This window comes from Acomys russatus, chromosome 24, assembly GCF_903995435.1.
Source record: "Acomys russatus chromosome 24, mAcoRus1.1, whole genome shotgun sequence".
NCBI lineage: Eukaryota > Metazoa > Chordata > Mammalia > Rodentia > Muridae > Acomys > Acomys russatus.
Genome location: NC_067160.1, coordinates 56,493,765 through 56,565,853, shown reverse-complemented (window position 1 = coordinate 56,565,853; position 72,089 = coordinate 56,493,765). Strand labels below are relative to the sequence as shown.

The following is a 72,089-nucleotide window of genomic DNA, read 5'->3' as shown; positions in this document are numbered from 1 at the left end:
TGCACACACACCACACAGTGCACACACACACCACACAGTGCACACACACCACACAGTGCACACACACCACACAGTGCACCCCAACCACACACAGTGCACACACACCACACAGTGACACACACACCACACAGTACACACACACCACACAGTACACACACACCACACAGTACACACACACACCAAACAGTGCACAAACACACCACACGTGCACACACACCACACAGTGCACACACACCACACAGTGCACACACACACCACACAGTGCACACACACACCACACAGTGCACACACACCACACAGTGCACACACACCACACAGTGCACACACACCACACAGTGCACACACACCACACAGTGCACACACACCACCCAGTGCACACACACCACACAGTGCACACACACCACACACACACACACCACACAGTGCACACACACCACACAGTGCACACACACTACACAGTGCACACACACCCCACACAGTGCACACACACCACACAGTGCACACACACCACACAGTGCACACACACCACACAGTGCACACACACTACACAGTGCACACACACCACACAGTGCACACACACACCACACAGTGCACACACACCACACAGTGCACACACACCACACAGTGCACACACACCACACAGTACACACACACCACACAGTACACACACACCACACAGTGCACACACACCACACAGTGCACACACACCACACAGTACACACACACCACACAGTGCACACACACCACACAGTGCACACACACTACACAGGACACACACACCACCACAGTGCACACAACCACACAGTGCACACCAACCCACACAGTACAACACACCACACAGTGCACACACACCACACAGTGCACACACACCACACAGTGCACACACACCACACAGTGCACACACACCCACACAGTGCACACACACACACCACACACACACACACCACACAGTGCACACACACACACCACACAGTGCACACACACCACACAGTACACACACACCACACAGTACACACACACACTACACAGTGCACACACACCACACAGTGCACACACACCACACAGTGCACACACACCACACAGTGCACACACACACCACACAGTGCACACACACCACACAGTGCACACACACCACACAGTGCACACACACTACACAGTACACACACACCACACAGTGCACACACACACCACACAGTGCACACACACACCACACAGTGCACACACACCACACAGTGCACACACACACACCACACAGTGCACACACACCACACAGTGCCACACACACCACACAGTGCAAACACACCACACAGTGCACACACACTACACAGGGCACACCACACCACACAGTGCACACACACCACACAGTGCACACACACCACACAGTGCACACACACCACACAGTGCACACACAACCACACAGTGCCACACCACTACACAGTGCACACACACCACACAGTGCACCACACACTACACAGTGCACACACAAACCACACAGTGCACACACACCACACAGTGCACACACACACACCACACACACACCACACAGTGCACAACACACACCACACAGTGCACACACACACTACACAGTGCACACACACCACACAGTGCACACACACCACACACACACACACCACACAGTGCACACACACACACCACACAGTGCACACACACACCACACAGTGCACACACACACCACACAGTGCACACACACCACACAGTGCACACACACACCACACACACACACCACACCACACAGTGCACACACACACACCACACAGTGCACACACACACTACACAGTGCACACACACCACACAGTGCACACACACCACACACACACACACCACACAGTGCACACACACACACCACACAGTGCACACACACCACACAGTGCACACACACACCACACAGTGCACACACACCACACAGTGCACACACACACACCACACACACACACCACACAGTGCACACACACACACCACACAGTGCACACACACACTACACAGTGCACACACACCACACAGTGCACACACACCACACAGTGCACACACACCACACAGTGCACACACACACCACACAGTGCACACACACCACACAGTGCACACACACCACAGTGCACACACACCACACAGTGCACACACACCAACAGTGCACAACACACAACACACACACACCACACAGTGCACACACACACACCACACAGTGCACACACACCACACAGTACACACACACCACACAGTACACACACACACTACACAGTGCACACACACCACACAGTGCACACACACCACACAGTGCACACACACCACACAGTGCACACACACACCACACAGTGCACACACACCACACAGTGCACACACACACCACACAGTGCACACACACCACACAGTGCACACACACACCACACAGCGCACACACACCACACAGCACACACACACTACACACAGCGCACACACACACACCACACAGTGCACACACACCACACAGTGCACACACACTACACAGTGCACACACACCACACAGTGCACACACACACCACACAGTGCACACACACACACCACACAGTGCACACACACCACACAGTGCACACACACTACACAGTGCACACACACCACACAGTGCACACACACACCACACAGTGCACACACACCACACAGTGCACACACACCACACAGTACACACACACCACACAGCACACACACACTACACACAGTGCACACACACTACACAGTGCACACACACCACACAGTGCACACACACTGCACAGTGCACACACACCACACAGTGCACACACACCACACCAGTTCACACACACTACACAGTACACACACACCACACAGTGCACACACCACACAGTGCACACACACCACACAGTACACACACCCACACAGTGCACACACACCCACAGTGCACACACACTACACAGTGCACACACACCACACAGTGCACACACACTACACAGTACACACACCCACACAGTGCCACACACCACACACAGTGCACACAACACACACAGACACAGTGCCACACACCACACAGTTGCACACACCACCACACAGTGCACACACAACCACCACAGTGCACACACACCACACAGTGCAACACACACCACACAGTGCACACACACACCACACAGTGCCACACACACCACACAGTGCACACACAACCACACAGTGCACACACACCACACAGTTGCACACACACCACACAGTGCACACACACCACACAGTGCAACACACACCACACAGTGCACACACACCACCACAGTGCACACACACCACACAGTGCACACCACACCACACAGTGCACACACACACCACACAGTGCACACACACCTACACAGTGCACACACACCACACAGTGCACACACACCACACAGTGCACACACACACCACACGTGCAACACACACCACACAGTGCACACACACACAACAGTGCACACACACCACACAGTGCACACACACACCACACAGTGCACACACACCACACAGTGCACACACACCACACAGTGCACACACACCACACAGTGCACACACACCACACAGTGCACACACACCACACAGTGCACACACACCACACAGTGCACACACACACCACACAGTGCACACACCACACAGTGCACACAGTGCACACACTACACAGTGCACACACACCACACAGTGCACACACACTACACAGTGCACACACACCACACAGTGCACACACACCACACAGTGCACACACACCACACAGTACACACACACCACACAGTGCACACACACCACACAGTGCACACACACCACACAGTGCACACACACCACACAGTGCACACACACCACACAGTGCACACACACCACACAGTGCACACACACACCACACAGTGCACACACACCACACAGTACACACACACCACACAGTGCACACACACACCACACAGTGCACACACACACCACACAGTGCACACACACCACACAGTACACACACACACCACACAGTGCACACACACACCACACAGTGCACACACACACCACACAGTGCACACACACCACACAGTGCACACACACCACACAGTGCACACACACCACACAGTGCACACACACCACACAGTGCACACACACCACACAGTGCACACACCACCACACAGTACACAACCCCACACACACAGTGCCACACCACACCACACAGTGCACACACACCACCACAGTGCACACCACACCACACAGTGCACACACACCACACAGTGCACACACACCACACGTGCACACACACACACACAGTACACACACACACCACCACACGTGCACACACCACCACCACACAGTGCACACACACACACAGTGCACCCACACCACACAGTGCACACACACACCACACAGTACACACACCACCACAGTACACACACACCACACAGTGCACACACACACCCACACAGTACACACACACCACACAGTGCACACACACCACACAGTGCACACCACACCACACAGTGCACACAACACCACACAGTGCACACACACCACACAGTGCACACACACACACCAGTGCCACAACCCACCACAAGTGCACACACACACCACACAGTACATACACACCACACAGTGCACACACACCACACAGCGCACACACACCACACAGCGCACACACACCACACAGTGCACACACACACACCACACAGTGCACACACACCTCATAGTGCACACACACCACACAGTGCACACACACACCACACAGTGCACACACACCTCATAGTGCACACACACCACACAGTGCACACACACACACCACACAGTGCACACACACATAACACAGTGCACACACACACACCACAGCACACACACACACCACACAGTGCACACACACCACACAGTGCACACATACCACACAGTGCACACACACCACACAGTGACACCACTACACACAGTGCACACACACCACACAGTGCACACATACCACACAGTGCACACACACCACACAGTGCACACATACCACACAGTGCACACACACCACATAGTACACACATACCTGTAACTCCAGCTCTGTTGGTACCCAACACTCTCTTCTGGCCTCCACAAGGCCACAACACACACACACACACACACACACACACACACACACACACACACACACACACACACACAGAACATTCTTTTTTCCACATAACATTTTTATTAATTCTCTGGGAGTGTCACGTCATGCACCTCTATCACAATCCAGTCTGATCCCCTTGTGACCACCCCCAGAAGAAATAAAAATTAAAACTAAGAGAAAACAAACAAGTCCACTTTGTGTTGTCTCTATACTCTCTGGAGCATGGTCAGACTCTCAGTGCCTGCCCCTGAGTCCTTCCCCTGCCTCACCTCTGCCCGAAGCCATCAACTGTAGAGCTACACGTCTTCCTCTCTGTCACCCCTTCGTTTTGTTTTGTTGAGACAGGGTTTCTCTGTGTAGCCCAGGCTGGCCTGGAACTCACTGTGTAGACTAGGCTGGCCTAGAACTCACATACACATCTTCCTGCTGCAATATGACCCTGACATGGCCCTTGGCAGCAGCACGGGGCCCATTCCTGTCACTATGGCCCCAGTGGCAGCACGGCCTACTGGCACAGGCATGGATTCAGGCTATAGCAAGCAGGCAGTCACAGGCCTATCTGACTTGTCTGGCTGTTGGCCTTTGTAACATGCGCTCACCCCCAATGAAATCTGTTTTTGTAAAATAATAATTGTTAATGATTAAAAGCAGAGAGAAAACAGTCTTCTGGGTACATTTCAATGAATCCAAGTAGGTCACTACAAACTAAGCTGAGAGATGCTCTGTGCATGCAAGGGTGGGGCCTGAGGTTGAAAACTCTGCTTTCCAGAGGCACACACTTCTAGAACGTTCTCTGGAGCCAAGGAATACAACTTGGCAGTAGAAGTGATAGAGCAGGCTCTATCGATGTGGGCAGGAGGGTTGGAGGATTGAGGCCTCAGCCCTGGTGAGTGCCTGCTCACATCCCCCAGAGCATAGGGGAAAACAGCTCACTCACACCTGTGACATCTTGTTCTTGGATCCTCCTCCATTCTTTCCTGGGCTGAGCCTGAGGGAAGTGACTTTTCTTGAGAGAGAGAGAGAGAGAGAGAGAGAGAGAGAGAGAGAGAGAGAGAGAGAGAGAGAGAGAGAGAGAGAGAGAGGGAGGGAGGGAGAGAGGTAGAGAGGGAGGGAGAGAGGTAGAGAGGGAGGGAGAGAGGCAGACAGACAGACAGACAGACAGAGACAGACAGACAGAGACAGACAGAGAGACAGACAGAGCGACAGAGAGACAGAGAGAAAGACAGAGACAGAAACAGAGGAAGGAAGGAAGGAAGGAAGGAAGGGAGGAAGGAAGGAAGGACAAACTGACAAACACAGGATGGGAGTGTAAGCCAAGTAAGTGGAGGTAACCGTGGCTATAGCACACACAGCATGAAGCTTGGAAGAGCTTCATTTGGTCCAAGAAGAGGAAGTTCTCCTGTGTAGTAAGATGCCTAAAATCAGAAAGGGTTTTCAAACAAAGTTTAGGAAAAGGCAGGCGGGAGACTTGACTCTCAAGCAAATGTCTGCAATGCCTGTGCTTTGCAACTGCTGCAAGTGTTCTGGTGGGAAGCAGACGCACCGCAGCCCACGACACTTGGCTCTTTTCATTCTTCACAAGCCTCTCTCAGGGCATGCAGAGGACAAGCCTCCTCACGGTGGGCAGAGCATCCTCCCAATGCCGCCATAGCCCTGATACTGACACAGACTCTCTGTTTCATTTTCCTTGGAGTCGTGGCTACTATTCATGCCCCAGTATCAACAGGAGGTAGCAGAAACTCTGTTAGACTTGGTATCAGCTGCTGAGTGACCCAGAGCAAGGTCTGTGTCCCAGGAGCCCCCAGACCATGACGTCACCGGGTACTATACTAAATAAGTGGGGCTGTCCGTAGTGTAGTCAGTCTTCCTGGCATTTAGAAATACTTAGCAAGTAACAGCAGTGCCAGCTGCTTTTGTCCCAAGGATTCTCTACCTGACATTCTGTCAAGATGATGCCCCCTTCACTCTAGTGTGAGAGGCAGACTTAGCAAGAAAAGCCATCAGAAAAGAAAGGGGAAAGCAAGGTCTCAAGTCTTTATATGGTTTTATTTAAATGCAATAAAATGAAGCCGGGTGGTGGTGGCACACGCCTTTAATCCTAGCACTCAGGAGGCAGAGGCAGGTGGATCTTTGTGAGTTCGAGCTCAGCCTGGTCTACAAAGCAAGTCCAGGACAGTCAAGGCTACACAGAGAAACCCTGTCTCGGGGAAAAAAAAAAAAAAAGCAATAAAACATGAAACACGCAGGTGAGCCATCTACTCAGTTTCTTCTCTGTGTAGCCTGGCATTGGGATTGGTGACTGTTGGCCAGCTGTGCTGCTCTTTCTATGATGGCTTTTCCGGTCTTGGAGGAAACATTGTGAGCAATCTCCACACAGTAAGATCAGCAGCACTTCCACCAGCTCCTTGACATTGTGGGCCAGAAACTTCCAGAAGCTGCTCGGCTGCATGTGCTTGGTCTTCTTAGTTACTATCTTGGGCTTCACCAGAGGCCAGATGGCAACCATGATGCCACAAAAGAGACGGCAGCCACCTTGTAGGTAAAGCTGAGGCAGGAGGAAGGAACAGGCCTCAAGTCTTAACTCAGAGCTGGTCCTCCAGACACAGCGAGGGTGGTGGCTGCTGAAGTGAACCTGGGTCCACGGGGGAGAAGACAAAGCAGCTTAGCTTGTTCTGTTCAGAATGTGCCAGAAGTTTCTCAGAGGACAGGCTGAGCCGATGGGGACAAAAGTCAGGTTAGGTCTCTTGAATCGTCTTCATGCTTTGAGCTCTCCCCACACCTCCACTCAAGCTCCAAGCATTAAGGCTGGCTGATAGTTCCTCTATCAGTACCCTGGGCACTGCCAGGCACTGGGGAGGGCTGACCCTACTCTGCTGCTTCTGCTAAGAGCAGGAGCCTCTGGCATTCCAGGCCCACAGAGGATAGAGGCAGCCCTGGCCCTGGGGTTTTTCCTTGGCATGTCCCCAAGAGCAGGCATCAGGAAGGTAGCCCACTTGGTGCCTTGGAATGGATGGAAGAATTCCTACAACCCTGATCCCTTTCTGCTCCAGGCTGGATCGCAGGGTCTGGGCTGGGGGAGGGAGGGCATTCCTGTTTGCTGAGCCGCTGGCTCTCCACCTCAGGTGGAGGGGTGGGGGGGGGGGTGGGGGTGGGGCGGGGGATGTGTTCCTACCGTGGCGTCTGACCTCACTCTAGCCACACCCTGGCTTCCAGAAAGCTTCCTCCTGACGAGAGCGCGGTAGGTGCTGGGAAGAGGAAGGAGCCAGATTGGAAGGAGCAGGGTTGCCAGCATCTAATCCCAGGCCTGGCTCACTGGTGCTTGTTTGATGTGGCCAGCAGGGTGCCCCGCCCCCCATCACCTTAGCTTCTGTAGGCTCAGTTTGCTCATTTGCAAAGCAAATTACAGACAGGATCCATCTCACTGTTTGTAACTTTAAAAACTATTAATAGTAGAGGAAAATATGAATCTCCCCCTCTCGACCTTGTATGACTCTAATGAGTTATCTAACCATTCCGCCCCCCTCCCCGTCTTCTGCTACCCCAGTGGGGATTTTTCTTGCTCATTCCCAGGAGCATCAGGCCCCTTCTAGCATCCTGCCAAAGGGCTACAGAATGGACAAAACCCCAAGGGATGTGTGCCGGGTCACATCTCCAACCTTCCCCAACTGGACAAATGCCACCGGTGGCTTTTTCCAAACTGCCTTCCCAGCCAGTGGCCCCTTTCCTCTCACCTGCCAGGACCTGTATTTCTATTTCTGTTTTTGAAAGCCTCAGGGAAGTCGACCAGAATAATTAATGATTGATTCTCAGGCACAGGCCCCAGGAGGCCCCAGGGCAGGCTGCTGGCCACTTCCCCCAAAGTGTGAGGACACAGTAGAAATCCCATGAGGCTGTGACAGGACTGGGCTTGTTCCTGGGGGAGAGTGACGAGAAGACTAGGTGTTCAGGGCTCATCTACTCTGCAAACCGAAGCCATAAAGTTTGCAGACGGAAAGAGGCCACAGCACTGTCCCTCTGTGTCTGCCAGGATCTCCGCTTCCTTCCTTCCTCTTAGGAAGGACATTTACTGTTCCTCTCCACAGCAGCCCCACACCACCGCAGTCCTGCATGCACAAGTGCAAACTCCCTGGCCTCTTTATCTTGAGGTTCTCACCCAAGAGGCTTTGGAAAAAAAATCTCATCGTGTGTTGGGGGAACAATTAAAGGAACTGATGTCTACTGGAAAATGCTAGAGGAGTTTTAACTCGGCCCTCCTTGGGCGTATTGCCTCTGCCTTTGTTGTCTAAGAATAATTAACTTTTGTACCTAGCTGGGTTTCAAAAGGCTTTCACATTTGTAAGTCTATTCATCCTCACAACAAAGTGCAAGGTAGGCCTACCCTTTCTCTCTACTTCGCTGCATTTCACAGCCCACAGCAAAGGCAACTGAGGCTCAGAAAGAAAAAAAAAAAAAAAGGTCCCATTTCACACAGGTCTGGGACACTCACCTTCGAAGGAAGGACAGAGAGCTCTCTTATTTCTAAAGAGCACATTTTGGTGCAGGAATGAAAGCTCTTTAACTAGGAGAAATGGGCTGTTAAGGTAAGGGACCTTACGCCATGCCTGTTCTCCAGGATGACTGCACAAAGAACCTTCTGGGCCTTCCTTAGGGAAGAGATGAGGTTCCAAGTCTCCTCTGCTGTGGAACTTGGGGTGCCACTAAGCATATGCTGGAGAAAATGCAAGGAGTAGGTCGGCTAAGCTAGCAGGCACCAGGACTTCTGTAGTCCCACATTCTTCAGCTGACTCTGGGCTGTTTACAAAGAACCCCAAACCACTGGGCTCTAGTCAGGAAGTATGACTAAGTCAACCTGATTTGCCAGGACACCCCCCCCCATCTTAGTGTTGAAAACCTCACAAGCAGGAGTCATTCCACTACTATCAGCGCCAAAAGATCATTCTTGAAATCTCACCAGATCAATCTTGCATCAAAGTCCCAGAATATTACGTAAACTCAAAGTTACCAACTGTTGCATAGGATTGTCACATTCATATGGAATGAATAGAAAGTTAACCCTAAAGTAATATTTATTTCCACAAACACTGAAATATGTGGCCAGATTTCTCAAAGTTTTAGAAGCCAACCGCCATTATTGCATTTTAATACTGGCAAAAAAAAAAAAATGAAATTTTCTTGGGAAAACACAGATTATAAAACTTGTAACTGAGGTGGGGGCAGTGGCACTCTGGGAGGCAGAAGCAAGGTGGATCTCTGTGAGTTTGGGGCCAGCCTGGTTTATAAAGTGAGTCCAGGACAACCAAGGCTACACAGAGAAACCCTGTCTCAAAAAATCAAAACAAAAAACATCTAAGTGGAGAAAAAAATTAAAGTAAAAAAGCTAGGCGGTGGTGGCAAACACCTTTAATCCCAGGAAGCAGAGGCAGGTAGATCTCTGAGTTTGAATCCAGCCTGGTCTACAGAGTGAGTTCCAGGACAGCCAGAGCTACACAAAGAAATTCTGTCCCCTAAGCCCAAAAAGCTAAAACCCAAACTAAAAAACTTGTAACTGGGTTTAAACTACAGTTTAAACTACAACCCTGAGGGAAAGGCTTTATGTGCACAGAGCTGACAAAGAATAGGTGGGGGTGGGATGGGGGCAGTATTGGTATTTTAAAAGGAACTCTTTAATGTCTTACTGAACTGAGAATCAAGATGTAAATGTAATTTGAAATTTTGACTAAAGCCAAAGAGACTTAAAGGCTTGAAGAAAAGGCTTTATTAAGCACTTGTCTTTCACTTTTTTTTTTTTTTTTTTTTTTTTTTTCCCAAAAGAGGAGACTTCTGCATCTGCCTAGGTTGCAGAAAACCAGGAAGTGCAAAGCGACTGGGGTTTGGTTTCCAGTTGCAATTAGAAAACAAGGCATGGTGTTCTTACTACTGGCTGGTTCTAGAAGACCAACCCTGTTCAGTGTCCTCCTGGCCACCTGTGTCACCTGCAGCCTGAAGCTGGAGTACCCTCGAGGCACGTGGGCTAAGCACAGGTGCACATTGCGTTCTCATGTTAGAATATTGCTGAAACTCACTGTTGGTCTAAATATGGAGGAAAAGAAGAAGTATTGGCCAAAATATATTCATTAGCTTTAATGGTTATTAGACCCTTGGCTTTGGTAGAGTTTCTGAGGTTTTCAAAACCGTGTGGACAAGCCTTCTTAGACTGCCTGGAGTGCTGCCTCTTGTGGGGAGGGAGCAGTGTGGCCTCTGCTGTGGCCTGCTCACCTCACAGCACACACCCCACCCCCCCCCCCCCCCAACCTCCCACCCCCACCATGGCAGGACAGAAGCAGAGCTGCGATACAGGCCCTGGGGGCTTTAGGTCCTGCACCAAGATCCACTTCCAACCTGACACACTTGGATCTTCTCTCCTCAGGAGGATATTATAAATCTGGACCTTACTGAACTACAGAACAGTCTTAAATAACAACCCAGAAGCCTTTAAGACAACAATGCACCCAGTGCTTTCATTTAGAGACTTTAATGACACGTGGAAGGCTCACTGACACATCCTCTTTCTTTACACAGAATGACTAAACTCCTCCCAAATTGACATATGAGAAAGGATAGATGGGGAGTGAAACAACTCTCTTCCCCCCCCCCAAAAAAAACAGGTGCACACAAACATCTCCCTGAGCATCCCAGGGTCCTCTTCCCCTTTTACCGGCTTCCTCCTCAGCCCAGCACTTTATTCTACCCCTCAAGGCAGAACAGTCAGTTCCCTCCTGCCCCACAGGCTGTCCTCTAGGGCTGTAATCCTAAATCCAGAGATCTGGTCTGAGATTGCTGGTGGGGAGGTGGGGAGGACGAGCATGGCTCACTGGCCTGCAGTTCTCTGCAACACTTGCTCCCATGTACCCACACTGTCCCCTTGCACAGTGATCCAGTGTAAAGAGAATAAATAAGCATGAAGATGGAAGTGGCAGCCATCGCCAGCTCTTGCTCCTTCCCAAAGGACACCTTCTCCATCACAGAAGCCATTGGCTCCTGGATCATAGCCGCAGGCCACTCCAAACTCGCCCCCCCTCCCCCCATTTCTAAGGCATGGGATAAGGTGGGATCCAAGCTCTCATGGCTTCCTAAATTCCAAAAGATGAAAGAGAACCGAACTGATGCCTTGGAAAGAGAGAAAACTCCCTGCGGTCTTAGAGAAACCAAGCATTTTCCTTAACCTAGTGGTGGCTGAGTCTCTATAGCTCAGAGGAAGTGGCTTGGTGCTGAGCAGGCATCTGCCTAGAGAAAAGCCACACCAGCAAGGCTATCTTGCTGCGAGGCCCCATGAACAGACTTCTACTGAAACACCCATGCCCTCAGACCGAAGTTCTCACCCAGAAAAGGAAAGGCCCCTTTCCCATGAGCAGGGGCAAACGGAGGGTTACAGGGTGTCATAGAGCGACCTTGAGCTCACTCTGGTGGTCAAAGACCCTAAGAGTTCCCAAAGAACCACATCCCTGGCCTGGAGGCTTTCATCTTCCACTCCCCCGCTGTGTTTCCTGGCCTGCTGAGTTAGGACTCAGTGGCCGCCCTCTCTTCCCTCCTCTGGAAACAGAAGCTCCAGCGAATGTTTCTAACTCCTGAGTCCACTCAGCCATGTCCCCCTTGCAAAATCCTCCCCTCCCCTCACCCCCCTGCACCCAGCCAGCCAATCGGCGGCCTGAGAGCCTCGCCAGACACATCTCCCAGGGCCTCGGCGGGATAAAACTGGTTGGCGATGCCAGGTGGATGGGAGCAAACTTCAGAAGGAGGAAGAGACGCCTGGGCCCTGGGCACCCTCAGGGGCAGACCCAGGCAGAAAGGGCCTGAGGCCAGCCGGCCAGGTATGTTGCCTAGGGGCTAGAAGGGTTGGGAAATAGCTGGCCCTGTGAGAAACAAGAGGGTCCCAGGAAGACTAGCAACCTTTTCCCTGTCAAGTTAAGTGTGATGAGGCAGAGCCAGTGGAGGGATAGGGTACCCGGGCTGGAGTTTGGGGCTGCCTCGGTGCACTCTTAAGCATGGATCCTCCCAAAAGACACATTCCCTAGGCCAGGCTGAGGGTTAGCCTCACTTCACCCCCAATTCCTCCACTCTTGGCCCTCAATGGGTGTCAAAAGACCTGGCTTGGGGAAGGGATGTGGGATTGGGGCCTCTAGTCTGATGCCCTTTGCCCCTGGGTCTATATGCAGGGTAGTGGCGTGGCGGCCGGCGCTGCCAGGACCTGCGTAAGAAAGCCGCTGAGTGTTCCGCAGGCTGTGAGCGACTCCCCGGCGATGCCTCACAACTCGATCAGATCCGGTAAGCGCGGCCGAGGAGCCAGAACCCTCCAAGCCCTTGCGCCGCCATGCGTTGGTGTGTGCGCTTGGGCTGGTAGGGTGACAGAGCTCACGCTCCAGGCTGGCGGGGCCCACCTGTGTGGGGACGTAGCTTGGGGGGGGGGGGCGCCTCGGGCCTGGCTCCCCACTGGGGTCTGCCTGCTGTCCAGTTCTTGGGTCTCCTTCTGCCCCCACTGAGCTGTCCTTCCCCTGGCCTTGGTTTCTGAAAACTACAGGAAGCAATGAGGGGTCACAGGGTTGTCCTTTTCACCCTACAAACATTTTGCACAGCCTATTACGGTGGACATCCTGCAGGCTCTCAGGCCTTAGGCCAAATACATTCTACACTTGCTGCGACCTCTTATCCTTGGTCCCTGGGTGCAGTTCTTCCCAAGACTCCCCTTGGGCGCTATGCACACCCTCCCCTAAGGGAAGAGGAGTATGGGGTCTCGGGGTCTCGGAACGGTGGCGCACTGGATTTCTTCCTACCAGGCTTGAGCCAGTCGGGGACTCATGCTCCGGGTTCCACTGGCGCAGACTACGCCGGCCGCTAAAACATCCCAATTTTCCTCCCCACCTGCGCCCCAGCTCAGGGCCTTCAAAAGGCCCCAAGCTTCCTTCATCTGTGCCTGATCTGTCCGCTCGCGGCCGGGGCCAGGGTTTATCCGGGGAAGGACTCCTAGAGTCCGGGCTGGCTAGCGCGGTAGAGGCCCGCCACCTAATAGCACAGCCAGGGCGGACAGCAGGCGGAGGCGCGACTCGGCCCGCAGTGATGGATGGAGCCAGGTCGGGCGCGAGGAAAGCGATTTATGGGGCCAGGGCGCATCGCGATCGATTTGGGCCGGCCGAGTGAGAGGAAATCAATATTTCAGATGAATTCTCTGCGAATATGAAGTCACGCTTAGCAAACGGGACATTTGTTATAATAAGGAGGGTCGGGTCCCGCACGCCGCGCGGCTGAGATCTCTATTTAGCCGCCAGGGTCCGACCGTGTGGCGCGGTCTCTGCTCCGAGGGCCCAGATCGCACCGGAAGGGACACCGTCAAACCCCCGGGGCGCGGAAAGGTTTCCTAACCCTTTCGTTGAAAACCAGTGGAGGAGTCAGAGGGATGTTCACTCCCCACCCCTCTGCCCGACTCCTAACATGGGACCCCAGTGGTTTTAGCTGCCCTGGCTGACGTAGGACAGCTTCAGGGACTGCGGTGTGGAGACTTCCCAGGGCTTCCCTGGCGCTGCCAGGGAAGCTGCCTGGTGACGCGCCGCCTGGTCCCCCTGATCTGGCAGCTCCTAGCGCTCCCCTTTGCCACTTTCTAAGGCCGGGGCAAGATTTTCGTCCCTTACTCTTTAATGCAACTAATGTGTGCACCACCCCCCGCCCCGGGAGCTGGGTGGTTTTCCAGGCCTAGCGAGGTCTCGGGTCTGGCTGCTAACCTCCCTGGCTGGGGTTTTGGTGTTTGGGGAGGGGGGGGTGGTACTCCGCTTCAACCTCCTCCTGACAAGAGTCGGGACTCACAGACCTCAAATTTACGAGGATGAGCGATACTCTTCTCAAATGCTGCTTAAGAAATAAGGGTATCAGACTTTCTCCAGATTGACTTGTTTTCGGTCTAAAAAAAAAAAAACCACTCATTAGAATAAACGAAAATAGAAGAAAAGACAAAAGGCACAGTGTGCCTTTACTTTATTCTCAATCAGCAGCTGCTCCAATCGCTGAAAGAAAGGCGCTTTTCCTGTCAGCTCAGATCACCCTTCGGTTTGAGTGTCTCCCCGCCGGTCTCCAGCACCACCAGGTAGTTTTCTGTCTGAGGAAGCCAAAGGACTTCAAACAAAAGAAATAAACCCTCGGAGGAGGGGAAGGGGACTTTCTCCATCCATATACTATGATTTTTATAAAGATGAAAAAAAAAAACACTCAAAGGACCCACAATAGTTCAAATCTGCGCGGCATTTCTTTCCTTATCTGTGTAGGCAAAACTGAGGCAGCGATGCTGTCTTTCAGATCACTGGTTTGATGCCCTGTCTCAATTTAGAGAGGAATTCCTAGCTGACCCCTCTTGGGTTTTTTGTTTTGTTTTGGTTTGGTTTTTCCGGGTTAGTTAGTTTGTTTTTGTTTTTGTTTTTGTTTTAAATGCCGTCCCTTAAGTTTAGCCGCCGGTCACAAGTCGGTTGGCCTCCCAGTTGCTCCCTGCAGCTGTCGGTGAGGTCTGGGAGTGTAAGTAAGTTTTCTGTTTAGCAGGCTCCAGGGCTCAAGAGTCCTCTTGGGTTTTGACCAGAGCCAAGCCAGGCTCCCCTGGTCCAGCCATCTCAGCGGGCCCCAGCAAAAGTTTCTGTAGCACTGGCGCCCAGGCTGAGGCGGCTCACCCTTCAACCTCCACTCATCCCGGGCTAATCTAGACTCGCAGAGATGTCTTAACTTCTTTATAGCTTTATTCTCAAGGACAGTTTGTGCTGTGAGTGAATTATATTGACATCTGTAGGTCAGCGTTGGGCTGAGCGGTCTGTAAATCCGCAGGATTTTTTTTTTGTTGCACCGGGGGACAAAAGTCTCTAAAAGCAGAAGCTTTAAAAATGTTTCCTTAAGATGCAGGATAAATGATCAGCACTACTTAAATATTAAAATGTAAACAATACTGTTTCCATGAAGTTGAGAGTTTGATTTTTTTTTTTTAAAAAGCAAGCAGATTATCATTAATGGTAATCTGCAAAAAACTTGTGGAGAACCTGTCCCTCTGTCTGTCCTGAAAACATGTCATTCCAGAGGCAGATGAAAAGATCAGAGGGAAAGAATGCATCTAAGTTGGCGTCAAACACCTAAAACCAGGCGAAGTGGGAAAAATTCAACTGGAAAGGATCTATTTCTTTCCACGTTTCTTGCTTGGCTTGGGGCTGGGGGGGGGTGTCTTGGGAGGTGAACTGGTGTCCAGGAATATAAAGAAGTATTGGGGTTCCTCAATTCATCTTTGTTTCAAGACGGCCTATCTTCCCACCCTCTGCAAGTTAATTAGGAGATAATTTAGTTGCCTTGTGAATTAGTTTTAAGATAAGTATCTTTTCAAGTGTTGTCACTTTAATTGCTCCACTGATTGATAAGAAGTAATTATTTCTAATTGACACTTTTTGATGTCTATTGGAAGCATTTATTTGAGACCTTTTTTGAGTAAAAGGAAAGTTAATTAATTTTATCAATATACACCAAAAAGGACTTTGCCAATTTTTTTTTTCTGAATAGGACAAAGGAAACGAAGGAAACAAAATAAAAAATCAATACTATGGAATTTTAATTATTAAGAATCATTTTGGTTCCAAGGAGACCATCTATTAATATAACAAATCAAAACATTTTATGATAGCCTCAAATTTCCAATTTCAGTGAGTGCAACTATTAAAGGCATGCATTTTCCATAAATACATTTATTAGCTCTTTGTGCGTGGGTTCCCTCTGCTTTGTGGTTGTGGGTTTTTTTGGTTGTTTTGTTTTGTTTTTTAAAATCAATGAAACTTAGACTGCTCTGGACAGATAAAATCAGTTTTTTTGTTGTTGTTGTTGGGAATTGTAAGTATGATTCACTAACAGCCTTCTTTGCTCCCTGTAATTATTGATGGAGCTGGGTATAAACGTGAAACTTTACTTATGGGGGTGACACACTGTCTCAAACGTGAAACTTTACTTATGGGGGTGACACACTGTCTCAAACGTGAAACTTTACTTATGGGGGTGACACACTGTCTCATACCTAAACCCAGGAGGAACAGTTTAATCATTGACCCGCAGAACATTTTACTGTGGGAGAGGTAGAAAAAAAACAGGAAAGAATAAAGAAAAAGAAAAGAAAGTGAACAGAGGAAAGGAATGAGGAGAGAGAGGGAAGGAGGTGGGCTGGAAGTGATGAAAGTACAGCATTTACCTTGCGAAGACGGTGCCCAGTGCAGGAGACTCGTATCTTTGATTTTAAAAAACTGAAACCCTAATTTCAGAGCACATTCTTTTGAATGTAACATCTCTACCACAGCCCCTGAGCCATCCTTAAACACCACCCCAAACTCCCCCTTTTCTATGCTTAAAAAGAGACAAATTCCTGGGCAGCCAACTGGTTAGGATATTGGGCATCTAGCTATCAAAGTTTTGATTAGAAAAATCTATGAAAAGAAATTAATAAAATGTACATTGTGTTCTAGAAAAATACAGAAAAAATTGGGTGCTGATTTTATTTTGTTTTGAAAGCCCATCTGTTTACCTATGCACATGTCTTATAAGCAGATTTGTGACTTATTGACGTAAAAATATATTTTTGAGTTAACCCAACACTCTCTCTCTCTCTCTCTCTCTCTCTCTCTCTCTCTCACACACACACACACACACACACGCACACAAATGTGCACCTCAGGAAGAGGGGAATATATTCATGCAAACTATGTTCATGTCAGGTTAATTTCAGCAAGTGTCTTTTTCAATAATTTATGTGAAAAATAAAATCTTGTCTGCTTTTAACTCTCCAAGATTATGTCGAGCTGCAAGAATGAGGAAACATTTCAAATGAAAATGAAATTTAAGACGTACAAACAGCAGATAATATCACATACCAACTTTACTATTAGTGAAACTGGGAAAATATATAAATAATGCAAAAATTCAGCAAGGGAGAGTTTAGTAATGGAAAATTCCCCTGCAATTAAATGAAGCAGTAATTTAGTGGAGATATGCCGGAATGAATTAGCATTTATTAATTGGCTTTCATAAGAACAATGTGTGTATATGAACGCTCGAGCGCTGTAAGTGCACACACACACACACACACACACACACACACACACACACACACACACACACACACACAGAGTAGTGTAGACATTATAGATTCCCTGCAGGAAAAGTTGCTCAAATGTTTATATCAAATTATGTCCTTCTCACATCCTCTCTATGTGCATGTGAAAGATTCCAGTGTTTTCACCTGTGCATGGAGAGATTGCAGCGAGGGAAAGCCCTCCTCCAGTAGAGGGAGAGGAGGAAACTACTCCCTGCTCTTGTTTTTACGCAGGAAACCAAGGGGGCACACACTTTGTAGTTGGCTCCACTTTGCCTAGGGACAGCTGCTCTGTGGTTTCGTCCTTAGGCAGGCTGCCTCAGCACTGGTCTGTCTTCCTTCAGCTCTGAGCAGTTTAAAGCCATCCTATTAGTCCGAGATGTCCCAGAGTTCTCAGCTGAGGTGCTAGGAAGCTTGGGTTCTGAGAATCTGAGGGTAGGAGAAATAAGGGAAAAGATAGAAGAGACAGCTGTCTTTGTTGGAGAGAGGAGAGAGAGACAGAGAGAGAGACAGAGAGAGAGAGAGACAGAGAGAGAGACAGAGAGAGACAAAGACAGAGACAGAAAGAGACACACAGAGAGACAAAAAGACAGAGTCAGAAAGACAGGGAGAGAGAGAGAGAGAGAGAGAGAGAGACAGAGACAGAGACACAGAGAGAGACAGAAAGAGACACACAGAGAGACAGAGAGACAAAAAGACAGAGTCAGAAAGACAGGGAGAGAGAGACAGAGACAGAGACAGAGACAGAGACACAGAGAGAGACAGAAAGAGACACACAGAGAGACAGAGAGACAAAAAGACAGAGTCAGAAAGACAGGGAGAGAGAGAGAGAGACAGAGACAGAGACACAGAGAGAGACAGAAAGAGACACACAGAGAGACAGAGAGACAAAAAGACAGAGTCAGAAAGACAGGGAGAGAGAGAGAAAGAGAGAGAGAGAGAGAGAGAGAGAGAGAGAGAGAGAGAGAGAGAGAGTTAGGTTTAAAAGGAGGAAGCAGGGAATGGGTTGCTGTTGAAGAGGATTATTTTTCCTTTTTATCCAAGTCCCTCTGAGCTTCTCAGGGAGCCTACCCCATATGCCACCAATGTTCCTCTCCGGCTTCAGGTGCCAATGCCTTACTTAGGCCAGGTTCTTGGGAGAAGGGAGTCAAAGGCATATGAACCGTGTTCAAAGGCTGTTCTAAGGCAGTGTTAGATGGGTTGCTTTGAGGTATAAAAGTACAAAGAACAACTGACTTGGGGTTCTGGGCTCCTGAAAGCAGAGCCAACCCCACTTGCCCCGCCCACTGAAGTCAGAAGCCAAGCAGGTGGGGGAAAGGCTTCAAACGGTTTTTCATCAGCAATAACAATGTTTTAAAGTACATCTGTGAGGAGACATGACTACTTTTGCTTGTACAGAGTCAGGCTAGTAGGCTTACTTGGATTTCCAAAGGCCCTTCAGACCACTCCCATGACATTCAAATGTTGATTACACAGGGGCCAGAAAAAAAAAATTCCTCATGGCAAGGTTTTTGGGCAGACCCTTCGTTCACGTCAATGAGTGCTGCCTCTGTCTTGACTGAAGATCTTTCCCTAGGAACTGGGTCTAGGTAGAAACCAGTGAGCATCTTTGTTCAAGGATCAGGGTAGGAAGGGTTAGGGGTCCCTCACTTTTCTGCTTTTATTTCTAAAGATCCCACTCCATGGTCCCAAATGCCATGTAAGATGCCAGGGTGCGCCTCTAGGCCCTGTCCAGCCATCCTTGCAGCCCCTCCTGGTCCAGCAATGTTGCTTTTATAGGCAAAGAAGGAGAACCAGTGCCCAGGAGCCAAGCTTACCCTAGTGATTAGTGCCAGGAAACTGAATTTTTTTTTTTTTAATCTCTGAGGACTGTTAGAGGTGTGGCCCTGTGCTGAGGGCAAGCACACCCATCATCTCCTTTAATTCTCATGACTTCGCCTGGCAAGTGTCGCATGGATCTATCTATAGAAATGAACGGAGGGACATGTGGCCAAAGAAGCAGGTCTCAAATCCACTCCCTTTCTACCTCAAATCTAGCTCATCGGAGCTCTGGAGCAGGAGATGATGGGCCACGCTTGCCAACTTGAGAGGAACTCAGGCAGAGCACTAGGTAAGGAGGCTGCAGAGCCTCTACCAGCTCACCCTGCCCGCTTGTTTTCCTCACCCACGTGCCCAGTCTCTAGCAATGAACTAAAATGTGTTCGTCTGCAGGGTGCTGCTCTGTCCTCCTGTCTGTGAAGGGAGGAGGGAGAGTGCTGTGAGGAGCAGGAGGTGTCAACCAAAGGGAGGGGCCTTCATTTAACACACCCCTCCAAAATTATCACCATGTCTCCATCCCTCCATCTGTACCAGAAGAAGTGCCATCCTCAGGCACCTTAGAACAAAGCCCACAGGGAACTTAACTCCCTCCCTTGGCATCTCAAAACCACATTTAGTCAGAGTACTTGGGTTCATTTCAAGACTGGCGGGTGAGTATCTGTAGTAGAAATAGCGTTGGTGCATCCAGCAAGGCCTCTGTACTTTGACAAGGGCCAGTCCTGGGTATCCAACCCCTTAGCGCTGGGACATTGGGCACTGGGGCACTCTCCAGGTTTAGTTTTGTTTCCTCTGCAGCTTCTTCCAGGTCTCTCTCTCTCTCTCTCTCTCTCTCTCTCTCTCTCTCTCTCTCTCTCTCTCTCTCTCTCTCTCTCTCTCTCTCTCTCACACACACACACACACACACACACACAGAGGATCAAAGCCAGGGCTCTGCTCCCTTGGACCCTCTATAGAGGTTCCCTTATGAATCAGATTAAAATGGGGTTCATTTTAATGTCTTCATTTAACTGCTGAGCGGCCTACACTTTTTGTGGTATTTTGATTTAAGCAGAGAAACGGAAAGTGTACCCACCCCCCCATCTTCATCTCTTACTCCTTCCCTCTGCCTCCCTCTCTGTTCTCTTTCTCCTCCTCCCTCCTCTCTCTCTCTCTCTCTCTCTCTCTCTCTCTCTCTCTCTCTCTCTCTCTCTGTGTCTCTGTCTCTGTCTCTGTCTCTCTCTCTTTCTGTCTTCAGCCACAAAGGCCATTGGTTTTGTCTTTTTCACTTGTTTTCCTAAGTGGCCTTGGCGTGACCTGGCAGTTAGTGCTAATTAGTCTGCTGGGACATATTGTCACTGTCAGAACAGGCCGGCTAACAGACAGGGGTCTAGCTGAATGGCGCATCCAAGACGGAAATGGCTTAATCTGCTGTCATCCTGTGAACTGTGTGTTTGCACACACCCAGCCCTCTGTTTGTGTTTGTCATTTTTATTCTTTGGTGTCTCCAATATCTGGGGGAAGAAGCCTATTATCCCTGGATAGGCTCAGGGGCTGTGAGGTGTCAAGTGGGTGAGGGACTTGTGATGTGACAGTGGAGCCACAGTCCTATTCCACCCAGGAGCCTGTGCTGTAAACAGCAGGAGGCCTAAGCCCAGAGGCTTTGTTCTGGACCTGGGGTCTTGCTGCTTCTCTCTCTGTGTGACCTGAGGCAAGTTGTCTCTTTGAGTGTGATTATTTTATCTATATGAAATCGGGGTCTACTTCAGGGCTTCTAGAAAGCAGTATATGAAAAACCTGTGTCCAAATAAAAATATATGCACGTATATGTTTTCAAAAGAAATAATTATCCTCACTAGGGCATACAGTGACTACTCAAGATTTCTTTTCTTTCTTCTTTTTTTTTTTAAACCTTTATTTCCCCCAGTTAAAAAAAAAAAAAAAAAAAAAAAAAAGCAGAGGCTAGCATGAATTTCTGGTGTTCCTGCCTCTACCTCCTGAATGCTAACTAAGATTACAGGCATGAGCCATCACGACTGGATTATAAGGTGCTGGGGAATCAAACCTGAGGATTCCTGTATGCCAGGCAAGCACTTTAAAAACTGAACTACGCCATTAACCATATATACATATGTTCCATATTCTGGCCACCAGGGAATGGAATGTCCAGGACACATTTCCAGATCTCCCATTGTTTTAACAGATCTTCTAAGACTTCAAACAGAGAAATTGAAACCCAGAGCTGAAACTTTGTTCTCTTGTAGATTTAAGAGAGACTATTTCTTATTCCATTTAGACAAACTGTAGGCCCATCGCACGGGGCGGGGGATGCTGAGATAAAATAAAAGGCTGCTTGGGAAATGTTGGCTAAGAGTCCCCACAGTCACTGTTGGCTGTTACACTGACCTAGCTAGAAACCCACTTCATGCTCATTTTACAAGAAAACTCAGTAGTGGCAGGAGCACTGAGCTTTTAATAGAACGAAAGGTCTGTGGCTTTTAGGTTAGAATCCAGAACATTCTAGGGCACTGGTTCTCAACCTGTGGGTTACAACCTTTGGCGAACCCCTGTCTCCAAAAATATTTGCATTGCAGTTCACAACAGGAGCAAAATTACAGCCATGAAATGGCACCGAAGGTGGCCTTATGTTTGGTGGTGAGGCGGGCGGTGGCATAAGGGACTGTATTAAAAGCCCTCTGCATTAGGAAGGCTGAGAACCATTGCTTGAGGGTTTGATTAACCTGAGAGCTCCTGTGGGTCTGCAGTTACGCTGTGTGTGCAACAGGACATGAAACACTTGCCTTAGAAACTTGTTTTTAATACAGGCCCATACCACTTAGTTTTAAGCAATTAAAAATTGCCAATGTTATGATTTCTCCTTTCTCCCCACCCCCTTCTGTATCTGCCTCTGCCATGTCCACCCCACCCCCACCCCACCCCTGTTCCTGTAGTAATAACCCATTTGAGTCTGATGGCAACCCCGGCTGGCATCTCTAAGTCATCCTAACTGAGCACTCATCACCGACTTGAGCTTGTCTTTGCCCCTTTATCCTGACACTGACTCTGTTCTTGAGAAGTCTCAAAATGGAGGTGACAGCTGTGGGTGACCCCTCCATACTCACAGACCCATCTTGTGATGAGCATCTGATTTTGACTCTGAGGTGGAAGCAAGGAGGAGGAGGTGGGCAAGGCGCAGCAGTAGAGTCCTTCTAGGAAGCAGCTGGAATGGAGAGGCAGCAGTTTGTCTCAGCTTACCTAGCCTACATGAAGTGCCGCCTACCATATTTAGGGCACCATGCCAGTGATGGCAACATTTGTGGCCAGGACAAAGAAAGGTAAGTGGCTGCACTTTATCATCACAAAGGAACAAGAGGCACCTACTCAGGGCAGGGAAATGGATTCTTGTGAATCCCTTTAAAGGGAACAGAGGCATAGTACCAGAAGGGGTGTGCGGGGGGGGGGGGGCGCGTTGCGAATACAAACAGTTCAGGGGTGGGACAAGGACAAACACTGACAGACTTGGTCAGCTGGGAGCACCAGGAAGCCAAGGTCATTTATCTTGAACAGCCACCAGAGAGAAACCACACCATCATGGCTGACCTATAAGCCTCCTGTGGCCATGTGGGGGTCTGCTAGACCCCTGAAGGACTCCTCTCCACAGAAGTAGCCTGTGAGCCTGGCTAGGACCAGCAAGGCAAGTCTACAGTGGAGTTTCATCGACATCTCAGCATGAGACAGAATTATAGGCCAGGATCCTGGACAGAGGCCGTGTCTGCAGAGCTAAAGTGCTAGGCTCTACCAGCTGGAAGGGGTCCTTTGCCTGAGATACCCAAGGCTCAGCAGCACATCTGCCTCCTGCCCAGGCTGCAGCATTTTCTGATTCTGTCTCTACAGAACTTATTCTCTGTATCATGGGGTGTAGACACAATTGTCCCAGCCTCTGACTGTTTGCGGGCTATTTTTCTTTTCTGTGTTCGTCAGTCTGCCCCATCCTGAGTCCAGGGACCCTAAGTTTCCCTTTGGTAGAGCATAAAAGGGGGTTCTTAAAAGACTGGCCTCTAGGGTCACGCATGCCTAGCTTTGAAGCTCTTCCTAACTGCTTATAGCGTGAACTCAGGAGCCCTTTATTTTGTCAATCAATTGGGACTCACTGGTCCTGCCTCCAAGGGTTGACCTCCCATCTCCTGGAAATCTGTCCAGGATGTTCTCTTCTTCCCCAGTTCCCCAAGAAACCTCAGTGATGTGCTTTTTATGGCTGTTTGTATTCTACTTTGCATAGGGTGTTTATCTTCATGGCGCCTACATTCTAGCTTTGAGTTACTTGAGGGTCTCTCAGAATGCTCACACACAGACTCCGAGAGCATCATAGAACTGAATTACACTAACTAGTCTAGCTGGCCCCAGAAGTGTTCGGGTCAAGAGGAGTCACAGATGAGGCCCTGTCATCACAGTGTATACTGACAGGGGACCAAAGGTTTGCACACCTGGATCCAGGTCCTATAGTCCTCTTCTCAAAATTACATTTCTTACTGAGAGAGAGAGAGAGAGAGAGAGAGAGAGAGAGAGAGAGAGAGAGAGAGAGAGAGAGAGAGAGAGAGAGAGAGAGAGTCATTTATAGCCTGTTCTGAGTGAGCAGGATTTAGAAAGTAGGAAGAGAGGACTTCTCTCACAGGCTGAAGTGCAGTGAGAGCATCAGAGACACACCAACACACACACACACACACACACACACACACACACACACACACACACACATGATACTCACACCTAATACACAGACAAACACAAACAACCAGGCCTGCACACCCCACCTTCTTTTTTTTTTTTTAAATTTGTTTATTTATTATGTATACAGTGCACATCAGATCACATTATAGATGGTTGTGAGCCCCCATGTGGTTGCTGGGAATTGAACTCAGGACCTTTGGAAGAGCAGTCAGTGCTCTTAACCTCTGAGCCATCTCTCCAGCCCACACCCCACCTTCTTGTAGGTTCATGCAAAGGCACAGGCAGTTCTGAGGATGAGGGAGAGGCTACTTAAATTCTGTAGTCTGGACACCCAGCCGTTTTCGGCTTAGTCCTCTGTCTGGTATGTACACTCTCATATACATACTGCACATACTGGCAGATATAACTTTACATACAGACGTGTACCGTCTTCTTATATAAACACACTGGGAATAAGACGTTACAATGCTTGGTAATTAGCCTAGAATTACAGGTGATGAGTGGGACAGAGAAGCCCCCTCTGCTCTCAGAGACCCCTAGACACTCAGCTATGAAGTTACAGGCATGACTGGTTACATCCTGGTTGAATCCACAGCTGCAAGGAAGCAGTACTAGATCGAGTGGGACAGCAGAATTCAAGCTCCCCAGGGCCTGCGCTCTGCAGTGTGGACCCGTTTATGCATGGGGAGATAGCCTGTGCTATCTTGGTTTTGGAGCTTATGGCTTCAGATACAACTAGAGGGATACGGTGGGTCCAGCCATGTCCTGCTTCCTTGACCCCAGTCCCTTAGGAAGTTAAAGGACGCGGATGGTCAAGCAGGTTCAGCTGAGGCTCGGGGACAGGTGATCATTTGCTAGTAGACGCCCCTAAAGTCACTAGGTCCCTGGAATTCATGGTGGCTCTTTCTAGATCTGGATAAAGCTACTCGTGGTAATTTCTGAGGGTCTCATTCTTCAGAGTCCTGCTTTTGGACCCTGAGGATGAAGCATTGAGGGCACACTGTTCAGAAGAGACCATCACTCCTAACGTTCTGCTCCGCCTTAGGACTCTGAGGCAGCTCTTCCCCTTGGGGGATTTGTCCTAAGCCCAACGCATACAGCTGCACCGTTGCAGAACAGTCTGGCCAGCCTGATCTAAGACACATCAGAATGGCTGGTATTGGTGTGCAGGAGGAACTCGTCTGGTGTCCACGTGGAGGTTCCGTGGCTCTGCTTACATGATCCATGTCACGCGCCTCTCTCCATCAGGGGGCACCTCTGGGACTCGCTTTAACTTTTCCTCACAATGCCTCCTTTTCCCAGGCACATGACACAGTCCATGTATGTTGGTCACTTAAGGAACCCAAGGGCGCGCCGGGCGTGGTGGCGCACGCCTTTAATCCCAGCACTCGGGAGGCAGAGGCAGGCGGATCGCTGTGAGTTCGAGGCCAGCCTGGTCTACAAAGTGAGTCCAGGATGGCCAAGGCTACACAGAGGGACCCTGTCTCGAAAAACCAAAAAAAAAAAGGAACCCAAGGGCTTTGAAACAGAGCAAGGTGGCCCCTGGGGCAGACATGCACCTGCTCACCCATTACATCTGTGCCAGCTGATATGATCTCATGCTTTCAACAACCCTGGTAAACACCTCTCTTAGCTTGTCATCTCCTGTTGCTGGGATAAGATATCCTGACATTAGCAACTTAAAGGAGAATGGGATTGCTTACCTCGCAGTGGCCTACACTTGATGCCTGTCAGTCACGTTACACCACAGTCAAGAGCAAAGAACTAACGCCTGTTTGCTAGGGTTCAGCCTGCATTCTCCACTCACACAATCCAGAATCCAGGGAGTGGTGCACTCAATGTCGGCTGGGTGTTCCCACCTCAGTTAATGAAACTGAGACACCGGAACCCTTTCACCAAAGAGCAGCCCATGGTCAAACTAGTCCAGAGAATTCCCGTTGAAGCTCTCTTCCCACGAAAGGCTACATGGTGCCAGGTTGAGGCCTCTGCAACACCAGAGGCTGGGATGCCCTCCTGCAGATTTGCTCTGAAGGTCTTGCTATCCCTCCTAGAAACCCATAGATAGCATGGGCTCTTTCGCTTGTGGAATGCACACACGTCTTGGTCCACTCTCTGGGAAGGCTCCTAGTCCCCGCCCTCCATTCTCCCATGGGGTCCTCTTAGTGGCCCGTTTCTCTGCCAGCTAAGTGCTCAGTGGGGACCCTGTGTCTCAGGTTCGCTTCCAGCTCTTATAAAAGCATCTCCGTACCTCTTCATGCTTTGACTTTCCTCCTCTGCTTTGCTCCTTTGGATGCCAGGGCAAGCTCTGCAGATCCCTCAGCATGACCCATTGGCGTTTCATTCCATTGCCCAGATCTTCACAGTATGCCCTTACCTGAATTCTATATATCCCTGGCCATGCAAGCTCTGGGTTTTAATTCTAAATTATTTTAAGCAAGATTAGCATTAAATTATCCAGTTAAATAAGTAAATACTAAGCCCTTCAGTGTGGTAGGCATGGAGGTGGGCTTAGTGACTCTTGCTGGGTTAGGGTAAAGCTACCAAGGGGGACACAGCAACAGCATCAGGACCCATCCTTTCCAGAACCCAGCCTCTTGGTCCCTGATGACAGAGCACTGAGGACAGAGTCTGAGGGCTGTCTGCCACAGAAGGTATTCTCAAAGACTGGGTACCTCTGCCATCATGCTGACATTCCAGAGAAAGAACAACAAAATGGACTCTCATCTACAGCCAAAAAGAGAGGAGAGGCTTCAGCCCAGGCAGGTGCAAGCTGCTGAGCAAGGGAAAGAAGGAGGAGGAGGAGGTGGGCTAAGCTGTGACTTGTGGGTGTAGCTGAGGGGGGGGGGGCAGAGGTGAAGTCTCACAAGGTAGCCCAAGCAGAGGCTGGGAATTCTAGGACGTGTGTCCTTGTGAAGGAGCTATCAATGGGAAGATGAAAGATGAGTGGAGGCCAGAGCTGCTACCGGGGCTTAAGAAAGCCAGGGGCTGGGCTCACCTTTCTAGCCTGCCTTCAGAAAGTCTGCTTACACGTGGCATTTGCCTAGGCAGCCTCCATCCTGCCTACTTGACTTCAGGTTTCTGTGTTTGATACCTTTCATGTACTTTCCCCCCCAGTCTCTTGCCAGAGTCTGTTAGACTTTGTGATGTGTGTTTTTTTTTTAAGGGAACAGCTGTGGCAATAAGTTTTGATAGCTAGATTATTCACATTATCAAAATGTTTTGATTTCTTTCCTCTCCTGGCCCCATTCCAGAGAAATTTAGCCTGGTGATTTTCCAAAATAATCTAGGATCCTTGCTTGTACTTCCTCTTAGTCCAATCATTAACAGGTTTTTTTGTTTTGTTTTGTTTAAGTCAACTGCTAGTGTCGGATCCAAGAAGACCCCTACTACCTTGCCTACCACAGTTCTCAGTATTTCCGTACGCACACTCGCGTTCCAGCAAACTAGTCATTGTTTATAAAACACGCACATGTATATTTCCACTTGTGGACCTTTCCCACTTGGTGCCAGGCCCCTGGTCACCTTCCCTCCTTCCACCAAGCCTTGCTTAAGCTCCACCCCTTTCGATGAGACGCTCTCATATTTCCTCAAACTTAGTGACTCCAGTCTGATTTCCCATTTCCTCTGCTCTGTCGGCCTCTCCAGCACTCAGCTCCTGTTACCAACAACAACTTTTAGCTTTTTACTGTGGTGCTTTGTCTCTGAAAATGAACGTCTGTCTAAACCTTTCATTTGCCCAGCACGTTGTACAGAATCCTGTATGGAGTGAGGATGCTATGAATATCTGTGTGAGGAACTTCCACTTAATTCTTCAATAGCGTGTTTGATTGTGGTGCTGACTGGCTGTAGCTTTTCCAACGTGAAGCATACCTGGTTCTTTCCACATGATATGATGTAACTACTTTATTTATTTTTAAGGTTTATTTTATTTATTATGGACATAGTGATCTGCCTGTACATACACCTGCAGGCCAGAAGACAACATCAGATCACATTTTAGACGGTTGTGAGCCACCACGTGGTTGCTGGGAGTTGAACTCAGGACCTCTGGAAGAGCAGCCAGTGCTCTTAACCAGTGAGCCACCGCTTCAGCCCGATGTAATTACTTTAAAATTTTCTTTATGATAAATGAGAACCTAAAGGTTGAGGAAACAAGGAATCCACCTTCTGGAGAACCCGCTGCAGCTGCCAAAGGCAGAGTCGCCCCACTGGCACACCTCCTTAGTCCCGGGGGAGGTGAAATGCAGGGTAGCCAGCTTGGACCACAAAGCCAACTAGAAGTTGCAAATGTGGGCAGACATGGGTGGTTCTGACCCAGGGGCCCGGCTGATGCCTGGCAGGAGGCCTGGTTAGATAAGGACAAAGCCCTTCTGTGAGGATTCTAGAGCGTGTCTAGATTCTTGTAGGCTAAGATTAAACAGCTCCAGGCAACACCAGCACAGAGATGTGTATCTAGCGCTTTGCAAGAGTTTGCCAATTCAAAGAAGTTTGCCACCCCTTCCTCCTCCTCTCCATCTTTATTTTTCCTCTTCTCCCCTTCTCGCTCTTCTTCTTCCTTCCTCCCGTTTCTCAATCTCTATTCTCTCATCCCTCAGCTCTACCCCGTACACTAACAGAGATTGTGTCCCTAGATTGCTGCCATGTGAGCATGTTGACTTGACTCCAAAGATTCAGGTTCTGGATGCTGAATCTAGACAGTAGCCAAGCTTCGTTGTCAACTCAGCTGACCCTAGAAACACCATGAAAACACACCCCTAGCTGAAGAAGGAAGGATCCACCCTAAAAGTGGGTGGCATCATCCCCGTGGGGTTCAGGACCAAACAGGAAAAAGGAAGCAAGCTGAGCACAGAGAATACTCCTCCCCCATCTCCCCACTGTGGACGCCTCACATGCCTTCCATGGCATGATGGGCTGCATCTTCTAACCGTGAACAATGAAAAAATAACTAATGCAGTCCCAGGTGTGGAGGTATTGAGTAGTGATGGGACCACCAGAGATGGAGCCAAAGACCACTAATGAGCTCATGCTTGTCTCAGGGGAGTGGGAGGTGATATTTCAGGAATGGGAACTTGAGGCAGCTCCATGAGTTTGGCATCTTCTGCACAGAGCCTGGCAGGGACTCTGCCTAATAGGAAGCAAGGAAAGGGATTATGCTGGGACTTCGGAGTACCATTCACTGATGCTCCTCTGTGAAAGAAAAAAGAAAATCCCACCACAAGATGGGAGGATCAAGAATGCAGGCCGAGTGGTGGCTTGGCAGGGAGACCGTGGTGATGCCAGGAGATCTAGGTGTCAGTTTCCCCAGCAGTCTTGCCTGAACCTGCCTTGCTCTGGAGGGCCCTTTAAAGAGAAGCTAGAAGGTAGTCGAATGTCTCGGAAGAGCATCTCACAGGGCCCTTCCCAATGGCTGTGCTCATCTCAGAGTTCAAACCTGGACAGGTGGCTCAGCAGTGAAGAGAACTAGCTTCTAGTGGACACAGGTTCAGTTCCCAGCACTTGCATGGAGGCTCACAACCTTCAGTAACTCCAGTTCCAAGGGACATGATACTCTCTTCTGGCCTCGGCTGGCACACACATGGTGCACAGACATACATTCCAGGCAAAACTCACCTACAATCCCAACACTCAGGATGCTGAGACAAAAGGACTGAGAGTTGAAGGCCAGCTGGGGTCGTATAGCGTGACACACGTAGACCTACACATAAATAGACAGAACACAAACAAAACAAAACAAAACAAAACAAAAACCCTAGTAATTTTTGTATTAGTTTGCTAGGGCTTTGGTGACAAAAGCGCATTCATGATGTTTATGCCACCACCTTGCCTGTGTAAAGCAAGATGGCATAACATAAGTTTGTCACAGTTCTGGAGGCCAGATGTTTCAAGCCAAGGAAGTCAAAGCTGCTCCCCCGACCCCATTTCCTACCTTCCAGTGTATGGACAATCACTGCCATCCCTTGGCCTATGCAGCCTACTCCCGTGTTCTAATTGATCCTTTTGCCTAGGGCATAATCTTGTGAGGTTAGGGCCATCCTAATGATCTCATCTTAACTTCATTATCTGCAAAGATCCTGTTTCCAAGTAAAATCACACTCCAAAGCACGGAGGGCGAGGACCTCAGTTTATGAATTTGATGAGCAGGACACATTTCATCTCACAGCAGTACACGCACGGTGTGTCAGAGGCTAGCTCAATAGCAGTACACACGCGGTGTGTCAGAGGCTAGCTCAGCATCCCTTTCCTAACTATGGCTTTACCTGTAGCTGATTTGAGTCCTTGTGACACCAAGCACAGAAATCCAGGTTAGAGGCCCCAATTCTTTTTTGTTGTTCTACAACGAAGGGGCATTTATTTCCTAATGCCCAGCACAGACCCTCATAGGGGAGTATGGATTTAAACGTAGAAAGATAAAAATGTCAAGCAATCTGATAAAAGAACGCACAGTCTTTCGGGGGTACTCCTTGGCTAGGAATACACATCACCCAATCTGTACCATCTCTTCCTCTCCTCTACTAAGATAGCACCAGGATCCCAAAGGGCCTCCAGGGACAGACAATGAGCAAGCCAGGAAACATAAATTCTGGTTCTGCAAGGAAGTAAGTCTGGACGTTAGGTCATCTCTTCTTTGCTACTGGGGACACGCTCAGAGTATAGTGCCGAGACACAAGTCCCCTTCTGCAGACTGTTGGTCCCAGCAGCCTACTCCATCACCACAGAGCATACCTGAGAGCCCTTGTGGTCCTCTGTGCGTGGCTCTCATATCTTCTTAAGACAGCCTCAGGACCACCTTGGTGAGGTGTTATGCAGAGGACTCAACCTTAGCTCTTTATTTCTTTTCAGAGGCTTTCTGACCTCAGGCCCTGAGGGCTTGAGTATCATATGCTCCATAGACACTTAGGCTCGGATTCCTGTGGTCACGGGCCCTGCAGGTCTGGATAGTTTCCTCTGAAACCACAGCCTGGAGGTTATTTTTGTCCCCTCCCTCTCTCTGTCCCCTTCCACTTTTGCCTGCACCCTTTAGTGTGCTCTTAGAGCGAATGATGCTCTTTGCTATGGTACCAGGCTCAGGGCTAGTGGTTGCCATGGTTGTAGAAACCACAGATGGGAGGTTTTGTTGAAGATTTTGCTTGCTATGTTGTACTTAGAAGGGCACATCTTCACGTGTTCCTACCTGTGCGACCCAGGTTGGCCAGACCTCCTTCAATCCTACCTTGAGGGATCCAACTCCAGCTTTTCCTCTTCCTCCCCCCACATATACAAAGTCTTTCTAATTGTGTCTCTCATCCTAATTCTAGCCAAAGCCTGCCCATTCCTCTCCCTCTAAGCTTGCCAATTGCATCCTATCCTAGTTAAGATCTGAAGAGCAAAGGAACCCAGAGCTGCAGAGTAACAGAAGTGGCTTGGTAAAGAAAGAGGCAAAGCATATCTCCTGTGTGACTGCGTTATACTTAAGATACCTCACTCCCCGTGGTGGCACATACCTTTAGACTCAGCACTGGGGAGGCAGGGCAGGGTGGATCTCTGTGAGTTCGAGGCCAGCCTGATTGATCCACAGAGAGAGTTTCAGGATGGCTCCCAAAGACTCCTCACTTATCTGGCCTCTTAGGCACTGCAGTCACCCCAGCTACCCTCCAGATCCCCCCACCCCCCGCCGCCACCATCCCGTTGCCCTCTCCCTCTCCATAGCCATAATTTTTTTTTCTGTACCTACGAGGGATTCTTCTAGCTACCTCCTTACTTTCCTCCTGACCCGTCGCAAACTGCTTTTTAAACGTGTGTTCATTAAACTCAAATACATAACAAGTAGCTGGGCTACAGAACCTAGTGTCCCCGCCGGACATGACAACATAAGTTGGGTCGTTGACTACGCACCTGCCCCACACATAGACACCCACACATGCACATACTGACCCACCCTCTCACATGCACACGTCACCTGTGGGCATTCTACGGGACTGCTTGGTGGAAGGAAGGTACATACGATCCATAGTGAATGCATCAAACAGCCTTAGGGTTTGGTAACACAGTAAAGGTTATTAATTTGTAATGTGTACGTTTCTCAAGGGCAAGGCCCATCTATTCAGAAGCCTCTGGACACAATTAATTGAACTCTAGCTAATTAAACATTCTTTTACTATCAACCTATTTTCTTAAAAACAGCAATAGCCACTAGCCTCTGAAACGGGGTGGGGAGATGGGGGCATGGGGGGTGGAGTGACTTGCAAGTCACAGTTCGTACTCAGCAGGTGTCTGGCTCCTGCTGTGTAGCTTAGAGATTTCTACTACCGCCCAGGTCAGGTGTTTGGTATGGGGGAGGAGCCACAGGCCTCAGGAAGCTCTGGGGGAGGGACAGCAGGCCTTAGGAAAATCTGGGGGAGGAGCCACAGGCCTCAGGACACTCTGGGGGAGGAGCCACAGGCCTCAGGAAGATCTGGGGTCAGGGCCACGGATCTCAAAGACCTTTAAGCCTAGCTTCCAGGATCCTGGGAGACTCGTAGTTCCAAGTTCATGTTTAACCAACTAATTAATGACTGTGGTTCACAGTTATTTTTGTTTTACAGAGTGGATATAAACTCTGAGAAATCACCAGCAGATATTTTTTTTAAGACCTAGGATCAGGGACACGATTTCAAAAATCCTCTACTTAAACTGTCCGGCGGTGGGAAGTGGCTTCTCTAGGGCGGCTTGCCAGCAGTAAGGTGGGACGGAGGGCGCTTCTCTCCGGATGGAGCCTACACAATCCGAGGAGGAGCAGCCGCTGCCTCCCAGGTCGAAGTGTCCAGGAAGAAAGCCTGAATCATGAGATTCAGATGGAGGCCTCCGGACAGGCAAGGCCGGCAGGGAGAGAGTTTCTGAACCTTGTTCTGGTAGCCTCCAGCCTTAGGCCAGAGTGCAGGGTGTAGGTCAGCCACAGCGCGCAGTCTTTGGGAAGCTGAAGTAATACGCCTATTTTAAAAATAAAATGGTTTATTTATTTTAGTTCATGTGCATTGGTGTTTTGCCTACGTATATGTATGTATGTGTGAAAGTGCCAGATCCCCTGGAGCTGGAATTATAGACAGCCGTGAGCTGCCATGTGGGTGCTGGAATTGTACCCAGACCATCTTGGAAGAGCAGCCAGTGCTCTCAACCACTGGGCCATCTCCCCAGCCCCCGGTAACACTTTTATTACCAAATTTGCCCAACCTCACCCACAGGGAGAACCGTTGCCCATCTACCGCTTAGCCTACTAATAAAATAGATAAGGGCATCAACAAACCGGAAACAGCGTTTAGAAGTCTTTGAGGGAGCCCCAAAGTTCATCCTACCTAGGAAGTACTAGGGTGTGGCAACTTTTAGCCTCAGTCCTTTTTAGACTTGCAGCACACTGGCCCCTGTGCTTGGGAAGCCTGAAAGATCCACTACTTTTCCCCAGGAAGCTTAGAGCCTTGCTGACATTTGTAGCAGCTTCATCCTTGAAAATACAGACATTGGGGTCCCTTTTGAGGAGGGAGGTGACAGGGTTAATCTAAGGGCTGGGGGGTGAGACGGGGGGGGGGGTGGGGAGGGCGAAGGAAAGGGGCCTTGAAAGCACAGCGAAGCTGGCCAGATTCACGGAGAAGGAGAGGGGACTGCGCCTTTAGGAAGACAAAGAGAAAATCTTGCTGGAGCAATAGAAAGGGAAATCTAATATCAACTAGGGAAAAATAAATGGAGATTAGGGCAAACAAATTAGCTTTAATGGGTTCAATGCTAATACAAGAATAACAGTGGAGCTGTGAATGCCTTTGAGGGGAGATGGGATAAAGAACCTGGGCAGTCATGCAGGCAGTGGAGATTATGCAGGGAAAGGGGGTGGCCAAAGGAGCCAGGGGAGGGAGAGAGAGAGAGAGAGAGAGAGAGAGAGAGAGAGAGAGAGAGAGAGAGAGAGAGAGAGAGAGAGAGAGGAGAGAGAGAGAGAGAGAGAGAGAGAGAGAGAGGAGACTGAGGAGGTGAAGGAGCACAAAGGAAAGGGTGGCGTAGAAGAGGCAAGCTGTCTTTGATAGGGCCTAGTGACAGTAGGTCAGAGCGCTGGCGACTAATACTGGGTAGAAATAAAGCAAAGCAACTGGAAGAGGCTGAGGGGAGGGAGAAACCTACAGCTGGAGAAGCAGAAGAAAAAAGGTGCCAAGCGGCCTTAAAGAGAGCAGGGGACAATAAGCCAACATGGAAGAGTAGGAGACAGGAAAGAATTGGACTTGAACATGAAAGAACTCAAATAGTGAAGACCTAAATAAAATAAAAAGCAAGAACGGATTTTAAAGTGGGTGTGGGAAGCGTGCACACACTTGGTAGGCGGTGTGCAAGGCACACTCACTCTTAGGTACTGCCTGAGTAAATATGAAAGGACCACCATGCTCCCAGGAGTGGCAGGAGCCAGGAGGTGCAGGGCATTTGCTTAGGTTCCACATGGAGAGACCCCCAGCTTGAAGGTCAGTTCTGGCTCTGTTGTAACACGCAGCTTTGGGCACATTACTTACCATCTCTGCTCCTCACCGCACCACAGGTAAAGTGGAGGGAACGTGCTTTCTCCCTATGCAAATTAAATGGAGAGATGCACTTCCACGGTTCTCCTGGGCTCAGGAAGAAGCTTGTTTCGCGGTGCCGCCTGAGCATTAACTAACCCAGGAAAGGGCATGAACTCAGAGCACAGCCCAGGTCCCTTCTTCCTTCTCTCTTCTTGGTACAATACAAGTCCAGCTTGGTTCATTTTCAGCTGTAGCCTAATCTGAGGGAAAGTTCTTTAGCCACCCTTTGTTTCTCTCCTTCTGTCCCTAGTTACCCCCCCCCCCCCGCTGCTCCCTGCCCCCCCCCCCCCCCCCGTCTCTGTACCAGAGTACCAGAGATGAGGTGACAGTATTAAACCTTCTCAGTGGCGACACCTGGTCCAAGCAAGGGCATCTTCCCCTGCATCTAGGGGCAGTCTTTTAATCCTATTTAGAGATATTCTTCAATTTGGCTGAGTTTCAGACCGTAGGAGACCCAGAGTTGCTGTGGGTTTTCCCAACTACCTTAAAGCTTGTGGCAAAGCAGAGCCGGGCAGATCAGAGAAAGGCATCTAAAAGAATGCCAGGAGTCAATGAGTAACCACCTAGTCATGCACTTCAGGGGGAAAGGGAGTGCTGGCGTTCTTGACACCCCCCCCCCCGCCCCCCTCCCCGAGGCATCCAGGCCCAAGCTTTCCTCATCACTAAGGATTCTAACATAATGAGAACAGAAAACAGTCCAAGCCGCAGTGGCCAATGTGGTAGGGGAATTTGCTACTTGCCGAGATCCATGAAACCGTAACCCCCAAAAGGATGGATGTGAAAATGGACACAGGAATATGGCAAACCTTTGTGGAGGGCCTACTGAGCCCGGCTTTCATGCTAAGTTCCATAGGGGTCTTATATCTATACAATATGCCTAAACAGAAGGAAGTGAAGGTCATGCCAAGGTCAGAGCTCAGAGGCCATGTACAGGTTTTCTGGTCCCTGTCTTATGCAGCTTTAGAAACCGCAACCTCATCCAGGCATCATTGTCAAAGCACATGCTGGGAAGCTGCCTGTCAGTTGAGGGTCTATGGTGGACTGCTAGATTGGCCAATCGGTAGGCAGTAAAAGACTGGAGGACTTCCTTCTTGTTCTAAGTGGCTGTTGGGAGCATCCCCTCGGCGGCAGCAGTCGCTCTAGATTCCAGCTCTCCTTGAGCCAGCCCCACGTGTCCCCCAGAAATATCTGGACATCGAGCCCCAGCTCCCACGCAACTTCCTTCGTGCACCTAGATTCTCTCAGGGTCTGCTCTTTCCTTTGCTTCCTCTTGCCCGGGGGCGGTGGCGGCTTCCTGTGGCTGTGCGTCTGTTCTTGAAGATGTTTGGACCATAACACACATGTTCTTGAGAATGAGACCAGGCTTCCTCATGTTGTCATGGCATTCATCTATGTCTCTCATATTCCTTATGTGTATAACTTGAAAGCCCTTTTGTGTTAAGATTTCGATGCTCCCGTGTTTTCACTTACGCCCTTCAGAGAAGTCAGAGCATGAACATTTAATTTGTTGGTACTACAGAAGTTTATAATTGAGCCGGGTACGCGGTGGCGCACGCTTTTAATCCCAGCACTCGGGAGGCAGAGGCAGGTGGATTGCTGTGAGTTTGAGGCCAGGCTGGTCTACAAAGCGAGTCCAGGACAGCCAAGACAGAGAGACCCTACCTAAAAAAAAAAAAAAAAAAAAAAAAAAAAAAAAAAAAAAAAAAAAAGACGATACCTTCCAACTCCTAAAAATAAAAATGTCTCTAATTTATTTAAAAAAAGAAATTTATAATTTTGAAAACACTTCATATTTTGAGAACTTGGATTAGGAAAGACCAATTCGTGTCTCAGAGGCTTTCTCGTTCTTCCTTTGCTCCTTGACACCTAGGAAACACTGTTAAAACTCAACTGCTCAAAATCACTAGGAACAGGTTTCTGTCTTCTGACCAAACTCTGCATGATGCTACCAGGAGAAATTGGAGGAAGCAAGGCTCTGGGATTGGGTTGATTACATCATAGTCCTTGAAGGTAGTGTTGAGCTCAGAGGCAGTGAGATGCAGGGACCAGGTTTTGTTTGTTTGTTTGTTTTCTTTTTTCTTTGAGACAGGGTTTCTCTGTGTGGCTTTGGCTGTCCTGGACTTGCTTTGTAGACCAGGCTGGCCTCGAACTCACAGAGATCTGCCTGCCTCTGCCTCTCGAGTACTGGGATCAAAGGCCTGCTCCACCATGCCTGGCTTTTTGTTTGCTTGTTTGTTTTTCTTTTTTTTTTTTTTTAATTAATTTATTTTATTTTTTAAAAAAAGATTTATTTATTATGTAGACAGAATGCACCGAACCACATTATAGGTAGTTGTGAGCCACCATGTGGTTGCTGGGAATTGAACTCAGAACCTCTGGAAGAGTAGTCAGTGCTCTTAACCGCTGAGCCATCTCTCCAGCCCTTTGGTTTTCTTTTTTACTGACTGAACTATGAAAGACACAAAATAGCACTGCCCACACAGTCATGGATCAAAAATGTCTCCTCCAGCAGGTGTCTGGGCTCTGAGGAAACGGTAACTTCTACGTTAACCCTCTGTCTCCCTGGCTCGAACTGTGACTCATGGATCTTCTTGGAACAGAACTGTAAACTGCACAAATCACCCCAACGTTCTTCAGAGAACCTTTGCAACCCGAGTTAGAATAAAAAGCTTCGTAACTAGGAATTTTAAGACCCACACTGGTGACAATTTCCCCATTGGTGAAAACTCGTAACAATAAAATAGCCCTTATTTCTCCATAAGCTCCTGCGGAACATGCAGCCATGTTCACCCAGAAAGCTGGCTCCCCACAAAAGTATGGCCCCAAGAAAGAAGGCTTGCTGTACACTTAAGTGAACACCAGAGGCCCAATGTAAAACCAGCAGAAAGGCCACGGCATTCATTCCTAGCCTCTTCAGAAACAATGAGAACCTCTCTTTTCCCGGGCTGTGATATGTGGAGCTCCTTCTTCAAATACTTATAGCTAAGAATCTGTGGAAAACAGAATTATCTTGAAGGCAAAATAATAACAAACAAACAAACAAAACAGTCTTCACTAGACCTCCTACGGGTCTGCTTTCTTCCCTCCTTTTCTTTTTTGTTCTTCATTCACTTTTTCTTTTTCCTTCTTCCATTTTCCTTCCTTCTTCCTTCCAATAATGAATTAAATAAGCATGGTTTGGTATCACTGTGTACCAAGCATTACTTTGCATTCTGGTATTTCAGTAATTAATGGTGATGATGATGATGATCACCCTCATGAAACAGCAAGATTATGCAGCAGGGGACAGTCAACAGCTAGGCACTTGTGGTTTGTTAAATGTGGTAGTAGAACTTGGGCCTTTAACAGAAAGTACCAGAGGGAGTAGGCAAAAGACAGCATGGAGGACTTCCTGTAGGAGGCTAACTCTTAAGGTATAAATGAAAGGAAAATAAGGTAATGACACTACCAGCGTGGGGGATGGCATGCATGAGGACGCAGGGCACGACTTAGGTACTGTGACAAAAGCCGTTATGTGTACTAGAACATTGATTTAAAGGCTTAAACAGGTGAGAAATGACAAGAGAGAAAAGGAAGGTCATGGTGGGTCTTGCCTGCCAAACGCAGATGCTTGGACTTACCGTGGATGAAAGGACGCTGTGCCTTTTCTTTAAATGTTGTTCTTCAACGTGGGAGCAGAGTCACATGGGAAAGGTTGGAGGGAGACAGTGAGTCCAGGTGGCCACTCCTACCTGTCCAGATTATATGTCACCTAAGGAGACTCTTCCTTGCTCTCCTTGACATGATTCCATCTCTTATTCCCCCTTCTTTGTTTTTTTTTTTTTTTAACTCTACAACGATTGTACCTTGTATGCATCTTAAGTATTAAATGTTTATTTGCCAAATGAACTATCACTGGACTAAACGCTCCATGAAGGCAGAGATTGATTTTATGTGCTCAGTTCTGCTAAAATGTTAGGCAATGTTGAATAACAATGGGCTTTTTTTGAAAGCTGAAGACAGCTAGAAAATATTGATATAAATATTTAGAGATAGAAATGATGTGTGGCCTGGTGGGTATTCTGTGTGGGAGAAAGGAAGACGCCAAAAGCAGTTGGCTAATTCATGTGGGATATATTGATTTAACATGTTGCATAATCTGACGATCAACAAGACAGCAACATTTTGACCTCGTATGGCTTTCAGTCAGGTGACAGAGAAAGGTCATTTTCTACTTATGTAGTTATACAAAAGATCTGGAGCATCCCAGACACCTTTCTCCTGGTTCACATTTTCTCCAGACTCTGAAAGTGTCCCTCGTCATTTTCAAACAAGTTCTCATAAAAAGTCATGCTCGATGCTGCATTCTGCTGAACACTGTGTGATACATATAAGAGTGCTAGGAAACCACCCAAGCAGAGGCTCAACCCAGTCTGTAAATAAAAGCAAAGCTCTTTAAGGCCACGGACTCCGTGCTGAATGCAGGGCAAGCCGGGGTTAGTTAGATAGAAGCTCTAGGTGGGGGAAACAGCATGTGCAAAGGCAACACTTGGCCAACAGTAGCTGAAGACCAGTGGGGGGAGGGGTATGTGGTAGAAAGGAAGTGGACAGCATGACTTTAAGGGTACCCAAGGCAGTCACTGCATCTCTCGCTAAGGGCTGCCTGTTTGGACTTTTTCTTCCTTCCTTCCTTCCTCTGTTCCTTCCTTCCTCCCTCCTTCCCTCTCTCCTTTCCTTCCTTCCTTCCTTCCTTCTTTCCTTCCTCTCATTTGTTTTCGGTTTTTGGTTTTTTTGAGACAGGGTTTCTCTGTGTAGCCTTGCTTGTTCTGGACTCACTTTGTAGACCAGGCTGGCCTCGAACTCACAGACATCCGCCTGCCTCTGCCTCCCCAGTGCTGGGATTAAAGGCGTGCGCCACCATGACTGGCCACTTTGACTTTCTTTGGAGAGCAAAAGCAAGAACAATCCACAGATAGGTATTTGGAGGCTGAACTTTAGGGAATCAAGAAGATGAAAACGAAAACATTACTATGGGATGGGACTAGAGGTTCCCACAATAGGGACTCTGACTCAGAAACGACGACTTGGCCTCTGTCCTTGAGGAAATCACAAAGAACTCAAATATTAAAGTTGCTGCTGAGAGGTCAGTGACACGGTAGGGAATAGTGGGAAAGACTGTGGGGGAGCAGGACAGGGGTGCTCCTGTCTCAAGTGTTTGACATCAGTTCACGTGATGAAAATTTTACGTGATGTTTGCTTTATTTTTCCAACCTTACTTCTCAGAGCCTTCTTAGTGGAGAAGAAATTAGCAAACGGTGTCCTTGGACCTCCCGGAGAGGTGATTTTTTTTTCCCCCAAAGGATGCTTCTTGGTAGCAAACTTCATCTCAAGCTTTACCGACCTGCAAATTCACTTAAGTCTAGCTAAGTCCTCCCTGCTCTGCAAAGCTTGCATTCCCTTGTCTGAAGACACACACGCAAGAGTTTTCTTCCCTCTGGCCAGGCCAGGCTTCCTCCTGCGCATCCACCTCTCCTCACCCACACTGCTCTAGACACGCAAGAGGCCTTTGCTTCCAGAGCTTCAAACCTCTTCCTGATGTACACTCCCCCAACCCTACCTCTGGACCAACCAGGGAGCTCCTACCTCTCACTGGCTTCCGGTCTTCAGGCCCACCTGCCCATAAAGTACAAAGCAGCAAGGAAAGAAAGTCAGTGCAGTGGGCATGAGTCCCTCTCTGGGGGCAGGAAGGAAGCCTGCACCCACCTCTGGGCAGTTGGTGGCGAGTCACCTAGAGAAGTCCACTCCCCCACACCGGACACAGAAAATACAAACGGCCCGTCCATCACAGAGCTGAGGTTAAAACCTCAGCCCATAGAGGCCACCTCCATATGCTGCCAGCTGGCCCTTCCCAACATGCCTTTCATGCATGACCTATAGAGGCGGTCAATGACATTCAGCTTGGCCAAAGCGTCAAGACTTTATACAAGGAAGTTTTCTTACTTCCTATGGTTACTCTCCCCCCACCCCCATTCATTCCTTTGACTCTGCCTGTGTGCTTTTTACTTAACACTGAGATTCCCAATTTATCTGATTGTGTCTCACAATGAAGGTTTAGATAGACATTTTTTTGTTCAAGGTTACATACACAGGGCATTGCACTTGAGTCACCATTAGCATTTTGTTAATATGTGTTGAATTCAAAGTCAATAATACAAGCTGGGCGTGGTGGCGCACGCCTTTAATCCCAGCACTCGGGAGGCAGAGGCAGGTGGATCGCTGTGAGTTCGAGGCCAGCCTGGTCTACAAAGCAAATCCAGGACAGCCAAGGCTACACAGAGAAACCCTGTCTTGAAAAACAAAACAAACAAACAAGCAAACAAACAAACCAAAAAAACCAAAAAGAAAGTCAATCATACACATAATAATTACAATTTTTGAAACAAGATGGGAGAAAGAGAGAATATAATCTTGTTTGTTTGTTTTGTCAGCCATGGCTCAGTGACCAGCCTAAACCTGTGGTCCCGAGGTATCAGCAGTCACACAATCTAAAAGTTTCTTGAAAACACACTTTAAAAAGGAAACTTTTATTAATTCTTTGAGAGTTTCCTACAATGTATCTTGGCCATATTAATTCCATTTCCCTGACTCTTCCCAGATCACCCTCCACCTCCCTATACACCCAACCCCCACCCCGTGTGTATGTGTGTGCACTTGAGTACTCACGTGTGTGCTCACACACGTTAATCCACTGAGTCTAGTTTGTTTTGGCTGCCTACTCTAGATGCTAGAGCATTGAAGAAGTAACTTCTCCTATCCGTAACCAAATGCCAGTGGATCCTCAGCCAGGGCCGGGGATTCATGTTCTCTGCCTCTTCCGTGGTGGGCTTGTGTGTGGCTTGATTGTGCAGGTCTTGTGCATGCTGTCACAATCCTTGTGTGTTTGTATGTGCATCAGCTTTGTGTGTCCAGAAAACACCGTCCCTGGAATTCACCCACCACCTCAGGCTCTTACAATCTTTCCACACCCTTTTCTGTGTAGATCTCGGAGTCTGGAAGGAGAGGGTTTGATATTAATGTTTCATGGAAGGCTGAGCACTCCAAGGCTACAAAGAACACTTGTGGGTCTCTAAAAACCACAGGTTCTTGGTTCTGCCCTAGATCCACTGATTTAAAAATGTAAGGTATTGTACATAGTAGGTTTTTATTCAATCAACCCTGCAAGTGACTCTGCTGTATGTTTCAGTTCAAGACCTCCTGCTCGAGTCTTATGGTCAAGTCAGGGTGGTAGCATTCAACCACGTGCATGTTGTAATGAAATCTCTATATTCATATTAAGACGTTCAGCTATTGAAACTGTTTCCGCCTCCATCCATCTTCCCATTGCACTGGTTACTGTCACTGGCTGGTACACTGAGAAGCGCTGCCGAACTCCATTCCGTGCCTCCAGTTACAAACAACCAAATCTGCCCAAATGACGTGACTGAAACACAGGGTCGAGGCAGAAATCTGACCCAAGCTCTTCTCCCATAAATAACGCCCTAGAGAAATCACAGTTCAGGGGCCAGAGATGTGACTGGCTGCTGTGCAGTAAGCTTCAGGAGGGGCCTGAGCATCTGGGTTCCTAAGGACACTGAGTCAGCCCTTAGGATAATTTAAGACCCTAGTCTGTACTATCTCCATTAGAGAATCAATGAGTAGATTGCATTTATTTTGTTTTGTTTTGAGGCAAAATGTTCAATTTGTGCCACCTCTATAACACACAAACACACACACACACACACACACACACACACACACACACACACACACACACACACATATATATATTTAAACTCTGACTTCCAGATAGAGAGATTCTAGAACAAAGATATATGTTTCATGCAGCAAAAGTTTGGGGAAACAGGGACAAAGTCAGCCTGCCTAAAGCCTTGGACACTTGGGTAGCTGTGTGATGTGCCTTGGTGTTCACCGTCTCAATCCCACAGAATCCAAAGGCAGCAGTGAAGGAGTGAGGGGCAGTTTCCCACAAAGGGCAGCCTAGCCACTGACGGGTGAGAGGAATAAGTTTGAGAGCACGCGCAGGAGCCACGGTGCTCATTAGTGGAGCTGGACTGAAAGCCCCCCCCCCCCCCGAGTCATCACTGAACTCGTGGAAAAGCACTGGTCAGGACAGGTGCACTGGACCAGGACAGGGAGCAGCTGTCCTAGAGGGTGAGCCATCATGTCCCTCAACAGCCAGTGGGCATTCCCTCCTCACTCACTGCCCAGGACAGAGGCTTATGGCTTTGCTTGTTTGTTTTAAGGGAAAAATATCTGTTCTGTTGAAGACATCTTGGGCCCCTGAGGAGAAATTGGGAGGTGGTTCTGTGTGTGCTAAGTCAGTGGATAATAATGGGCACAGTGTGCCCAGCAAAGACACCTCCCACCCTTGCACTTGACTGGGCCCCCTGGCCTGGTATCAGCTTTGCCTTTTTTACTGGTTAACTCTGAGTCCCTGCCCGCCCTGTACAATACTGGCTGCTCTGTAGTAGTAAGCTTCAGGGGGGTCCTGAGCATTTGAGCTCACACCATTCTCCCCCATGTCAATAGCTAGAGTTCTAATACGTCACCACCCTAAGCTAGACCGCTAGATCCAGTCCTGGGCGTAGAGAGATGCTAGTCAGGCCTAGGCAGCGACGCCAGAGACAGGGTCAGCCCCAGCCATCAGCCAAGGGCCCACACTGAAGCCAGAATGAGTGGAGCCCTAAGCGTTGTTAGTATCCTGGCTGCTCTTCACTTAAGCTGCGTCACTCCGGTCAAGCTGCAGAGGCATCTGCCTTAAAGCCTCTAAGAGGTATCTGCTCTTGTGGCCTTTGCCCATATACTTCCCATGGCTCCAACAGGACCCCCCCCCACCTTGTTCTCTCATCTAGCACTCCCTTGCCTTGAGTCGCAGCTTCGACTTCTGTAAAAACCCTTTGTGCTTCCCTGACCGGGTCTACTGAGTCAGTAATTACCCCCCTCTAAGCATGGGATTGCAGAAAAGATCATGAGGGATGCTAATTGGCTGGTCTAGGCTCCTACAGTGATCAGCCCCGGGAGGTGGGTGCAAGTATGCAGATAGCTTTATTCACCTGGTAAAGCACCTGACGCATATGAGGCACTCAGTAGATGTGGCTCTGCCTAGATGCGTGAGGTCAGAATGAAGTAATCAGCCCGGAGGGTAGGAAGGAGCCAGGTCAGGGAAGCAGCCAAGGCTCGCCTTGCCCTCCCCCACCCTCCCCCACCCGCAGCCTAACACAGTGGCTCTGAACTCATGGGGTGTGTCTGGGTTCTCAGCCTGGTGTTTTTAGTTCTCTGATATGTCAAAGAGAGAGGAGAACTTGGGGTTGCTTAGGAGAGACTGCCTCAGGCAGGGCTTAGTCCTTTCTGACCTGCCTCAACCAGAGACTCTCTCCTTCCCTCTTCTTTTTGTGTTTGTGTTATAAAATATGGTTCTGTGTTTTAAGAGGAGGAAGACAAATGGAAAGACCACTCATTTCATCTTGTACCTTCATTTTGAGGAAAATCCAGGAAGAAGGGAGATCTTTCCCCCAGTATCAGCTTAAGAAAACTGAATTCTCCACCCCACATGTCTGCAGATGAAGGGGGGGAGGGGAACGGGAAAGGAGGGCTCTGGTGACACCTGGCATAAAGGGTCCTGAATGATATGGGGCAGATCTAAAGGGTCCCCAAACACCGATGTGCTCTTTTTGAACCGTCACGTGACACATGGGGTGAGCAGTTTATACTACCTGTGCCAGCTTTCCCAGGAAGTGTGTTTCTGAGTAAGATGGGGGCGCACTTGACCGCGGAGTGCACTGTATTCCTACTCACCCAACATTTACCACCCGGATCTGACACTTGTCCCTGACAATGCTGTCTTTTTAGGCCACGGAGGGCTGAATCAGCTAGGGGGGGCCTTTGTGAACGGCAGGCCTCTGCCGGAAGTTGTCCGTCAACGCATTGTGGACCTGGCCCACCAGGGTGTAAGGCCCTGTGATATCTCTCGCCAGCTCCGGGTCAGCCACGGCTGTGTGAGCAAGATCCTCGGCAGGTAAGCACGAAGTTCACCGCACACCACACCACCTTCCCTGCAAGGCTTGCCTTCCATGGTCAGCCTCCCGGCTGCAGGCCTGGGTACCACCCGCCTTTCAGAGTATCTGTCAGAGAAGCAACGAGGATGTTTAATAAGAGTCACAGCCCAGCCCTAGTGAGCCGGCCTAGTGAGCTGGGCTTGTGGCTTTTGTTAAATGGCCAGGAAGCAAGAACCTCAGAAACATGGAGGACTGAGAACCACTGACCTCTGAGACTCAGCGTGGTGGTTCACAGCCCTGGCTGTACCCCAAAACTCTGACCTCTAACATAGCCCAAGAAAAGGGCATGGACTCAAATGTATGTGCGCCATTATCCTCCACCCCACGCAAGTGCCTCTGATTCTCCCAGTCGGGGCTGAGAGCCAAAGGACGCGGGTTCAGAAGGACAAGGGTCACCAGAGTCTTTGGCACTTCCATCGGAAATATTCTTTAAGTAGAGAGTTGGGGGGTTCCAGAGTTCCATGTCCTGTCTACTTTACTCCTCAGGTCTGGCACACACATGTAGGTTCAGGGGAAGCTCTGCTTCAGGGAAGTACAGGGGCTGGGCTGTAGAGAACCAGGGAGGGGAGTAGGGCAGAAGAGATGGGGAGGGTGGAGACGGGAAGACAAGAGTGAGGGGATAATAATCGTAATGTAATGTGATTAAATTATAATAAATAAAATATACATAAAAACAAAACAAATCTTCCATGGTTAAAAAAAAAAAAAAAAAAAGAATCACGGAGAGCCCTGTCTGTCTGTCTGTCTGAAATTGCTAGAGGGAAAGTGGCCTTTTCTTAGGGCCAAAGAGAGAGTATTGTAAGAAGATTATGGAGTGCCAGAAAGAAGAGCTTTGAGTGGTAATGACAATGACTTTTAAACAAAAGACCCCAGAAGACAAAGATGACCAGAGGCCATCTTGATCAAGCCACTGACCGGCTAGCCAGCTAGCTGTGGGGTGGACAGGCGGTGAAGGAGGAGGTTCATGTGTAGGGGCTGAGTCAGGCCAGGGGTTCAAAGGGAGGCTGGACCTGAGAAGCAGCTTCAACTTGGACCATGGAACCTGGTAGAAAAACCAGAGAGGAAAGGGTGAGGGAGAGCAGAGGGTGACTCCGACTTGGACAAGGCACAGGTGGCCCGGCAGAGCAGCAGAGGGTTCAGGGACTCTCGCTGGCTTCCCTGAGTGAGGCCAGGAGAGCAAAGGAACAGGTCAACCGGGCTAAGAGAAGGTGGGGTGAAAGAAGCATCCACTGCAGGCCTGTGACTCTCCAGCATCAATAAAGAAAGTCCTTTCTCACTAGGAGGATCTTTGTGTTCTTTCTGATGCAAGTACAGGGATGGGGCGGGGAGGAGACTGAGCGAGGCCATTGCAGACAGGTTTTGCTTTGGTAGCAACACAAATCTACCCAAGTAAGAGAAGTGCATTGTAGGAGAGAGATCTAGTGTTAGGTTGAGCAGGAGTTGCAGGAGGGACATGTCTCAGGTCCCATGTCACTCCTCAGGAGACTCAGAGGTGACAGAAGCTCTTGCCGGGTCCCTGTTCACAGGCCCCACCTGCTTATTGGGTAATTTTGGGGGGTTCTCTATTGGAGTAGGTACTACGAGACTGGCAGCATTCGGCCTGGAGTGATAGGGGGCTCCAAGCCCAAGGTGGCCACCCCAAAGGTGGTGGAGAAGATAGGGGACTACAAGCGCCAGAACCCGACCATGTTTGCTTGGGAGATCCGGGACCGGCTTCTGGCAGAAGGCGTTTGTGACAATGACACTGTGCCCAGTGTCAGCTCCATCAACAGGTGAGAGGCAGCAGCTTCTGGCACCCTCCTGGGCCCCACGGTTCTGGAAGATTCCTGTAAGAAACATGAAGGGCCTGGCCTGGGTGGACTAGGGGTGATTTTGGAAGAGGCTTTACTTTGGAGACTCAGGCAGGAGCTCCTAGGCCTGGTACATGTCACCCCATGCAGCCTTCCCTTGCTCATGCTGTGTTGCTTTCCTGTGTCCCCACACTATGCTGTCCTGTATCTCATTTGCTCCCTCGAACACCCATAACCTCTTCCATTCTGTGAAAGAAATCTCTTGAGCAGATCCTTTCCTGGCCCTCTTTGAGTGCTTGGTCACTAGCTAACTTTTTCAGCCATTTGCTCACTGCCTTTTCATCCACCCCTTACTCACTCACTCATTCCCACTGAGTTTTTTTCCGTATTAGTGCCCAGATCACAAAATCCCTGTTCTTGTGGAGTTTACAGTCTAATGATAACACAGACACAAACAGAGTGCCCACACAGACATGCCAAGGATGCATCTACTTGTCCTGCTGAGGAGGCTAAGAGCCTGATGGGCACTGGGGTAGCCTATGGTAACTTGTTTCAGGGGAATTCCTTAAGCGAGAGGGATTCCTTAAGTAGGAATTAATTAGGTGGAGCGGGTACCAGAGGAACTCTGAGACTGCCATATAACATCCCTGTGGTTAACAAGAGCTCGCACAAGGAGATGAAACAAAGTTAGTCAAGAGACAAGAAAGGCCTGACGAACAGAGAAGGCTAGAAGAAACTGCCCCCAAGAAGCCAGGGGTCGTTGTAACATATCCCTGCCTTTTGATGCATGTGCAGTAGGCAGCCATTAGTGTATTTTAAGCAGGAAGCTGATTTGTATTTGAAAAAACTCACTCTGGCTGAAAGGGAGAGAATCAGTGAGAGTGTGTGGGGTGGGCTGCTGCGGGCCCCTAGAGGAACAGATCAGATGGTGGCACACACTCAGATGTTAACAAGGAGATGCACCACACAATCGACTCTGGGGAGGCTGTCAAGGTCAAATCCACAGAACCCCGATAAGCTCCTGGAGACACCTATGCTTCTAGTCATGACATGGGACACAAAGAAGCAGCTATGAAGAGTGAGGTGAGGTCAGAGGTTGATTGTGGACCCAATGAGTTGGAGAGACATTTAGGATGTCAGGTGGGTTGACATAAAGGTGAGTTGGGTCTGTGACAGCCATAGCTCCTCTTCCACTCTCTTTCTCTAACAGTCCTTTTGGTTCTTCACAGAATCATCCGAACCAAAGTGCAGCAGCCATTCAACCTCCCCATGGACAGCTGTGTGGCCACCAAGTCTCTGAGCCCAGGACACACACTGAGTGAGTGTGCTAGGATTTGGCTGTCCCCATACCTTTGAATGTAAGACCCAGTCAACTCACTCATACAGACACAGACACACAAGAACATATGAATGCTCATATGCCTTACATGGACTGAGTTACTACCCCTCAGGTGAAGTCTACATCAATGCTCATGGGAGACTCACAGGAACATGAGGAAATGGACACACTTCAGACAAATATCATTCTAGGAAGCCTTCTCACCAACAGGCCCTCGGAGTGAAGGACTCTGGCTCTCCGGGGCCTCTGCCCACCGCATAGCCTGCTGCTTTGAATCCATGGTGGTGGTAGGGGCTATGAGGGGTATCACCCCACCATTTCTGACCCTCTCGTTCTTCCATTGCAGTCCCCAGCTCAGCTGTAACACCCCCAGAGTCACCCCAGTCGGATTCCTTGGGCTCTACCTACTCTATCAACGGGCTCCTGGGGATTGCTCAGCCTGGCAGTGACAACAAGAGAAAGATGGATGATAGTGAGTGCTCAGGGGACCTGTGGGTGACATGAGGCACAGGAGACCACTTTGCTCAAGCTTTGCTAGGAAGACAAGCCTTTCCCCCCATGGCCTTGGTAGGGCTCTGAGACCCCCTATTCACAGGAGCATGGGTCCTCTCCCTTAGCTGGCCCCATTCCCACCTCTTCAGGCCATGGGCTCTTCTGTTTTTGGCTACCTTGCTCTGGTGGCTTGGCAGAAGGGTTTCCTGAAAGCTTTCTTCCTGCCTGGGGGCACTAGGTGACCAGGACAGCTGTCGTTTGAGCATTGACTCACAGAGCAGCAGCAGCGGTCCTCGAAAGCACCTTCGTACGGACACCTTCAGCCAGCACCATCTCGAGTCACTTGAGTGCCCATTTGAGCGGCAGCATTACCCGGAGGCCTATGCCTCCCCCAGCCACACCAAAGGCGAGCAGGTAAGAAGCTGGGGTGCAGGAGATAGGCAGGGCAGGCGAGGGCCAGGGCAAAGCATGTTCTGTAGTGATCAAAACAACTCCAAATTGCTTCCATGGGCTCAGAGCACACACACACACACATACACATGCACACATATGCACACACGCACACACACACACACATGCGCGTGCACACACACACACACACACACACACACACACACACACACACACACCTTTCTGCCATCAGTGGCTTTCTCCAACAGCAGAACTGGGCCCATAATTGTGGTTAAAACTCACACCCTTCTTATGATGACGTCGCTACCACTCCTAGCCCCACCTTCAGCCTGTTCCGTGGTGTAGCTTAGGATTCTGACTCATGTGCTCAAGCACACCAGCCTCAGCTACACCTCTCTGGCCTTGCACACCGTGTGCCCTCCTTGTAGGATGCCCTTTTTCTTCCCAGCTGGCTGTGGCCGGAGCTAAATCACCCTCTCTTTGACTTTGTCCCTGCTCCTCACCTATAATTCACCACTTTGCCCCCTGTCATCCTTCCTGTCCCCCACATGGCTTCTATTGACCGGTCACAGTGCTTCCTAATAATCTAATGACCAAAGGAGTAAAGGCGACAGACTTGAGGACAGGGCAGCCTCTTGAGACACCTCTTCCTATCTTTAGACTATTATTATTATTATTATTATTATTATTATTATTATTATTATTATTATTACTTTTTGTGGTGATAGAGATCAAACCTAGGACTTCACACACACTAGACAAGCTACAGGGAGTTTTCCTCTCTACATCTTAGGACAGGAGAAATGGGTTACAATGGGATGGCTTCTGTAAAAAGCATACAGAGATGTGAACATTCCCATACTGAGGCCAACAAATATCCCATAATGCTAACAACCACCGAGAGACATTTAATATTATCAGCCAATGGTTCCAGTGTCTGTCTCTGTCATCCTATCTAGTCCAACAGGCCAGGAAACTCTTTGGGGGGGGGTATGGCCTGCCACTCCTCTTGGCTTGAGGCGAGCCCATAAGTACACCTTTAAGACCCGAGGGAGACAGCGATGATGATGCTAACAAGCACTGGAAACATTGCCAGCGAATGGCCGGGCTTCTGGCCCCATGCCAACCCCCACAGCTGGGCAGGCAATATGCGTCAGTGATTTTTATCAGCCTTGCCTATGACAGCTGTGAGTGGTGTAGACAAAGTTGCCTATCAGCAGGCCTGGGTGCACATCTGATAATCAGAGCATGGCTCCAGAAGGCAAGTGTTGAGCCTGCAGAAGCTTCTTCTATGGTGGTAAGCCTGGGGAAGGCAGTGTGCAAATACTAGCTTCCTTTGGAGAAGAATCAAGCCCTACGGAGGAGACCCTAGGTACCCGCTAGGTCCCAGAGCCATTTCCTGGCTTTATCTCTGAGTCCTCCAAAGGACCTTGTTTGGTTAGAGAGAGCTCCTGTATTGTGCTGGTGGATATGCATGGAGGATCTAAGGATGAGAGACTCTTAGAACTACAGGAGACTTGGAGACTTGGTGGCCACACAGCCTAGCTCTTCAGTTTGTATGAGGGTAACTCAGGGCCTGGAGCATGGGAGGGCTTGGGAGCAGATGGCTGAGGCGTTAAGGCTGCCAGCCCTAGTTTCGTTCATCAGGATCAATCCACCCCTGCCTATTTTTGACAGCATGATTCCATGGATGTTTTTTGGTTGGTTTTTGTTTGTTTCTTGGGGGGGTGGTGGGTTCCAGACAGGGTTTTTCTGTGTAGCCTTGGCTGTCCTGAAAGTCATTTTGTAGAGCAGGCTGGCCTTGAACTTACAGAGATCCACCAGCCTCTGCCTCCTGAGTCCTGGGACTAAAAGCGTGCGCCAGGATGATCTTATGTAAAGACTAAATGGGGCAAGAGCATTTGAAAGTCCTCAGCCTAGAGAAGTAAACTGTGCTTCAGCTATTCCTCCCTCCTTCACCCGCTCATGAGACTGGACCGTGAGGGGCAGGGACCGCCCAGCCTGAGCCTTGCTCCTCTGCTTATTGTGTCTGACCGTACCAAAGGAGCACGCTCGCTCATCCAGGCACAGAAGCTGTGTCTTTGTGAGGCAAGACGAAAGCAGGTACTTAGCATGGGACAGAGACGTACACTTCTTGTCTGGGAAATCATCGAGGGTGAAAGTGACCTCATTTCTCACTGCGGTGTCACCCTCGGGTGTTGTTAGAAAGCTGTAAACTCTTCCTCTATATTGTAAACCCACCATCATGTGAATCAAAAGAATGGGAGAGACTGTTATGAAGACAGACCAGGAATGTGGCAGTTACTAGCTCTTCCTGTAGTGGCAAACAATACACCTATTATCAGTCCCAGCTGAACATCTGTGCTTACTGAGTATTATAGTGCTAGGCAACACTTTATTTAAAATCACAATTAATATGTAAGCAGTCTTGTGCAGTAGATTCTAGGACCCTCTATTCTTTCTTTTCCTTCCTTCCTTCCTTTCTTCCTTCCTCCCTCCCTCCCTCCTTCCCTTCCTTCTCTTTTCTATTTTCAAGACAGGGTTTCTCTGTGTAGCCTTGGCTATCCTGGACTCCCTTTGTAGACCAGGATGGCCTCGAACTCACAGAGATCCACCTGCCTCTGCTGGGATCACAAGTATATGCCACCACCCCTGGCTTAAATGCAGGGAAAAACAATCAAGGCTTAGAGAGAGTCCAAATAGACCACAACTTCCTGTAGATTGTTGCAGAATTAAAACCTAAAGTGATTTCAGGACAGAATCATTATGCTCGCCTGTCCCCAATTCAAGTTCAAGCCCAGAAAAAAAAAATTCCAGTCATCATCAGCAAGCTTAAGATATTGAAAGCAAAACCACCCAAATCTCTATATAGCTTTACTTTTCTCTTTGGCCTGGGTTTGGAACGGAGACTTGATTTTGAGTAAGTGTTTTGCTGTCAGATCAGCACATTCACAAGGCATTTCAAACTTTTTTTTTTCCTCACACTCTCTAGAAATTAGATATTTTGTTCAATTTCATTAGAGTCTAGCTCTGAGCAACTCCACCCCGCCTCTAAGTAGGCCCCCTCGGAAGAATGGAACCAAAGTGCCATTTAGTCAGTAATTGCTGCTACGTGCTGATGGTGCCCTGGTGGCCTCCAGAATTGACTGCAGCTTCCAAAAGTGCCCTGCATGCAACCAGGAAGCATTGTGACTCCTTAGAGAACTGAGCTCACTGGAAATTACTGAAAACAATCGTCTTCAGCAGAGCTGTTATATAACCACGGACCATGCCTTGATTCCGGTCTTGCACAACAGTTCATACAGTGCTTTTTTGCAATGTGTGACCTGTGTGTGCGGAGTGGATGTGTGCTGTCTCTCCTTGGGAAGGACAGCAGGGAGCTGAGGGGAGGGTGGGGTATACCCATTCCTGCCTTTAGCCTAAGAAATTATTTTCTGAAGGACTGCCTTAGGCCATACATATGCTCACACTGGAATACCAGTAGGAGTTGAAACAAATTCTTACAGAACATAACCCCAAGTACTTGATAGAATTTTTGGAAACAAAATGAATCCTATGTATCTTTCACAGTGACATTAAATGTTTCTATTTGCATGTAAAATATAAATGTATCACAGTCTTGCTGGTTTGTCTCACTGGGTCTGACAGCAGTGGGAGCTCTTCGCAAGTGTTAGACCTGATCGTTGTCATCAGTTTAGGGTAGCTGTTGATAGCAGGAGCCCCAGAGCCTGAAGCCTCGCTTCACCTCACAGGAGAAGCTGCAGCGAGTCTTCAGTGGCACTTGCACTTCCCAAGCAGGAATCAATGATTAGTGAGAGGTTCTGAGCAGCCTCGCCTGCTATCAGCTCCGGCCCCAGGCAACCACCTGTGTTTGGGGCCTAAACCATGTGAATAAATAGGAAGGAGACCCCAGTGCCCACTAGGGACACGGTCCTCTGATGGCCACTCTCCGGGCACGTACCTGGGCTTCCTTGCCACCAGTGGGCCTTGAATTCTGGAACTTGGATGGAGGAGCCCTAAGCCAGGTCCTGGGAGAGTTCCAGGGCTTTGTGTGAGAGAAGGTGCCATGTTGAGGTAAGAGAGAACAAGGAGTGAGCATTTACTGGAAAGACTAGTGTCACCTGCTCCAGCGACAGACAGCAGGGTCAGTGGGAAGATGGGCTTGTTCTGGGTCTTTCTCTACCCGTGCTGACTTCCCTTTGTTCTCCAGGGGCTGTACCCACTGCCCTTACTCAACAGTGCCCTGGATGACGGGAAGGCCACCCTGACACCTTCCAATACACCTCTGGGACGCAACCTCTCGACTCACCAGACCTACCCTGTGGTGGCAGGTAGGATGCCCAGAGGCTCCTGGACCATCGGGGGAACTCTACTCTGAGGGTCAGGATGGGCTTGGGGCAGGGGAAGGCAAGGCGTCTGGCTGGCAGGAGGAAGGTGTTTGGGGGTACTGGCCTGGAAAGGAGAAGTGAGGCTATGCTGACTGGGCCCTCAAAGTGGAACAAAAGGGTGGTACCTTCAGGCTTTGGCTCCCCCCCCCCCATCTCCTCACTCCCTCTGGCAGGGAGGGGCTGAGCACACACATACTTCAGTCTCTCCATCCATCTATACTGGCAGAAGGCACAGCAGAGAGGCAGAGCCTTCAGCTCCCCATTTCATGCCATCTGAGGAACACTGTGTAGCCATGGCTCCCCGTCCTAGCCTCCTCCTACAGCAGCCAGGCCTGCCTGTCCCCCGTACCCTCGCCATACCCATCTCACGGCTTGGTTTGCGCATGCTCCTGCCCCATCATCTCACACCCCTCTCTCCTTGTTGTCTCCCTCCCTCCGGCAGATCCTCATTCACCTTTCGCCATAAAGCAGGAAGCCCCAGAGCTCTCCAGTTCTAGCTCCACCCCTTCCTCTTTATCTAGCTCCGCCTTTTTGGATCTGCAGCAAGTCGGCTCTGGGGGCCCAGCGGGTGCCTCGGTCCCACCCTTCAATGCCTTTTCCCATGCTGCCTCCGTGTACGGGCAGTTCACGGGCCAGGCCCTCCTCTCAGGTACGACAGGGAGGTCCCGGCCTCTGTAGGTGTCGTGGGGTGGGAGGGAGGTCCTTAAGGCCGTCCCAAAGTCCTTTGGTCTGAGGCTGATCCCATCTTTAGCCCAAATCTAGCTCACTTCACCGCCCTATTCTCCACTTTATCAAGCCCATGATTCTCTCATGTCAGGAGCCAGAAATAGCCGCTTTCGGAGTGCATCTTTCCAAAAGCCCATGGGAACATAGGGACCCATACAAAGAGCTAGGTGCTCTCACGTGGGAACCTTTCTGTACAGGTTCAAAAAAGAAACAGACAAAACGTGGAGGGGAAAAGGCTCTTGAGCCAATTTCTGGATCAACTTCCTGAAAAGGAATGTTGAGTCACCCTCTGTGGCTACCTTCACACCCAGGGGAGTGGCAGTGCTGTTAAAGGGCACTGGAGTATCTCTCTTTAACCTTGGTGACTGCCCAGCTTCACAGCCAGAGGTGGTTGCAGTGCTTGCTCTGAGGTTTAGAGCTTGAAATAGTTTAGGGACCTCTGGAGCAAACCCCTTGAATTCTGAAAAGGAAACAGCCCAGGAGGAGGAGGAGGAGGAAGAGGAAGAGGAGGAGGAGGAGGAGGAGGAAGAGGAAGAGGAGGAGGAAGAGGAGGAGGAGGAGGAGGGCCTAAGCACAGTTTCCAGAACAGGGCTGGAGGCTGACCTCGCAACTGGATCTCCCAAACAGAACCTTATCCCAACCACTCAGGACCTAAACAATGTCTGAGAGAGCCATGTCTGGTTTGGGCGCAGGCAGAGACACACAGGGAAGGGTCTGGAAGTTCCAGAACCAAGAAAGGAAGAGAGCTAAAGAGAGCTAAAGTCTCCTGTGTGAGAGAGTTGTCTCCATTGAACACAGACAGTAAGTGACAGAGAGCAAGCCTCCCTGTCTCCTGCTCCCAGGCCCTGCCGCCTTGAGAGGTTAAAGCAGAGATAAGTGAGAGAAACAACCTGGCCTTGGACAGTCTAGGCCATCTGGATCAGTAGTTGTCTAATATTCTTAAAATGAAAGCCTTTACCAGCGCCAGGGGTCCCAACCAGAGCGGCACACCTGCTCCATCTGAATTCAGAGTGCTGCCTCCGGGAGCCACCGGCCTGAGAAACCACAGCAGCGTGACTTTGCCCGCCACTGGCTCAGACGTTCTAAAGTCCCCGTGATCTAAGCCCAAGCATGCCTTCTTATAAATGACAGCATTTTCTGTCTGTCTGGCAGCCCGGCATATTTTTTTTTCTCCCTTTTTCTGTGCATCCATGCGTCCTTGTGATGGAGATGGGTAATGTGAGGACAGAAAAGAAAGTGGTTAAGGGTTGGAAGGAAGGGGGGGGGAGGGGGAAGCGTTGAATTGGAGTTTGAAATTTCAAGAGGGTGAAGTCAGCAGAGATGGGTCATTTGTTCTGAGCAAAGTGATTAAATGCACAAACCTGTGCGCCGAGTGAAAGTCTGTCAGCCAGAGAATATGGAATATGGTGAGAGGAAGAGGGAGCACACAGGTTGCGCAGCAGGGCACACTGCTTGTCTGTCTCGTGGGAAAAGGAGGCCAGGCCGGAAGCAGGCAGGAGATGCAGCTGAGGGTGAAGGACAGGGCCTCAGAGCAGTCCTTCCATTACCCTGTGAGCCGCAGGCGTGCCTGAGAGGACAGACAGTAGCTCAAAGCACAGAGAAGCCATCACTGACGTAGGCTGCCATTTAGATTATAGTCAGAACAGCCCAGGGCGAGCTCCCTCAGCCCGAAGCCCACACTGTCTCCTCTCTAAAGTTGAAGTGTCCCTGTCAACACCCGATCCAGGCTGCTGCCGCTCCCAGCTCTGCTGGCTGATAATTTAGTGACACGCCCACTCCCCAAGTGGGCAGCAGGACTAGGAGGCCACCAAGTCCATCCGCTAAAGCAGCCAACAGCAGATACCAGGCGGTCACGCAGGCATTAGGTAACCAAACCAGGTGACCTCTACAACCAGGCCCAGATCTGATCACTCCTGAGTGGCTGGCCACAATGTTAGGAATTTAGTACAGAGGCAGAGGGCCTAAGAAAAACACAGAGTGACCAGGCTTGTGGCATCTGAGGGGAACAAGAAGTGTGGTAGTACACATCTTTAATCCCAGCACTCAGGGAGGCAGAGGCAGGCTGTGAGTTCGAGGCCAGCCTGGTCCGCAAAGTGAATCCAGGACAGCCAAGGCTACACAGAGAAACCCTGTCTATAAAAAACAAAACAAAAAAACCAAAACCAAAACCAACCAACCAACCAACCAAACAAACAAAAAACCCAAACCAAACAAAACAACCCGCCCCAAAAAAACCCAAAAAACAAAACCAGGAAAAAAACCAACCCTCCCGCCCCCCCCCCAAAAAAAGGGACAATGCAGATGAATGTTAATGCTTAAGCTGAGTCTGGGGGAATCAGTGCAGATCTCCGCAGAGACTTCTAAGGCCTGGCCTGACCTAAATACCCATCACTTGGCTGAGCCCGTTAGAAATGGGATGATCTTAAGAGCCTGGGACCAGTCCCTACCCACCTGGGAATGAGATAAAGCTGAGAAAAAGAAGGGAGCAGAGAGCAGATCACTCTGGGAAGGGAGGGTGGAAGGAAAAGGCGGACTCCTCACTGTGAAATTAGTGCAGCTCCGTCCTCATGGTCTCCCTAGTCTCCTCCCCGTGTGACCCTGTCACTTGCTGCCTCACACACTCCTCTCGGGCTGGGTGCCTGTGAGTGTTGCCTCTGGAACGGCTCCTCCTGAAACATTAGGGACTTTGGAAATAATGAGACTTGCCTACAGTTCTTGTTAGTCCTCTTTAGGACACCCTCCACCTCCAACCCTGTGGATTCCAACCCAGCGGCCATGACAGTGATGCCAAGGACATCCTTGTCCTTGCTGCTGTAAGGCTGGCTACGGCTCAGCTGATGGGAAAGCCGGAGTTAGTCTTTTATCATCAAGGAGCCCAGTATCCTCCTCCGTTCTTTTGTACAAAATATATTTAGTCCTGCCAAAGAGATTTCTGGGTTACCATAAATTCTCCTTGCTATCAGAACAAGATAAGGCATTGAAAAGGGGTTACACAGAGGGCAGACATCAAAGGGGTCAAATGAAATAGTCTAAAGTCACCTCTGCCCTCCAGATTCCTTCCTCTAGCTCATGGCTTTCTGTTCCTGCTCTCTACCTCTAATTAGAATATTGACCCAAGAGTTCTGGGGTACATGGATTTTCCTGGAGAACTCCACTTTGTAGCTCACCAACCTATGTTGGTGCCTATGTCAACATTTTTGAAAGAGGCCCCCATGGGAAGTCTATTGGCGTGGAAAGGAGATGGGGTTAGACAGCAAGGGTACATGTATTATGAAGAGAGAACCTCTGAAACAGAATGGCTAAAAGGGTGTGTCTGACCAGAGGGGAGCATCTCCAGCCGGTGCCTTCTTTTGTTTCTTGGATTGTTCAAGATTCTTTTTATTTTTTATTGTTGTTGTTTGTTTTTTATTTTGAGATGGGGGTCTCGTTCGTTATGTAGCTCTGGCTGGCCTGGAACTCACTATAGACCAGGCTGGTCTGGAAACTCAAAGAGATCTGCTTGCCTCTGCTTCCCGAGTGTTGGGTTGAAAGGCGTGCGCCATCACACCAAGAGTGTGCCATCACACCAAGCATGTGCCATCACACCAAGCATGCGCCATCACACCTGTCGTGGTTCAAGGGTCTTGACTCTCTGAAAAGCTTTGTCTTTTTTCCAGTGCTAGGCATTAAATCCAAACTACACAAGTGCTCTGCCACTGAGCTACACTCCCACACTACAAAATCTTCTTCTTTAAGACATCAAAGCAGATGGCCTGGAGGGATGGCTGAGCAATTAAAATCACCGACTACTGTTCCAGAGGTCCTGAGTTCAATTCCCAGCACCCACATGGTGGCTCCCAACCTTCTATAACTGTAGTTAGTCCCATGGGATCTGATTCCCTCTTACGTTGTGAGCACGTACATAGAGAAAAAACACCCATATACATAAAATACATGAGCAAATATATCTTTTTTAATAAAAGAAGTGGAAGAGAGTTCTATGGCGCAGTTAAGACAGTCTGTGATGGCACAGTTTGGATAGGACAATGTCCTAGAAAAAAATTTGTCTTTCCGGGAGGGCCAGGTTCTCTTAGGGGACGTCTTCAGTGGTCTCTTTGGACCATTGATTCAGAAATCTTTCTTGCTGAGAGAAAATTAGGTGACTGAAGAGAGATGAAGATTAAAATCCCTGAAAAGGGGAACCGAGACTAGGGAGTTCCTAACATTCATGGGGTAAGGCCCCACCGAGAGAGATCACAGGTTAAACTGTGACCCATGGGCAGTACCAGCCTAGATGAAGAAGCTATAGGTTCTGGTGACAGAAAGTTGCCAAGGGAGCAGGGGCCATGGGGCCACAGGCTGCCAGTGCCAGAAAGGACCAGGGAACGACAGACTGGCTTTAGCACATAGATGGCTAGAGAGCTGAAACTAATCTTCCCTCATGGGAGACGCGGACCCTGCGTCAAGATTGTCCACACAGCGCGCCAAGAAACCCCACCAGCCAAGAAGTAAGGCGAACCCAAGATACAAGCTCTCATCTGAAATACATCCCTGTGTGGCTGATAGGGAGATTGTAGTCCAGAGACGTTAAGTAATTTGTTCAGAGTCTCACTTGGATTCAGTCTCAGTTTTAAGAGTCACTGTCTGTCTGTCTGTCTGTCTGCCTGTCCTTCTCCCTCTCCTCATTCTTCTTTGCCCTCCTCCTCCCTCCCTCTAGCTCTTCTTCTTCTCCCTCCCTCTCTTCCTTCTCCCGGCTTTCTTGCTTCCTCCCTCCCTTGAAGTGAGACTTGAGTCAGCCACCCCTCCTCCATCTCTCCCCTACCTGCTGCTCAGCACCCTGCTCCCCTCCCTTCACAGGCGTGGGGTGGCACATCACTCTTTCTAGTACTTAGCCAGGTGCTTCACACAGGGAGGGCCCGGGGGACAGCAGGGACCACATTGCTACTCCTTCACATCAAATTCAAAGTTTATTTTGGGTAAATCTTGTTTATTCCGTATTTTACATATGCCAAAGTCCACCCCCCCACACACACTTTCTTTAAAAACAAAAAACCACAAAACAAAAAACAGCATTTCCAGCCCTTCCTTTCTTCTTCTGCCCTTATGTCAGGTGAACAGAAAACACCTCTTTACTCCAGGACCGTCTAGAGCTAGATACTGAACAAAGACGGATCAATTTGAGACTGGTGTCCAGGTGTCTAGAAATCCTAACGCTGTTTCAAATAACAAATACTAAGCTTGTTTCTGACGGGCCATTTTTCTTCAAGAATTTCACTAAGATGAACATTTCCAGACTGTGTTCATTGCACTAATCTTTGTCTACCCAGAGCATGAGGCAACAGGGTTGAATTATACGGATAACCGCAGAGCTGTAGGGCTGGTGTGTGTAAAGTTGCTCACATTTCACACCCCCCTACCCCCCAATGTGTATATAAAGAAATAGGCTTAGGGTCAGAGTGGCTGGTCTAAGGGCAAACAGAAAGTCATAAAAGCAGGATGGGTACCCAGCAGTCCTCTGATTCCTAGCCTCTGCTCTCTGGAAAAAGAGCAGAACTTGAGTGTGCAGGTGCTGTTTGCTGGGTTGGCCCCACAGACCATCTCAACTTAGTGCCAATCGCATGCTCTCTCTCTTCCCCTATCTTTGCTAAGTCCCCAAGTACCTAGCCCTTAGATCTTTCTTAAGTATTCCTTGAATGAAAAAAAAAAATTGTTCTCACGGGTCAGAAAGAATTAGTCACTATGGGGGCTGACGATCCATAAGGTTTCATGGTATGTACCTTGCCACATGTTATCATTAATTAGGTACGCCTTCAGGAGGGTCAAGTATGAAGGCTCTGGGAGGGCATATGGGAAGAAGGGGCAATCTGACACAGAGAAGACAGGTCTGGTGAGTTGGTTGACAGGACTCACAGCAGCCCTAGGGAGGTGGAAGAAAACATTTGGGCCAAGTAGTTATTATCTAACCCAGAGCTCCCTCTAACCAGGAATGAACTTCTGAAGTTCCTTCCTTTATACTGGGGACACACAGCAATGTCTGGAGATGCTTTGTGATGTCATACTGGGTGGGAACTTGTCCTGGGATCTGGTGGGTAGAGGCCATGGATTCTGCTCAATACCCTGTGATGCACGGGTCAGCCGTACAAGAAAGAACTTGCCAGTCAATTCCCACTGAGATGGAATTCTACAAGCATCTCTAAGAACTAGTTTGCCCAAGTAATTCATTACTCACATTGGAGCATTGTAAGAGCGGAATGGCCACTGCTAATAAATGTTGTGACTCAGTGGTCATCACGTGGGCAGACCTCAGAAAACCAGGATGTGTAGATTCTGGTCTGGACCCATAGAACAGGGGTGATGAGAGGCAAGCAGGCAAAGGGTTCTGGTTATTGGGCAGAGGTGGATGGAGAGATTATCAACGGGTCGGGTGAGGTCTCCCAAGAAGGGAGCTTTCGTTTCCTGGTGTGAAGGATGACAGAGCCAAGGAGGTGGAGTTTCACAGGAATGCCTCAGTGTCACTAGGATGTAGGCATGACACAAATCACAGATGAGCAGAGATACAGCAGGAGTGAGACATCCTAAAAATGGAATTTTAAAGAAGTATAATTGATAAGAATGCCACTTATGGTCGTGTGTAAGCATTAGCAATCGCTCAGTGATGTTTCCTTTAATGTCAGGAATAGTCAACATGTTTTGTGTCTCTTACTATTCTGATTAAATATAGCTACTTGGAAGTCCAGGCCAGCCAGTAGGAACTTCATCTCTGGTTGATAAGCAATGTCTGCCACATATTCCCGAAAGGGCAGATGTATCACCCATCTACCTTTGTTTCAGAAAGCCTGGTTTTTCATTCCTTTGAAAGCTGGGTGAAAGTGATGCACTGAGTCCAGGGCCTCTCGGGTATTTATGTAGTGGTGCCCAACACTGAGCTGGGCAGGCAGATAAAGACTAAGAAGACACCACCCCTGGCACCCAAAACTTTGACACTTTTGTGGAGCAATAAAATAATATTTGTGAAAATAAAGCTACTGGGGAACGGGGAACAAAGTAGGGCTACAGTTGCAAGAGCCTCTTGCTTGGTGAGCCTCTGCTCTCCAGAGAAATCAAGAGCTTGGGCTGAGAGGAAAGAGAAAGTAGGGTTGGAGAAGAGCTGTGGCTCCAGCAGCGTTGCCTGAGGAGAGCCTGGATGAGCCTCAGGAGGGTAGGATGGTAAGAATGGGAGCCACCTATACACCAACTCATGACTCTTTGATGTCTTTTACCAGGGCGAGAGATGGTGGGGCCCACGCTGCCTGGATACCCACCGCACATCCCCACCAGTGGACAGGGCAGCTATGCCTCTTCTGCTATCGCAGGCATGGTGGCAGGTAAGGGTTGAGGGACTGGGCATAAGCATTGCAAAAGGAAAGTGTTGAAGGAATAGGGAGGCAATAGGTGACAAGAGATAGTCTGTGTCCTACTTATGGGCTTCTGAAAGAACGCTCAGTGGGTCGCCTTCATATAAACATCTAGAGAAAATCCCCAGTGCTGTCTTCATTCCTTGAGTCCTCTTGGCTTAGCATTCTTCTCCCTTCTCCCATGTAGTCAGAGTTATGGCCACATCCCAGCTCCCCTACCTCCTCCTTCTCTTCTATGGCACTAAACAGGAATAGTATGCAGCAAACACTATGAGATAAACAGGAGCCTAACCCATGGCTTCCTGTGGTTTGAATCAAATCAGATGAACCTCAGTTTACCTCTTCAGTACAATCTGAAGTTGAATGATAATGATAATAATGGTGATGATAATGATGATGGCGATGATGATGGTGATGATGATGATGGTGGTGATGATGATGGTGATGATGATGGTGGTGATGATGGTGATGATGATGATGGTGGTGATCATGATGATGATGGTGGTGATGGTGATGGTGATGATGATGGTGGTGATGATGATGGTGATGGTGGTGATGATGGTGGTGATGATGATGGTGATGGTGGTGATGATGGTGGTGGTGATGATGGTGATGATGATGGTGGTGATGATGATGGTGATGGTGATGATGATGGTGGTGATGATGATGATGGTGATGATGATGATGGTGATGGTGATGATGATGGTGGTGATGATGGTGATGATGATGGTGGTGGTGATGATGGTGGTGGTGATCATGATGATGATGGTGGTGGTGATCATGATAATGATGATGAAGAAATGAGTGAAATACATCTTCCTTTGCATTCCACACCCACTCAATGATGAGTAGGGCCCAGGTTCTAACTACTCTGAGGTAACCACAGAGCATGAGCTAAGAATCCTTCTACACAGTCATTTGGAATGTTCTGGAATTTTATTTGACAGTCCATTTGATGTCTGTCTGCCAGTCATGATCTAATGATGACCCCAGATTTCAGGGTCTGGACAAATGAGTAGGACAATGACAGCTTCTTTGGGAAACTTTCAGTCTTTTAGGAGCCCTGTAGGAAAGCTCCAGGGATGGATGAGTAGTTAGAATGGAACCATTTCCACTGCCCAGAGAGGTATAAGGGCCTGAAGGTTTTTGGGAAGGGCTCTGAACTCAGGCCATGTGTGACCCCTAATATCAACCTTCTACCAACCTCCCTGCCTCTGACCCTAAAAGACTTGGCTCCATTCCACTAACCCTGCTTCCCCCACCCCACCCCCGGCAGGGGTTAATATTTGCCAGCCACCCACCTCCTCTGGCTACCCTGTACACGGGCAGGTGGGCTGAGTTCTTTTAGGCTGAGCGAGGGGAGGGAGCAAGGAGTGGAGGCTTTGCTCCCTGGGAACCTGCTGAGCTGGCACTTGTTGCTGCCCCCGTTACCGTGGCGATGTGCTTAATGCAGCGTTGAAAATACAGAATACTGACTCCTCTCTCCCTCCTGGCCCAGGCTCCCTCTCTCCCTCCCTGCCTCCCTCTTGTGGAGCGTGAAATGAGATTGGTCAAGATAAAAAAGGAAAAGATTCGGTTATTTTTTTTGAGTGTGGATAATGGGGTCTCTCAATCAAAATCCTGGGCTCCAGTCGGCCCCCTCCCTTTCCCAAGCCCTCCCCTTTCCCTGCCGCCTCCTAGAGGAGAAACAAGCAACACAAGTCAACCCCGCCCCCATTTCTCTCAGTTATGAATGATTCTTAGGGGCAGGCCCAGGGCAAGGGGTTCCTGGGGCCAGAGTAGGCCATGAAATGTGGCTGGAAGGCAGGGGAGGGTTGCTTGAGGAAGACCTCACCTGGAGTGGGTGCTGTGAAGTACGCTCTCACATGCAAGCATACGTGTACAGTGTGTGTGTGTGTGTGTGTGTGTGTGTGTGTGACACACATACATGCACACAAGCACTCACAACACCCCCCATATAGACCACAAGTAAAATTACAAAACGGAAGGGTCTCATCACACACAGTGGATGGGGTTTCCGGTAAGCTGTGTGCACACTAGTTTTCAGGAAATGCAGTGCCATTAAAGTGAAACAGCCAGCTCCTAAGAGCTCTCTTGTGCAAAGGACTTCTGAAGGAATGTCTTTTGTAGAAAAATAACATCATATCCATCTCTCACCACTGCCTGCGAGCTCTCAGTTGACTGAATAGGGAGTCTTTCCATTAAGGTCTGTTAACTCATTAAGCATTTCCTGCATGCAGGAACCTAATAAATGCTTCAAACTAGGCATGCCAGCTACATTCTTCAATCAGTTTTCTGAAGGAATAAGTGATAATTCATTATACGTTTTTCCATACCTGGCTATTACACGCATAACTTTATTTCTCTTTCATCCTTATAGTAAATCTGGGAGGCTGTTAGGCTCCAAGGGTTATAGCTAGGAACACCAAGGTTTATAAGAGCCAAATGATGTGCTCAGGGATGAAACTAAGTGACTTTTTCAAACACAAATTTGTTGCTTTAACATCGGTGTCTTTTCCCATCTCTCCCCCCAACTATATCTCATCATACAAACAGTTAATGGCTTTCATATCCATTATAAAACAGAACCAGTAGATTAGATAGTTAGGTTCATCCTGACATCAGTTCAGGTTTCCTCCACACTTTCATTTTCTCTTTCTACCCATCTATCTTTCTATCATCCATCTGCTTATTTATTTATTTATTTTATTTATTGGTTTTTGAGACAGGGTTTCTCTGTGTAGCCTTGGCTGTCCTAGACTTGCTTTGTTTGTAGACCAGGCTGGCCTCGAACTCACAGTGATCCACCTGCCTCTGCCTCCCGAGTGCTGGGATTAAAGGCGTGCGCCACCACACCTAGCTTTATCTGCGCATTTTAAAAATCTATCTTTATATATATATATAAATATATCATCCATGCATCTTTCTATCCATTAGTCAGTCCATCCATTCATCCATCCATCCACCCATCCATCTATCTATCCACCCATCCATTCATCCATCCATCCACTCATCCTCCTATCCATCCATCCATCCATTGACTCATCCTCCCAACCATCCTCCCATCCACCCATCCGTCCATCTACCCACCCATCCTCCATCCATCCATCCACCCATCCATCCATCCATCCATCCATCCATCCACCCACCCACTCATCCATCCATCCACCCACCCACTCATCCATCCATCCATCCATCTACCCACCCATCCTCCTATCCATCCATCCACCCACCCACCCACTCATCCATCCATCCACCCACCCATCTTCCTATCCATCCTCCTATCCATCCATCCATCCATCCATCAACCCATCCTCCCATCCTCCCAATCATCTTCCCATCCATCCATCCATCCATCCATCCATCCATCCATCCATCCATCTATCCATGCATCCATCCACGCATGCATACTTCTTCTTTTTCTCAGTGTGCTCATACTTTACCTACCCCCTCTCCATCCATCCAGTTTCTCATTGTTAATGCTTGTATTACCCAATTCTATCTAAACCTTGAACCCTTCTGTATAATCACCTTTTCAGTTAACTAATACTAGGCCTGCAGAAATGCACAGAGCATGTCCCTCTGTTTGTGATGATGGACAGGAATAAGCAGTGAACACGTCAGTGAATGAATAAACATAAAGGTAACCATGCAAAGGCAATACAATGTGGTGATGCAATGAAGAGCTGCAGGAAGAGGAGATAACTACTTTAGATTGAATATACAGGAAGCCTTTCTGAAAAGATTTTCACAGTGGTCAGTCAAGTGATAAACTGAAGCTGACCATGCCTAGCCCAAAAGAAGACCAAGTGCAAAGGCCCTGAGGCAGAAAAACTAATTTAGCATGACAGTATACAGAAAGAAGGTAAGCATATTAGAGAGCCCTGAGCACTATAGAGAGCACTACGGAGTGCAGAGAACTGGGGAGCAGCAGGGCCATGTTTTAGGACACTAGTCAGATGCTTGGGGAAATAGACTGTAGACACAGAGACAAGTTAGAGGATCATTGCTGTAGCTTTAAGAGACAACAGTTGCTTTAGCTAGGAAAGGAGTGAGGCACTCACTATGTTTTGGTGACAAGTAGAACAGAAGCTCCCAGCAACTTGACTGCAGAGATGAGAAATAGAGGCGAAACTATAGCCCAGGCTTAGGGAAACCTCATGGATGATGGCGGTGAGTATACATGTGGGAAAGCAGGCGGGGGAAAAGGTGTGGCGGAAGTCAGGAGTTCAGAGGCCGTAACAGAGTTGACACGGTTAACCAAATACCAGGCTTCATATCTCAGAAGGCTTTGAGATGAAGCTGGGCGTAGCTCTTCTATATAAGTTGGAGTTCTCACAAAAAAGGGACCAGAGGAGAGTATATAGAAAAAGCAGGCAAGTTGCAAAGCGATTTGGGTGACTAACACAGATTCCAAAGGAAGTGAGAGACCAAGAGGCCAGGGGAAGTGCCGCTACTGAAGCGACCATTGGAATGATCAGATCTGACTCGGAGGCACTTTGCCTAGATAGGCACTGGTCCAATTGGAATAGATTGTGAAGATGATGCCAGAAACCTCAAGGCAGGGAAAGAGGCTACTGGCATCCACTGTAACAGCAAAGGAACAGGCCTCCCTGGGCACAGTGACATTTCATTATCTGTAGCTATATGCAGGTTGACAGATCTGGTAGCAGAAATGCCACACTCCTAGGTGTACTGTCTACGCAGATGCAGCCTCCCTCCTGGCTTCCCAGTGACAGGCCAAGAGGCATGCAGTGTATAGTAAATAAACAGGTACAGATGAGTGACAAGAAGAGAGGGCTAACTCATTGTGTCTCTCCGCTCTTTTCCTTGTCCTTTCGAGATTGCAGTGTGCAGCACTGGGAGGCCAGAGTAAAGGCATGAGATGGGGCCCTCGCTGTACAACCAGGACAGACTTGGCCTCCTCCAACGGAATGCTGAAACCAGGAAAAGGAGAGTGCAGCAACAGTAGACAGGCTGACTTCCCACTGTAGGTTCTAGGAGCAAACACTGGTAGAGGATCATGGGAGCCAGGCTTCAATTCAGGCTTTTCTTTAGCATTGTGGCATTGGCAAGAAGCCTTGAGGCCTTCTGCGTCGAGAAGTTTCTTTGTTCATAAGGAAACAGTTGGATTGGATAGTTTCCTAGTTTTCTTCTTTCTTCCTCGCCCCCTTGTACATGTATTCTCTTTCAGATCTGTGTTTGGGTCTGTCCCCAACCCAAACACCGTGAGCTTGCTGCTTGGTATGGAACCAACCCCTAGACACATAGAAGTTCTTCTCTGGCTTCGTTCCTCCTACACACACACACACACACACACACACACACACACACACACACACACACGTCCTCAACAGGGAAACAGTCCTGCTGGCCCCAGCCCAGGCTGGAAGACTTATTGTCTGACTGATTGAGGTATCCGTTGGCTTTTTTTTTTTTTTTTTTTTTTTTTTTTTTAAGCACTTGTTTCAGGAGAAAATAAAACAAAGCCAACATTTATTGACGCAGCTTTCATCAAGAGCACAGCTCTAAGCATTGAATACTCACCAGCTCACTTAGTTCTCACCAAAATCCCATGAGATAGGGACAAGAGTTTGCCCCATCTGACAGGCAAGGACACCAAGAATGGGGTGGGGAAGAAAGGGGGGGAGGAAGAAGGAGAGAGAGAAGGGGGAAGAGACAGACACACCCACCCACCCACACACAGAGGAGGGAGAGACAGACAGACATGGGAGAGAGAGAGAGAGAGAGAGAGAGAGAGAGAGAGAGAGAGAGAGAGAGAGAGAGAGAGAGAGAGAGGTAGCCAAGCTCAGAAGTAGAATATGGAGACTTGACTTCAGAGCTGAAGGTTTTAAATCTTCCTTCCAAAGTCTGAAGGAGACAAGACATCCAGAAAGGACACAGCAGTCACAGCCACAGGAGATGGAGGACTGTGTAAACGTTCTTGAATATTAAATTGCCTAGAATCTGGCTGGATTTGTAAGTGAAGTCATCTGGTAAATGTTTGAAGGAACTACCTGGAATTTGTAATCTTGAGTTCAAAGGTCAACTCCGTGCTCCACCATTGGTCGGCAGTGCGAGCTGAGACACAGTTCTTCCTCAGGCGTCACTGGAGTTTTCCATTCTGTCAGTTGGTAGTGTGGGGGAGTACTTCATAGGATGGTGGGGAGAGATGGAAAGGCACCGCTTGCAGAGACCTGCTTTGCGAGTTTTAAATTACACACCAGATGATGGGGGTGGTGGTCAGTGCTACGTTGTTGGTGCTGTGTCAGGGAAATCTTCAGTTAACTCTTTTGGGAAAACCAAGGGCCCACTCACAGAAAAAGGGTAGCCCGACATACCCTGTGTAAACGCATGCTCTGAATCTGCCTAAAGCAGGGGCATGGCTCTCCTGAGAATAGATTTCCTCCCTGATCACCAGCCCCCTCTTCCAGTCATGGGCTTCTCTGGAAAGTTCCCTTTGTGCATAGTCCAGACAGCTGAGAAAGTAGACTTTGAATCTGGCTCCTAGAGTTTTGGCAGTTTCCATATGACACCAGATTTTCAACTTGTGTACGTTTCTGGAGTCTCATTTTATTTATCTGGAATATGGGTGGAGCTATGACATCTGCCTCCCAGGGCTCTTGGGGGGAAGGGGGGCTGCAGTGTATGAAGGAGCAGCCCAAAGCGACTCACACGGTAGGACCTTCTGAGCTGCACCATGCCTGCTGTGGTTTTACTTGTCCTGTCTGGTGCCACTCATTTCTGTACTCAGCCCCGCCAGCCCCACAGACTTGTCTTCTTTCCGTCCCAATCCCCATACTGGTATCATGAACCTCACAGGTCTCTTGCTTGTGCCCTCCAACAGGAAGTGAATATTCTGGCAATGCCTACAGCCACACCCCGTACTCCTCCTACAGCGAGGCCTGGCGCTTCCCCAACTCCAGCCTGCTGAGTAAGTTCCCGGGGTTGTCCTGGTCCTCTGATGGGAAGGGGAGAGTTGGGGTAGGGGGGGAGGGTTGGGGTATGGGGGGAGGGTTGGGGTAGGGGATGAAGTCAGGCCAAGTCCTTTTAATGGGCAGGGGAGGGTTGAGGTGGGGAATGAAGCCAGACCAAAGAGTGGACGGCCTCAGCTTAGATGGACCGTCTAAAGAGATGGCAGTTGTTTGTCATAGAAGAAATCAGCAGCGCCACAGTATCTTGTGGGTTTAGCGGAGAGAACAGAAGGCCAAACATTTTACGGTTTTCATATCTGTTCTTTCCACAGCCATGTTTGTTAACGTTTTTATTTTGTGTAAAATTCAGGAATCAAGCCTTGAAGGGCAAAGGTAGAGAGGGGCAAAACTACACTCAGCAAAGCCCAAGGGAGGCTGTCCTCCTGCAGGGGCAGACAGTCCTGCCAGGGGACACGATTCCGGAGTCCCCTGCACACTGCCAGCTGCTCCCCTTCTTGGGAGCTGAGGCCAACATGCCGTCTTGCTCATTAGTCATTTGAAAATGTTGAAAATAGTCCCAAGTCACCACCAACGCTTTGTTCCACCCAGTCCTTAGATTTGGCTTGAGAAGGGAACCGCATTCAGGGCGGAGCTCTGCAAAGTGTGTCTCAGTGATCTTTGAGACTGCTTTTTCAACCGTCTTGCTCTGGGTCTCTGAACTGTGTGGGGAAGATTTTGAGGAAAATAAGTCCACAAAGCCCTTATGGAAATCTTCTGGAGTCTTCCGGAGTGGCAGCAGAATCAGCTGTCTGTCAGAGCAAATCCGAACCAGAGAGAAGCAGTGGTGATGCAGATGTCCAGTTTCGCAGACACCTGGGCAGATTGGTTGGACCACCCATTCCCCCAAATCCCTTCTCCTGTTGTGTGTCATATGTTACAGGCCCAGAAATGACCTGCAGGAGACTTATCTGTGCTCTGTTAGCCAGACACATTCAATTCCATGACAGCTGTGTTCAACTTCAAGTTTAGGCAGAAAGGGCAAAGACAGTGAGGCTGCTGGGGTTAAGAGGACCTTCTTTCCTGGTGAGCTTGGTGGGAGTCTCCCGAGCCCAGAAGCCCCTGGGTCAGCCAGGAGGAGTACAATTCTTTGGGGTGGGGGATCCAGAAGAAGATGCTCTGACCTGCTTTTGTTTAGGCAAGGTTAGAGGGCATCCGAGCCACACCCACTGTGCTCAGTTCTGAGGTCCCCACAAATACACGTTCTCTATTGTCTACTCCTTAAAGCAAAAGAGTGTTGAAGGTCAAAGCAGTCATGAGGAATAGGGGGCAAGAAGCCATCATTTTTCAGGCTAGAAACTCAAAGGTGAGGCCAGAGGAGCAAAGGCTGGAGAGCAGTTAATCTTTGATGCTCGGATGGGCGGGGGGAGGGGGGGATAAATGGTTAACATGTGCTGTCTTAAAGGTCAGCAGATGCAGACCAGGACTATGGTACCACTTCCCCTCTCACCAGCTTGTTGTTTTCATGTGTCCAGGTTCTCCATATTACTACAGCTCTACAACAAGGCCGAGCGCACCGCCCACCTCTGCCACGGCCTTTGACCATCTGTAGTTGTCATGGGGACAGTGGGACCAACCAGGCAACAGGAGGACTTGGCCTGAGACGGGCCCCAGAGAGTCACACAAAGGAATCTTTATTTATTACATGAAAAAACAAAAAACAAAAAAAACCAACCAAACAAACCACAATTCCAGCATTTGCGGCTTACTCCCTGTGTGGTCAATTAAATGACCCATGAAAGTCAGGATGACCTTGAAGAAGGCCAGACTGTCCTCCAGGATTTCTTTTGTGAGGGACAGGCGTTCCAGGACACAAGAACCATCCCATTTCAAAAGAGACACAATTAGAGGAAAACTGTACCCAGGCTGGTGGTACCCACCGAAGGAGAGAAAAAGGGTTCACAAAGAACTTTGAGTCCTGTCTGAGGGTGTGCAAGGGCCACCAGTATACTCGTAATCACTACAACTCCAGCAGTTATGGACTTTGGTAAGCAAGCCCTTCTGGCACACAGTCTTAGCCCAGGGCCGAGGCTCTGCCTGTCCATCATCCTAGGAGCTGTCACCTTCTTTAGCCTCTACCATCTCCTGGGCAAAGTCAACCAGCAACTTTCTGGGGATGTCAGCTGACCGTCCCTTTCCTGTTGCTGTGAGCATCCGCACACCCACCAGCCTCTCATCCAGCCGGTCATCCCTTTGGCAGCAGCGAATCTGTCCCCTGGGCAGTGCAAGGGAAGCTCTGCAGAGTGCAGCAGGACGTGACAGCTGGGACCACATCCTTGTCTCAACAGCCCCGCCAATGCAAGTGTGCTTTCTGCAGCGCCAGCCCATGCAGCCGCCGAAGAGACCCTGAGGCCAGCAACAAGATTCCCTCTCTGGCTCCTCAGCTCCTTACCCACACACAACCTCACTGTAAATACCGCAAATGAAGCTCTGTTGGGGTCAAGCTTTCCCCTTCCCATCCCCCCCCCCCCCAGACTTTGGCCTCTGAATTGTCTCCCTACTATGTTGGGCTTTTCTCCTTGATACTTTTTTTTTTTTTTTAAACAACCTATCATTATCACATGACTCAATAAACCATGACTCTTGGTCTCAGGTTTTGGGGCATCTTGGGGATGGATTTCCTTTAAGCACAGAACCAGGTAACTAACAAAACCACTTAGAAGGTATAGGCTGGGAGGGAGATTTTAGATGCCCTGGCTTAGCGTACTCTCCTTGCCCCTAACATATGTGCAATGCTGGGTAAATCCCTTATCCCTAGTTTTGAGTAGCACTGCTAAGTAGACGGCAGCATAAGGTAAACACATGTCCTTGGGCCATGCCAGTCACACGCTCTCCATGACTGAAATCCAGAGTATGGGGGTGGTGTGTTGGAAAAAGACCCACCAATAGCTAACTATAAGTGGGGTCCCACATAAACAGCAATTTTGAGCTTCATGGTGCTGAAAGAAGCAATTAAGAAGCCGGACTTCCCTTTCCTGTCAGGCAGTGTAGGGGGCATTAAGGAAGAGAGGTTCGGATCAGCCCAGTTTTACATAGGAGAAAACTGATCTTAGGATGGTGTGGGATGATGCTACCAATGTGGGAAGCCATGGATTCAGTCAGGTCTTCTTATTCTAAATCCAGCATTTTCCAAACAATGCCGCAGGAGCCTCTTGAGGAATACAGAGGGCACTAGATACAAGGCAGGATTGGGCAGGGGAGCTGGCTACCAAGGGTTTCTTTTCTTTTGCTCTCCACCCAGGAAGGGAGCT

The 72,089-nt window shown here is 49.1% G+C and overlaps 1 protein-coding gene across 3 annotated transcripts; it reads left to right on the top strand.

Moving 5' to 3' along the window:
- Positions 1–12,757: 12,757 nt before the first annotated feature.
- On the top strand, positions 12,758–71,375 carry Pax8 (paired box 8). 3 transcript variants are annotated; one of them, XM_051166399.1, is made up of 12 exons: positions 12,758–12,912; positions 13,258–13,366; positions 45,143–45,308; positions 46,923–47,120; positions 48,368–48,456; positions 48,824–48,949; positions 49,208–49,383; positions 53,591–53,711; positions 54,211–54,417; positions 61,736–61,837; positions 68,715–68,801; positions 70,314–71,375. In XM_051166399.1, the coding sequence occupies exons 2-12, from the start codon at positions 13,342–13,344 to the stop codon at positions 70,388–70,390; spliced, it is 1,374 nt and encodes a 457-aa protein (XP_051022356.1). In that variant the 5' UTR covers positions 12,758–12,912; positions 13,258–13,341; the 3' UTR covers positions 70,391–71,375. The 3 variants fall into 3 exon arrangements, with proteins under 3 accessions (XP_051022356.1, XP_051022355.1, XP_051022357.1); XM_051166398.1 differs by having other exon boundaries at positions 46,920–47,120; XM_051166400.1 differs by lacking the exon at positions 54,211–54,417.
- The last annotated feature ends 714 nt before the right edge of the window (positions 71,376–72,089 follow it).

Coding starts and splice junctions, on each gene's coding strand:
- Pax8 (XM_051166398.1), top strand. CDS start 13,342: ATGCCTCACAACTCGATCAGATCCG. Junction 49,384..53,590: donor GCCACACCAAAGGCGAGCAG/GTAAGAAGCTGG, acceptor TTTGTTCTCCAG/GGGCTGTACCCACTGCCCTT. Junction 54,418..61,735: donor GGGCCAGGCCCTCCTCTCAG/GTACGACAGGGA, acceptor GTCTTTTACCAG/GGCGAGAGATGGTGGGGCCC.